The sequence below is a fragment of the Pistacia vera genome, unplaced genomic scaffold (assembly GCF_008641045.1).
Source record: "Pistacia vera cultivar Batoury unplaced genomic scaffold, PisVer_v2 Contig467, whole genome shotgun sequence".
NCBI lineage: Eukaryota > Viridiplantae > Streptophyta > Magnoliopsida > Sapindales > Anacardiaceae > Pistacia > Pistacia vera.
Window position 1 is genome coordinate 558,576 of NW_022196298.1, and position 72,089 is coordinate 630,664.

The 72,089-nt window shown below is 36.1% G+C and overlaps 1 protein-coding gene, 1 non-coding gene and 1 pseudogene across 3 annotated transcripts; 1 reads left to right on the top strand and 2 right to left on the bottom strand.

Annotated features, from left to right (window-relative positions):
• Window positions 1-1,923: 1,923 nt before the first annotated feature.
• On the bottom strand, window positions 1,924-2,030 carry LOC116145817. Its single transcript, XR_004130434.1, has one exon. It is a non-coding gene; the product is annotated as a small nucleolar RNA R71 (small nucleolar RNA).
• A 29,899-nt stretch (window positions 2,031-31,929) lies between these two features.
• LOC116145760 (GDSL esterase/lipase At5g33370-like) lies at window positions 31,930-35,100 on the top strand. Of its 2 annotated transcripts, XM_031431204.1 has the most exons (6): window positions 31,930-32,239; window positions 32,331-32,458; window positions 32,706-32,948; window positions 33,040-33,292; window positions 34,022-34,109; window positions 34,818-35,100. In XM_031431204.1, exons 1-6 carry the CDS (start codon window positions 31,987-31,989, stop codon window positions 34,963-34,965), a joined length of 1,113 nt encoding a protein of 370 aa, XP_031287064.1. In that variant the 5' UTR covers window positions 31,930-31,986; the 3' UTR covers window positions 34,966-35,100. The 2 variants fall into 2 exon arrangements, with proteins under 2 accessions (XP_031287064.1, XP_031287063.1); XM_031431203.1 differs by lacking the exon at window positions 34,818-35,100 and having other exon boundaries at window positions 34,022-34,392.
• Window positions 35,101-40,169: 5,069 nt separating this feature from the next.
• LOC116145759 lies at window positions 40,170-47,261 on the bottom strand (annotated as a pseudogene).
• Between the last annotated feature and the right edge of the window lie 24,828 nt (window positions 47,262-72,089).

The following is a 72,089-nucleotide window of genomic DNA, read 5'->3' on the forward strand; positions in this document are numbered from 1 at the left end:
CAGTTTTGAGCGTAAATTGTGTAACTTGAATTTGAAAACTTGGAACGACCTGAATTTAGAAGCTTTGGAAAGCTAAGAAGAAGAGCTACAACTTTCATGTTTTGGGTTTTTCCTAATTCGGACTGGACAAGGGTGAAAACTTGGCTTGAAGTCGTGAAAAGTACGCTGGGAACTGAAGAAAAAGGTCTTTGGACATGCTTCAGTATTTCTGCCATAACTTGAGCTGTAGGCCTCAGATTGTGCTGTTTCTTGAACGAGTAGAAATATAATTGAAAGGGATATAATTCATATGTTTAATACATTTCCAGATTCAGACTCTATCATGCTCAAATATGGCCGGAAATTCCTCGCTGCGGCAAGGAAAAAGCTTCGCCGTAGCAAAACCTGCATCAGATGTAAAAATAAAACGACGCGTTTTGGCTTGCTAGGGCTTCATCCTTAAGTGAAAGAGGTATGAATTAGAGCAAAAAGGAAGAGAAAAGGGTCTTGGTTCGTCATTTGGAAGGCAGCTTTTGGAAGGAGAAGAGTATTGAAGATTTGGGTTTCAAATTAGAGAAGATTTCTCTATCTTTTGCTTGTTTTTCAATGATGAATCTTGATTCAGTTTGTTTTAGTTATTTTATTTCGTTTTTGAGTATGAACTGAGTTGTTTAGCTAGGGCTTGATGTAACCTTGATACAATGATTCAATTTTATATAAATTGATTTACTTTGAGTTTTAATTTCATGATTGAGTGTTTATCTCTTTGCTTAATGACTTTTGGATGCTTGATCACCATTCAAATGTGTGTTGTTCACAATGAGACTGAGAAGTGATTTGTGATTGTGCCTCTTGGGATAAATACCGTAGACTAAGCAAACGCTAGAGATAGGTTTAACGATCTATGAAATCTAGATAGAATTTCATAAAGCTTAAAAGACTTTGAACTATTAATCTTCATTTTGTTGGGTGCGGAAGCTTAATAGGGATAGGTAGGGAAATGTAGCTTGAGAAGGTATGTTTTATAACTTAGGAAATTTGATATTCAATCAAGGAATTAGAACTTGGGTAATAGATTCTATGAATTGGGTTAGCGTATTTAGGTGAAATCAACACCCTAGCATTTTTTAGCATTGTTTAATCAGTTAAGTTATTTCATTATCATTCATTTATATTTTGTTGATTTGTATTTAGTTTGTTAATTTTCCATCAATCTAATTTATTGTTGCTTCAATTAGGACTTAAACTAGAGAAATCGGTACTTAGTAACACTATCCTCGTGGGAACGATACTCATTCATCACTTTATTACTTTGTACGACTAGTGCACTTGCTACATTTGCATGTTTATGAAATCACGCAACAAGTTTTTAGCGCCGTTGCCGGGGAGAGTTGATTATTAATATTGATAGTATCTAGTGTAGTGCTAAATTGAAACTTTTATTTCATTTTTGTAGTTAATCGTAAATATTGTGTAGTCTTAAGCTTGAGTTCTTTTCTTTGTAGTTTTTATTTTTATTTTGTAGTTAAGCTTAATTAATTATTTCTTGTAGTGCATGTGGAGATCATGGCAGAAGTACATAGAACATTGATGGATTATGCTATACCACCGGTGCAAAAATGCAATTATGGTATTATAAGGCCACCTGTTGCAGTGAACTTTGAGATTAAGCCTACAATAATTCAGATTATCCAACAGTCAGTCCAATTTGGTGGAAATTCATATGAAGATCCTATTTTGCATATCGCTAGCTTTCTAGAGATATGTGACACATTCAAGGTTAATGGAATGACTGATGATGCAATTAGGCTAAGATTGTTCCCATTTTCACTAAGAGATAAAGCGAAAGGTTGGCTCATGTCACACCCAGTTGGGACACTCACCACATGGGACGAATTAGCTCAAAAGTTTCTTGCAAAATACTTCCCACCAGAGAAGACGGCAAAAATGAGAAATGACATTATCTCTTTCATGCAAGGCAATGATGAATCACTTTATGAAGCTTGGGAGAGGTACACAGAGTTGTTAAGGAAATGTCCACATCATGGTCTACCGTTTTGGATACAAGTCCAAACATTTTACAATGGGTTGCTACCAAATATTCAATCTATGATAGATGTGACAGTAGGCGGAGCCTTAAATAACAAGACCCCAGAAGATGCTTATGAATTGCTTGAGGTGATAGCCAATAATAACTACCAAAGACCTAATGAGAGAGCAATGCCAAATAGAACAATGGGTCTACATGAAGTCGATGAGTTCGCCACATTATTTGCACAAATTGCATCACTTCAAAGCCAATTGGAGGTATGAATGTAAATTCTATTCACTCACCTTTTATAACTTGTGAATTTTGTGCAGGAAACCATGGGAGTGTGGAATGCCAAGATGGAAACCAATTAGTCTTCTCAACAACCAAGCAAGTGAATTACATGGTTAGTTCACAAAGGCTGCAAAATGACCCCTTCTCCAACACCTACAATCCTGGTTGGGGGAATCACCCAAATTTGTCCTAGAGCAATCAAAGCAATCAATTAAATCAAAGGACAGTGCCAAACCATCAACCAGTGGTGAATCTTCAACCGGTAGAGCAAAGAGTGTCAAAATTGCAAGATATGTTCGAAAAGTTCATACAAGAAACCACAAGTTTTATGAATAAGACACGCTCAAACTTCAGAAATCAAGGAGTGTCCATTCGAAATTTGGAGGTTCAAGTGGTGTGGTGGCGTGCCGAATGCACCAAATTAATTAACCTTACTAACCTAACTACAAAATTGTATATAGGGTGAGCAAGGGTCGATCCCACAGGGAATGATTCGATTAAATCCTATATTCTATGCCAATAGCCATAATGAAAACAACACAATAAAACCCTAAACAGTGAACAGGACAACACAACAGTAATGAAAGGGGTTTGTAATCAAGGAAAACTAAAGTAAAACAAAGAAGTCTCTAATGGAAGAAAAAATTAGATTAAAAACAATCAGTTCTCGGTTCAAGATCCACCTAAACATGCATTGGACACGAACTAACTGTAACACTATTCTATCTCGTTATTATGGAACTACTGACCCTAGGAAACAACAAGCTCTGTTACCCGAATTCTCCCTTAATCGTCACTACTGAAATAAGCTCTTCAAGTAGATCCTAACCCTCGAAAAACCTAGAATAAGCTCTCTAAGTTTAATTCAATGGCAGCCTTAAGAATTAGGAAAATAGATCAATCTAAGCAACAATCACACAAGCTCGAATTATTTAACTTAGGTTATGTTATTCAAGATGACTAAATAAAAACTTGTCCATAATCATCTATCATCATGTGTTATCCATTGAATAGAAAAAGGACAATTACGGATCACAATTCCTAATTCTAACAGATAAAATTCCGATAAAATAATTCAGCAGGCCATTACTAAATCACCCAAACAGAAAATTATAAACAATTAAAACAGAATAACATAAGCAATTCCAATAAAAACGAGACTGAGAATAATGTTACTGAAGTTAGGTTACACCAATGACATGAATTGAGGCTTCAAAATCCCCTTGAACTGAAGAAGAAAGATCAACCTCACATCTTGACATAGAAAGTAAAAGAAAACCGAAAAAACTAAAAACTACTGCTATTCTCTTCTCCCCCCTTTTTAACCTAACAACTCATCAATAAATAACATGTGTTTTCCTTAATTCTACCCCTTGGGGCATAGAAGTGAAAAACAACTAATTACAAAATGACCCATGTATATATAAATGCAAATGGTTGCATTTTAGGTTAAGGATTCATTTTAGTTCACTCAAAGAAAATCAATCTCTCTCTCTTAGGGTTCGGCCACTCTCTCACTCTCTCAAGGTGGTGTTAAAGTGTGGAGGATTCATTCCTTTGAATCTTGGCTTCATCAACCTTAAGCAAAGGAGAAGGTATAATGTTTTTCAAGTTTTGTTTGAAAAAATTTTGAATCCCATTAATCCAACCCTTTCATGCTTTCAATCTACATTTTCTGCCACCTCTTCATGTTGTTCTTACATATTGCTTGATGCGTTGTAACTACAACATGCAAAATAGCAAGTGCACTAGTCGCACAAAGTAATAAAGTGATGAGTGACCATCGTTCTCACGAGGATTGGTTGCTAAGCACTAAGTTTTCTACTGCTTTCAAGTTGGAGCAATCGAATTTGTTTGGATTAATGGGAGAAAATTAAACTTAAAAGTAAAACAAAAATTGCTAAATATTCAAAGCTAAATTATGAAAGCAAGATTAAAAACAAGGTAATATCAATTTAAACAAACGGGTAGGGTTTTGACTTCATTCGTACTCTATGGACTAAACCTACAGATTATGCTATTTCCATATTTACATGCATTGATTGTAAATCGAATTCTCTGAAATGTAAAACATACCTTCTCAGGCTATGTTTTCCTACTTTTCCCTATTAAACTTTCGCACCCAACAATTTGAAGATTAATAGTTCTAAGCTCATTAAGCACATGGAATCCTAGATTGATTTCATTGATTCTTAAATCTATCTTTAGCATTCAATACTACAATGGTGATTACCCAAGAAGCTTAACATGACGCATTTCTCAATCTCATCATGTTCATCAATTAAAAGCAATAAATTCAGAATAACCACACACTCCAGCAATAGCATATGAAAATAATAAAAATCAATTGCTCAATCCATGAGAATTCGAACTACATCAAAACCCTAACCCTAAATGGGTTAGTTCATAGCTAAATCAATACAATAAACAAGAAAAACAATAAACACAAAGTTCAACATATTAAAATGAGAGAAAAGACAAGAGATCTCCCCTAGTTGAAGAATCCACCAGATTCAATCCCAAATATTCTCACTTTTCAACTCAAATTTGTCGAATCTAAACTAAGGAAGATGAAAAAGCTGCTCTAGACTAAGAAAAACACGACCCTTCTCAAAATGGCATAGTTTTGCTTTTATACCTCGCTCAAAAACCTAAGACTTTGCCTAAAAATGAAACTGTGCATTTTAACGAAACTGAAAATTGCAGACTTCACAGCGGCGAAGAAGAAATCTCGCCGCGGCAACGAAGTAAAAGTAATTATTGTGCGTGACTCATTTCGCCGTGGCAAATCTTCATGAAGAATTCTGAAATTACAGAATTTCCCTCCACTTGCTTCTTTGCTTGAATCTTCAATCTTCAATGCTCTCCCATGGAAACAAGCTTCATAGTGCTTTACTCTACTTCAGAACTCTCCCAACTTCTGAGATCCGCTTACTTCTGAGTCCAGAAACTCCAATTCGCTCATTATTTGGTCAAAATGTCCATTTTGGCCTGAAACACAAAATGTAAAGAATTAAGTAGCAATTCAGGCATAAATGAACTAAGAAGTATCTTAAATCCAGCCTAAAAGCCTAATAAAAATAGTACAATTCTCGGATTATCATTGCTCGCGAGAATGTATAGAACTCCGTGCAATGTCAGGTCCCCTATAGATCATACCCACCAATATGTCATCCATTGGCTGGACTTGTTGGGTTTGATTATTCTGTTTGCTCAGTTTGTCGCGAGCTTGGTTTTTATTAACAAACTCTTTCAAATGACCTCTTCTAATCAGGTCTTCATGGCATCTTTCAAAGCCCGACATTCATTAGTGTTGTGCCTAATGTCTCGATGGTACCTACAGTACTTTTGGCAATCTCTTCTGCCCAGTGCCCCCTCATTCTCTCTAGTGCAAGTAATTTCTTAGCCTCGCGTGAGACTTCATACATGTGTGCTATATCTTATGTTAAGGGGAGGTACACTGCATACTGCGAAAAAGGTTGTCTTTTCCCACAAAATTTTGTTCTCTGTCTTTTTTGGAACTTGTTTCGGTCCCTATCATTTTGATCTTGGCCCCTTCTTTTGTTTGTTGGATGATCTTGTCGCCTCTTAGGGGCTCTTCTTGGTGAGCTTCCAGCTAAGGCCGCCAGCGAGCTTTCAACTCGCTGATGTTTGGCAGTCATTTGGTAGAACTTGGCCAAGGTCACATGATCTTCACTATAAAGTTCTTTTCACAGTTCTGTCTGTGGTCTTATTCCTGCTATAAGCAGAGTGGGAATTGACTCCTTAGGTGCATTTGCGACCTTCACTTGTTCGTTCTAGAACCTTATTAAGTATGAGGTCAAAGCTTTGTCTTTTTCTTGATGAATATTACTCATATAGCTTAGTGGCATGGAAAATTGTCTCCTCGCTTGGAATTGTTAAAAATACAATGAGGAAAATTGTTGCCAAGACTGTATTGAGTTCGCTTTCAGTCTTTTGTACCACCTCTTGGCATCTCCTACTAAAGTGACTGCGAAACAGTGACACTTCACCAAGTCAAAGACCTGATGTAGCTCTATCAGGTCTTTGAAGGAATCATGGCGGTCTCTGGGATCTGTTTTCCTATCAAACTTGTTCTCAGGCGCCATGAATCCCTGCCGAAGCGGGGCCTAACAGACTTCCTTTGTGAATGGAAAATTTACTATCTCTTCCTCCGAATTATTCTTGCAGGCTCTTAGATCGTCGAGCATTTTCTCCACCCGATCTAAGTCCTCATCATGAAAAGTATTCTGACTGCAAGCTGTATTTAGCCTTACCTCAAGTAGATGAGTTCGAAGGTTAGTTGCTTGCGAACCTGATCTGCTAGGCGTGCTAGTGCGTGAGGTGGAGTCGTGATGGCTAAGATGGTAAGTGCTATCATGCTCCTCGGTACGTTGTGTTAGGAAACGATCCATTTACACAGCGGAAAGCAAAAACAATAATAACAAGGATCGTTCCATACAACCAAGATCAGGGTACAAATTTACAGTTTATGTCAAAATAAGAATCTGCAGAAAATTAATCTAGAGTTTAAGAAATCAGACGCACGTTTGGAGGCTCCTCTAAGTTGTCTCTGAATGTATTTTGCTACCGACCCAAGTGTAGGATCGAACCAATGAAGTCCACATGAAGACAATTGCAAGGAACTAAAGAGGGATTCGCTAGATCCTTTTTAGCCTTAAGAACAAAGAAGAAAAACTTTGATTCTTTGCAAAAGCAAAACTCGGCGTGAGAGTGAGAAAAAGGGGCTGTGTGTTTTCTCTTTTTCAATCAATGAGTGAAATGAAAAACTCTCTTACCTTTTACAATTAACCTTTTTCTTTTATAGTAAAGTTTAATTGCCCTATTCCCATATGGAATAGGCTTGGGCTCCAACCCAAACACCCCTTGTTTCCAAATACTCCCAATTAACAATAATGATAATTTATTTAAATATATGCTAACACATATTTAAATGTAACTTCACTTATTTAATTTTTCTAACAAATTAAATAAAGGCTATGACCTCAGCAAATTTAATTGCACTATGAAATTACCAAAATACCTTTTCACCTAAAAAGACAAAAACGTTTTTCTAACTTCCTCGCTCTTAAATTATCTTCTATGTGTGTGACCTATAGGCTCCTCATCACACCGGCAGTGTATAGTATCACGATTAACACCAATTAATCGTCTCACTACACATAGACCAAGATTGGCCCCTAGCAAGGCATCATGGCCGCCCGATAGACTCGGATTCAGCAAAGTAGCTACCTGTCAACGATATGGTTATCGTACAATTCGATCCTTTCATCATCTGTTATCTCGACAAGACCGAGGCATAGAAATAGTGTCAACCTTCAGTTACTCTCGATATTATGCATTCAGTTACTGGACCAATGACCTGTATTATAAACTGGATAGAGCAACAACTTAATCCCACTGTGGCCACAGTTTTAGTGTCATTGTCATTTACTAAATTGCGTCGTGAGATAAATTCTCCCGTACCCGGGAGTGATGAATCCTCTGTCTATCCACCATAGTCTTGATACACTCCTTGATACAGCCAATCACTACCGTATTGACAACTCTGAATAGAACTGCATTAGGCTAGTGTCAAACTGCACCAATCAGTGCACAAGGAGCTCTGGTGATCTCAAGTCTAAGGATCACATGCACTACCATTCGTTAGAGGATTTGTTCCATAAACACTAAAGTTACCATCCCTATGGAATCCTCTGGTAGGTCAGTCCAGTGAACTTGCTGTAGTGTATTCGCCTACAGCAAGCACCCATGTGTTGCACTAGGTTGTCACCAAACAACCTTGACAAGTGAGATTAGTCACTGCCTTTCGACAAGGTCGTTCAACACTATGATAGCCTTACCGTATTATATGTACCCTTACTTCAGAATAATATTGGGGCTACGGACATTTCTATAATGGACATCATATGTGCTTATAGGGTTCTCACTATCAAGATTTGAAACACTTGATACCCTCGTCACGGTTCTACCATTCTAAGGACATATATCAATACATATTGCAATAATAACAATTTACGTGATATAGAATAAAATGCCTTTTATTGATTAATGAACATTATTACAAAGAGTCAATTCTACAATAATTTATTGGCTCTAGGGCATCTACTCAAACAATTTCCCACTTGCACTATAGCGAATCATTCATGTATTTAATACCAAATGATCTCAAGTGTCTTTCATGCTTCTGCAGCTACAGAGGCTTGGTCAGTGGATCTGCGAGATTGTTGTCGGTATGCACTTTACTGATCTGCATATCTTTCCTCTCAGCTATTTCTCTGATGAGATGGAATCGTCTGAGTATGTATCTGGATTTTTGATGAGACCGTGGTTCCCTGGCTTGAGCGATTGCTCCATTGTTATCACAATAAATGTCTATTGGATCAACAATCATGGGAACTACACCAAGTTTAGTAACGAACTTCTTAATCCAGACTGCCTCTTGGCGCATCTGACAATGTAATATACTCAACCTCCATTGTAGAGTCCACTATAGTGCTTTGCTTGGAGCTCTTCCAGCTCACCGTACCCCCATTAAAACAAAATACAAACCCTGATTGTGATCGATAATCATCTTTGTCCATTTGGAAACTAGCATCACTGTATCATCTTACAGTGAGTTCACCTTCCCCTCCATAAACCAAGAACATATCCGTAGTCATCTTCAGGAACTTAAGAATATTCTTGACAGCCATCCAGTGATGCTCACCCTGATCCGATTGATATCTACTGCAAGTGCTCAAGGCACATGAGACATCAATCCGAGTACATAGTATGGCATACATGATGGATCCAATTATTGATGCATGTGGGATCCTCTTCATCCTATCTCTCTCGTCTTGTGTTTTAGGACACAATTCCTTAGAGAGATAAACACCATGTGACATCGGAAGAAATCCCTTCTTGGATTCTTCTATACTGAATCTTTTCAGTACCTTGTCAATATATGCACTCTGACTCAGGCCAAGCAACCTACGCGATCTATCACGATAGATCTTTATACCAAGGATATAGGCTACTTCCCCTAAGTCCTTCATGGGAAAGCACTTGGATAATCAAGTCTTTACCGACTACAAGTTCGGTATATCATTCCTGATCAGAAGTATGTCATCGACATAAAACACTAGGAATACTACTGCGCTCCCACTCACTTTCTTGTAAACACATGGCTCATCTTCGTTCTTGATAAAACCGAATTCTTTTACGGCTTCATCAAAATGAACGTTCCAACTCCTTGAAGCTTGCTTGAGTCCATATATGGATCTCTGCAACTTGCATACCCTATCAGCTTGCCCATCAAGAACAAAACCATCAGGTTGTGTCATATACACATCCTCTTCAAGGTTTCCGTTCAGGAAAGCTGTTTTGACATCCATTTGCCAAATCTCATAGTCATGATATGTAGTAATCGCAAGCATAATCTAGATGGATTTAATCATGGCAACCGACGAAAAGGTTTCTTCATAGTCAATACCATGAATTTGTTTGAAACCTTTGGCAACCAGTCGTACCTTATAAGTATGCACCTTACCATCCATGTCAGTCTTCTTTTTGAAGACCCATTTACACCCTATGGGTTTTACCCTTTAGGTGGTTCCACCAGAGACCATACTTAGTTCTGGTACATGGAGTCCATCTCAGATTTCATGGCTTCAAGCCATTTAACGGAATCTGGATCCAATATAGCATCTTCGTAGATTCTGGGTTCATCGTCTTGATAGACTAGTACGTCACCATGTTGAGTCACGAGATAACCATATCTCTCGGGCTCATGGTGTACTCTCCCAGATATATGTAGCTCCTGTGCTACCTGAGGTGGTTCACTTTGATCCACAAGTTGTGGAGTAACCTTCTCTTGATGTTCAACCACCTTCAGTGGCACATCATCCCGTCCTTCGTCTAGTATATCTTGTGGTTTTAGAACTTCATCAAGTTCTACTTTTCTCCCACTAGTACTTCTTAGAAAATATTCATTTTCCAGGAAGACACCAGATCAAGCAACAAAAATTTTGCACTCTTCTAGGTGGTAGAAGTAGTATCCTTTGGTCTCCTTTGGATACCCCACAAATACACATTTACAGGATTTTAGGCCTAGCTTGTTCGAAGTCAATTTCTTAATATCAGCTTCGCAACCCCAAATCCTTAGATAAGACAAGTTGGGTTTTCGCCCACTCCATAGTTCATATGGAGTCTTATCTACAGACTTTGACAGCACACGGTTAAAAAAATGAGTCGCAGTCTCTAAGGCATAACCCCAGAACGATGCAGGTAAATCACTAAAACTCATCATGGACCTAACCATGTCAAGTAAGGTCTTGTTCCTCCTTTCTGACACTCCATTGTATTGGGGTGTATAAGGAGGGGTGAGTTGTGATACTATCCCACATTCCTTCAGGTACTCTGAAAACCCTGAGCTTAAGTATTCACCTCCTCGATCCGACCGAAGAGCTTTAATACTTTTGCCCAACATATTCTATACTTTATTCCTGAATTCCTTGAATTTATCAAAGGCTTCAGATTTATGTCTCATAAGGTAGACATAACCATATCTACTGAAATCATCAGTAAATGTGATGAAGTATGAATATCCACCTCTGGCCTCAACTATTAGTGGACCACATACATCATTATAGATGATGCCTAACAGCTCAGTAGCCCTTTCACCTTGTCTTGTGAAAAGAGACTTGGTCATCTTGCCTAACAGGCACGACTCACATACCTCAAATGACTGTAAGTCAAAAGGGTCCAAAACTTCATCCCTTTGAAGCTTTGCAATGCGAGTCTTATTAACAGGACAATCTATAGTGCCAGAGATATGTCTGGTTTTGATCGCTATGTTTATCTTTCTTGGTTTCAACATTAAGAATATCTTTATTGTTTAAGTCAAGAACATATAATCCATTATATAACCTTGCAATTCCAAATAGAATACCATTCAAACTAAAGGACAACAATCCATTAGATATCTCAAAATGATACCCCATATTATCCAAAGCGGATACTGAAATAATATTTCCAAAAATAGAAGTTACATGATAACAGTTATGTAGTTCCAACAACAAGCCCATAGGCAAACATAAACAGTAAGTCCCTACAGCTAATGCAGCTATATGTGCTCCATTTCCAACTCGTAGGTCCACTTCTCCCTTGGCGAGCACTCTACTTTGTCTTAGTCTCTGCACATCAGTACAGATGTGAGTACCACATCCTGTGTCAATGACCCAAGATGTTGAGGGAGAGAAATTAATCTCAATCATAAACATACCTAAAGTCGTAGCATCTGACTTCTTCTTGCTTGCGAGGAAAGCCTTGCAGTGTTTCCTCCAGTGGTCAAGCTTGCCACAAAAGAAGTAGACTACCTTGCCCTTCCCTATGCCACTCTCAGGCCCAAAAGCAACCTATCCCTTGGGCTTGGGCTTGGTTTTGGCCTTAGCCTTACCCTTGCCGTTACCCTTTGCTTTACTGGCAGCAACCAGTAAAATAGGCTTGGACTTTTTCAAGTCCTGCTCTGCAGTCCTCAGCATGTTCAAAAGTTCTGACAGGGTTTTCTCCATCATGTTCATATTGAAATTCATTATGAACGGAGAATAAGAGTCAGGCAAGGATTGCATAATCAAATCCATTTGTAATTCTGCATCCAACTCAAATCCCAAAGTCTCAAGTCTCTCTATGTGCTCGATCATCTTGAGCACATGAGGACCAACTTAGGCTCCCTCAGTCAAACGACTCCCAAACAGTGCTTTTGATACCTTGTACCTCTCATGTCGAGCATTTCCTTCGAAAAGCTCGTTGAGGTGTAGAATAATGGAAGCTGCGTCCATATTCTCATGCTGCTTTTGCAGCACAGGTGTCATTGATGCTAAGATCAAACATTGAACACCATCAACATTATCAAGGAACTTTTGATAAGTATCCTTTACTTCCTAAGTGGCATTAGGATCAGGATCAGGCTCAGCCATGTATGGCTTTTCAAGGATATACAATTTATTTTTTGACTTGAGTATAATCCAAAGATTACGATACCAGTCTGAGAAATTGGATCCATCCAATCTATTTTTTTTCTTGATTATCGGTCATAGGTTCATAATGCTCATTTTGGTGAATCTACAATTGCAGAAAAATAAAGTCATTATAAAGTTCATTATGATTTAATATGGTCTTTTATTAAACGATGCTCCCACTATTTTACTCAAGTCAATAGCCCTCATTATTAACTTGGGAAAGCCCGTTGACTTTCCTAGTGGACTGAGATCCCATCCGGCCCATTTCAAACCTTTGCTTTGGCGAACAAGCCAAAATGAGTTGATTAGGTAGGCCAACAAACTTAATCCACATCAGTTGATAGCTACTACTATCAGCCTCAAATGTGAAAAAGCCAACAAGCCAATCACACAATCCAATGGACACTACATGCCATCGTCCTCAAGTGTGATTCTCAGTATTAGTAGAGTGGACACTACATGTCACCACGTACACACAATATGTGTACTGCTCTACTATTCCTATGACGTGTTTATCAACCTTCGCTTTGGCGAACAAGCAAAGCCGTCATTTTAAGTCGACCCATCACCATTAAGGAAAACTCCAATGCATTTCAACCTCCCACTGGTAGAAATGTACCCTTCGCTTTGGCGAACAAGGTTTCGATGAACAATGGTTTGATTTAAACCATGGTGATGGAAGGCTTATGTGACTTAATATACTTTAATTGAGGGTTTGTTATTTAATGTCTCGCCAGATTATTATCTTTGTTAGAATGACATTGTTTGGCATGTTATTGAACATTCAACCTTAGCATGCATTCTAAACAAAATATTAAAACATGCCGGTACATGGCCGAACTAAAACCGATTTTCTCAAGCCTAGAGGAATCGGTGGGTCACCTAGGGGTCCTGTAATAAATATCTTAAGTCTTCAAGTATGGTTGCCTCGTCCTTTGCTCCATCTTTAAGTACATTACAAATACATCATACTAAATTTACAATAACAATAATTATACAAAATTCTTTACATTAATAAATTTAGAAACCTAGATTTACATTCGAGGGGAATGAGATGAGAAGAGAATGTACATTGAGAAGAGGAGAAAGGCAGGACTCGCAGGCCCTATTTAATAAATTTGCAACCATACATACCCAAAAAAATTTTAAAACATTCACCATAGGTCTAAGGCTCTTGTACCGGGCACCATGCAATATACAAACAAGTACATAGCATTCATTTCAAAAACAATCAATTTTTGAAATTGGTGGGTTAACTATATTACCCCCTGACATTTGTAGATCTGCGAGTTGGTCCAAAAGTTTTGAAAACTTTATAATCTGGCCCCTGTCCACTTGGAAGTGTGCTCACTGCAGCGATGAGTTAGATTGTCGCAGCGTGCACTGGTTAACTTGATGTTCATGCCCTACGTGTGATCGCCGCATCGATGAATTTGATCGTTGTGGTGAGCGCTGATTTGGTACAATGCTGGTCCTGAGGACGACCGCCGCGGCGATGGTTTATATCGCCGCGGCGAGCGCTAATTTCATAATCAGTGTGAGCACCAAACACGCACGCCGTGGCGATGGGTTATATCGCTACGGTGAGCGTGCACTGATCTGTAGCTTCGGATCAGTTCAAACAGTAACCAAAAACACACCAAACGGATTTTGTAATCAATCATACACACTAATTTAAACAAAAATCCATCACCCAATATACCAAACTTGCAAATCATCAACAAATTAAAATTAATCGATTAATTGATTTCTTAAAGCATGCTTTTAAGGCAGATTTTACGCAGATTCTTTAAGGCAACATATTATCAATCAAATACATGTAATCAACCATCCATATAAAAATGTAAAATCTGGTACCCTAGGCTCTAATACCACTGTTAGGAAACGATACATTTATATAGCGGAAAACAAAAACAATAATAACAAGGCTCATTCCATAGAACCAAGATCATGGTACAAATTTACAGTTTATATCAAAATAAGAATTTGCAGAAAATTAATCTAGAGTTTAAGAAATCATATGCACGTTTGGAGGATCCTCCAAGTTGTCTCTGAATGTATTTTGCTATCGACCCAAGTGTAGGACCGAACCAATGAAGTCCACACGAAGACAATCGCAAGGAACTACAGAGGGATTTGCTAGATCTTCTTTAGCCTTAAGAACAAAGAAGAAAAATCAAAGAAAAACTTAGATTCTTTGCAAAAGCAAAACCTGGCGTGAGAGTGAGAAAAAGGGGCTGTGTGTTTTCTCTTTTTCAATCAATGAGTAAAATGAAAAACTCTCTTACCTTTTACAATTAACCTTTTTCTTTTATAGTAAAGTTTAATTGCCCTATTCCTATATGAAATAGGCTTGGGCTCCAACCCAAATACCCCTTGTTTCCAAACATTCCCAATTAGATATTTATTTTAATTCATCATTATCTCAATTAATATATATTTAATATATATATTAATATTTAACAATAATGATAATTTATTTAAATATATGCTAACACATATTTAAACGTAATTTCACTTATTTAATTTTTCTAACAAATTAAATAAAGGCTACGACCTCAGCAAATTTAATTGCACTATGAAATTACCAAAATACCCTTTCACCCAAAAAGACAAAAAGGCCCTTATAACTTCCTCGCTCTTAAATTATCTTCTATGTGTGTGACCTATAGGCTCCTCATCATACCGATAGTGTATAGTATCGCGATTAACACTAATTAATCGTCTCACTACACACAGACCAAGACTAGCCCCTAACAAGGCATCATGGCCACCTGATAGATTTGGATTCAGCAAAGTAGCTACTTGTCAATGATATGGTTACCGTACAATTTGATCATTTCATCACCTGTTATCTCGACGAGACCGAGGCATAGAAATAGCGTCAACCTTTGGTTACTCTCGATATTGTGTATTCAATTACTGGACCAATGACTTGTATTATAAACTGGATAGAGCAACAACTTAATCCCACTGTGGCCACAGTTTTATTGTCATTGCCATTTACTGAATTACGCCATGAGATAACTTCTCCCGTACCTGGGAGTGATGAATCCCGTATTTATTCACCATAGTCTTGATACACTCCTTGATACAGCCAATCACTATCGTATTGATAGCTCTGAATAGAACTGCATTAGACTAGTGTCAAACTACACCAATCGGTGCACAAGGCGCTCTGGTGATCTCAAGTCTAAGGATCACATGCACCACCATTCATTAGAGGATTTGTTCCATAGACACTGGGGTTACCATCCATATGGAATCCTCTGGTGGGTCAGTCCAGTGAACTTGCTGCGGTGTATTCGCCTACAGCAAGCACCCATGTGTTGCACCAGGTTGTCACCAAACAACCTTGACAAGTGAGATCAGTCACTGCCTTTCGACAGGGTCATTTAACACTATGATAGCCTTACCGTATTGTATGTGCCCTTACTTTAGAATAATACTAGGGCTACAGATGTTTCTATAATAGCCACCGTATGTGCTCATAGGGTTCTCACTATCAAGATTTGAAACACTTGATACCCTCATCACGGTTCTACCATTCTAAGGACATATATCAATACATATTGCAATAATAATGATTTACGCGATATAGAATAAAATGTCTTTTATTGATTAATGAACATTATTACAAAGAGTCAATTCTCCAATAATTTATTGGCTCTACGGCATCTACTCTAACACGTTGCTCTCGATGTTGGTTAAAACCGAAATGTTGGTTCTTGCCAGATTGGCGTGCATGGCTAATCTCGCGGGCTTGTGAGGTTTGAGCTCACCTTTGGCATGGGTTAAAACTGGCATGCTGGCGTTGGGCCTGTCATTGATTAGGATGAGCATTCCTTTGGCGACCATTGCCTTTGTTTTCCCCCATGGGTTGCTTGCCTGATCGACTACCAAGGGTTAACTTGCATACGAGACTCACGCGCGTGAGTGGAAGGCGCCCTACGATGTTGGGGGCGACAATCACTCCTCAGTGCTAACGAACCTAATTGGTCGCCAACAGAGTTATTCCAACCTGTGTGAGTAACCTCTGTGAAGCATGGCTGATCAAGGTCTCGGTTGGCCGGCTGCTCGTTTCTTAATTCAACCACATTTTGTTGCACCGTTGTGCAACCATTTTCCTTATCATCTCTATCAGTTGGCCATTCTAGGGATTTGCAGTCCCTACTCCCTATTGATTTGCGACCTGTTGCCCTAGCAGCATTGGTGGTTGACCTGAAGGGTCAATCTAATGCATCTCTTATGAGCGGTCTCCACATTATCATGGTTCTTGGTGGTTGTTTTTGATCTGGTTCAAACCATTGGAAATTTTAGGTGATAGGTTCACCGAAATTATTTGTTTCTTGCCGGAAATATGGAAAGTAGGTGGAGGCTCTCCTTCTAGCACCAAAATGCTGATGAAATTTACACCAACTAGAGTGATCCGATTGACCTTGGTGGAATCGGAACCAAAACCAATGTGTGTGTAATTAAAGATAACCAGCAATTGTATATGAAAAAGTGCGTAAACGTAAAAAACACAATCAATTTTTAAAATGGTTTAGAAAGTTAGAACTTAAGCCTATGTCCACTGTTTTTCTTATTTGCTTTAGAGAGCTTACAAGAAATATATAATGCCTTGAACAATTTGCTAATCCCTCTCTCATCGTTGGAGGAGATTTATATACACGTTTGTAAACAAGGAAAGAGAGAAATTATCAGGATTGCAATCACATTCGAATTGCAATTTCGATATTTTTATGATTATGCGCTAAGATCGCGCCATCATTACTGATGATCTGATCTCTTCCAAAATATTTGAGATATGAGCTTATCTGTGATTTGTCAAACAATTGTCAAAGTTGGTCATGACTAGCTTATGTTGGGTCAAGCTATATCTCGACGAGCTTATGTTGGGTCAGACAAGTTTTGAGTCGAACTGATTATGGGTCAAACTACATCCTTGTAGGACTCTGACTTTTTTGAGCTTAATGGAAATATCACACACAACAATGTCAAACATGTTTTTCCTTTTTCATGTTTTCAAATATTGTTTTTGCTAGTGTAATTGTCATCTTATGATCTTGTTTTGAGTTCTACACTATCTTTTCCTTTCTGCTAATGTGGGCACACTCTCTAAAGATCACCTTCACAAGTGTGAGCACTTTAGAGTCTGTGTGCTCACAAGTGTGAGCACCATCTGGCAGATATTTTTCCTCAATCACACATCACACACCCGTTTTGCTTTTTGGACAATATTATTCTTTGTTGATATTCTATTTTTGTGCCTTTTCACTTGTCCACTTTCTATTAGTTGTGTGAGAAAAAGAATTTTGCTTTGTTTTTGGTCCCAAAGATTCTTTTCTAAAAAGCAAAGCACAAAAGTTTTACTTTAACTTTTTTGTCCCCAACCCTAGTCACCTTGTTCTCTATATATTCATACTTTTTGGGTGTCTTCTTTAAGAAACCTAATTGCCTCTGATTCATCACTAAATATTCTCTGAGGTTTTTGTATTTGTTCAAGGTTTCTTCTATGCTTTGGTAGGCTTAAAATTACCCACTCTTCACTTGTTCTTGTGTGATGACTTTAGAACTTGGTTCCATGTTGATGCTTGGATGTGTGCAGGCTGCTGTCCCGAAGTTAATCCTTCGCTGTTGAAACTTGAGAGAAGCTCAAGTGCGACTTGGTGGTCTTGTGTGTGAAGCTTGCTATGGTGGCTTGAAGTTCAGCCAAAGAAGATAGAGTTGTCGTGTAGAAAACATGGTGTGTTTTTGCAACTTTGGTTATCTTGCTTTGTATTTGAACTCATAAGTTTACATAGTGGATTTGCTTATTCTGGACTTGGTCCCATGGATGTAAGCATGTTGCCAAACCATGTAAAAATAAGTGTGTTCTTTTCTTGCTTTGATGGATGTTTCAGTTATGCCTTGAACAACTCTTATGCACAATATGAAAAAGCAACCCATTCCGCATAAGTTTTAATCACTTGAAAAAATTAAAACTCTCAATTTTTAAACAAACATGTCTAACGCATTTTTATTTTTTTATATTTTTCCAAATTTTCTCAATAACATAAAAAATAAAGACACAAAATTTATAAAAGAACACGCCCTTTATTTTCTTGCACGAGTTATGTATCAGGGCCAATCTTATTTCCAGCAGAAAATGAGTGTAAGATTCAACTTAATTTTCCCTATAGAACTTACATTGATGTGCTTTAAGATTCTCAAAAGCAATTCCATTGAATCTTTTCAATCTCATAATTGATATTTATTCAAAATGTAATCCATAATTCATAAAAAGGTTCAGTGGTATAATAAGTAATATAAGTAGGAGCTAACCATTAAACTTATTCATTTTGTGACTTATGAGTGTATGTACGTTACATGGTTTTAGAAAGTAGACTCACCGTTACTCTCATTGTCATTATTTTTAAGCTGTTAAGAAAACTTTTAATGTTTAAAAATAAATAGGGGTCTTGTGTTCGAGTTGCGGGAGAGGTAATTATCGTGTTTACCTAAATTTAAAAAAAAAAAAAAAAGTAAATATTTCCAAATGTTTACAATCCAGATCGATGTTAATTTATGTTTTTGTCTACATACAAGATGAGCGCTTGGGCATCTATGCCAGGCGCAAACTCTGTAATTCTGTATTCATTTTTAAGCGGTCCATTTTAAGCCTACAATTAAAATGGGAAGAGAAAGCTGTGTATTAATACATCAGTAGCAAGCTATTGAATTTTGGTATTTTTTTTCATATACTTTTAAAGAAGATGAAGCTGTTTTTTTATATGCACAAATAAATAGCTCCATCAATAAATTTTCGAGTTTATTAAGTTTTATGTTAAATTAATTGTCAGCTATAAATTTATTCCTTTTGTCTTGAAACAAGCTCCCGATATTTAACTTAATATTGTCTTTGAGACTTACCTGATTGACTCTCTATTGATTCGGAGTCGACTTAAGTTGACTCTTTCTATAATATTTATTCTTTTCACCTACTTTTTTCTTAGTTTTGAAGTTATTGTTAATTTATATAAATTTACTGTTTTTTACTTTCTCAAAAAATTAATTATTTTTAAATATTTGAGGTCTTTAAAAAGAGTAATGTTACATATACAAATTGATGTGACACTACTTATTCACTAACACAGTCATTCATCTATATATTTACTAAGCATTTAATGAGTTGAATATTTACATGATTTGGAAGGGACAAATCTTGTGAGAAGTAAGCCACTAACAATCAAATAGACCTGCATAGAAAGAGAGAACGAACGTGAAGGCTCGAGGGACACCGGTGTGGTGTCTATCGTAGTCGCTCTGACACTCAAATCAACACGGTTGAAGGTATTTTAGTGAGGGTTGAGAGCGAGAAGAGTTTACTGTAATAATGCGGCTAGGGCTAGACTAACACAAAGTGGCCGGAGCATAGCTTTGCAGTGGCTGAAGATGGTAAAGTTAGTCATAACTAAGCTTTACGGCGGGAAAAATGACGATTCTTGGGAGCAAGAATTTAGGAGCTAAAACTATAGGTGATTTCTGATTGCCTAATGAGAGGCTTGACCTTTGTTTATATAGGAGCTCAAGGGAGCTTGAGTCCTAATAAAACTTTGAGTCTTACTTGGTATGGGAGTTCGAATTAGGAATGAATTCTTGTTCCTGGCCTTTATTGGTTCAAGAGTACTAATTCATGTAAGATACTGGATCTTGGATGAAATAGAAAGGTGATAGTATTTTGATTCCTATTTTAGGACAAAAGTAGGCTAATGGACTAGAGCCCAATTTAGCTTACTCTTGTAAGAAGGCCTATATCATGGTGCAATCCAAAACGTAAGTTGACCCAGTTCGTAGGGTGGCCTTGATCGTAGAGAGACCCAACTTGTAAATTAGCCGAGCTCGTGGAGAGGGCTAACTCATGATGTGGTCTAGCTCGTAAAATGTATCGACCCATAGAATGTTCCTTCTTACCAATTGGACCATCCCATCGGATGGTCAATCCACAAGATGGATTTAAGCATAAGCCCAACTGGAATTGGGCTAAGGCACTAGGCCATATTCAATGTGTTTTTTTATTGGGCCTCTTTAGGCCCAATACGATTTTACATGTACAAACTAATGTGACACTACTCATCCACTAACACATCATTCATCTATATTTATTAAACATTTATGAGTTAACTATTTACATGCATTCATTCATTCATTCATTCATTTTATAGCACGTCAGTTTGTATGCATGAGTTTGTATATCTAGTATTATTTCTTAATTAAAAATTGATATTCATACTCTTCTCTTTCTAATTCAACATTATTTTGATGCAAAATCCTATGACCTTATGCACTAATAGTAGAAATCTTTGTGCATATAAAATGATCACAACAAATCTAAGTGATACCATTGCAAAGCACTAATTGTGACCAGCAAAATACTTTTTTTTTTTTTTTTTTTTGATGATCAGGTCTTCGGATCAGCTTACGCGCACCTCAATTAATCTCTGAGACCTTGAAACTAGGGACCAGATAGGAGCTCTAGTGACTACCTCTATTAACAACCAAAGCGAGACTCGAACTCAGAACCTCTTGAGTAATACACCCAAAAGTATTGCAAGTTAAATATTGTTAGTTTCTTAAGTAGTTAGTTAAATATTGTTAGTTTGTTAATAATCAATTATTAGTGTTAACTGTAGTTAGTAGATTAGTTAGTTAACTCAAGATAGTTAACTTTATTGTATTTGTATATAAGAAAGTACAGTACAATCAACAAACATTGATTCAGTTTCTCCCAAATATCACTCTCTGTTTCATACAAAAGTTAACATGGTATCAGAGCATCAAGAATCTGTTTTTCGATCAAAGAATTAGATCAATCAAGTTCTTTTCTGCTTCCGATCAAACTCAAAAGAGTCAAGAACCTTCAATTAGAGCTTTTTTGCCCCAAATTTTCCTGTCTTCAATCGAAGCTTGATTTTGCTCAGAGATCTTCGATTAGTCTTTATTTTCGTTCTGATTCAGTTCAAATAACTCTCATTCATCTTTGTTTTTCAGCTTGTTTTAGTTCCAATCTTGTTATCTTAAGCTCAATACCTATGGCGAGTTCAACTGAAGATTTAATAGCACCTTCAATTGACGGTAATTCACCTCTTTATGTTCATCCATCTGACACTCCAGGATCTGTTTTGGTATCTGAACAACTTATAGGAACTGAAAACTATGGGATTTGGAATCGTGCCATGACAGTTTCTCTTTGTACAAAAAATAAGTTAGGGTTTGTGGATGGAACGTGCACCAAATTGACAGTTCATTTGCGCCTTGTTCCACAATGGGAGAGGTGTAACTTATTGGTTCTTGCCTGGATTTTCAGCTCTGTATCAAAAGAGATTTTTAATGGCATAGTTTACTCTACAAGTGCGGTACAAGTTTGGCAAGATTTAAAGGAGCAATACAACAAAGTAAATGGAACCAAAGTGTTTGCTCTTCATTGAGAAATCATTAATCTAACACAAGGTACAAGCTCAGTAGCCATTTATTACAATAAGCTTAAATCGCTTTGGGATGAACTTGATTCCTTGGTTAGTCTTCCTGCCCCTGATAGTACTTCATCAAAAGCCTACTTGAATCAACAGAAACCATAACAGTTTTTAATTGGGTTGAATGATTCTTATTCTATGGTCCGTAGTCAAATTCTCTTTATGAATCCCTTGCCAAATGTTAATAAAGCTTACTTTGTGGTTCACCAAGATGAAAGTCAAATAGTCTTAGCTGCAATGAATCAGAATTCTGATGTAACTATTGCTCTATATGTTCACAATAATGGAAAAGTGCATAATCAAGGCCAAAAGTATAAAGGGAAGAAACCATATATTGAGCGTGATTTTTGCCACATACCTGGACACAAGAAAGAATCTTGTTATAAACTCATTGGCTACCTACAGATTATCAGTTCACAAAGAACAAATCCTCCTTTAAAACAAAAGCTTCTGCCAATCAAGTCCATGCTCAAAACTCAACTCTTGATTCTGTTGAAGCTGGAAATTCTACTGCTGTGGTAGGTCCAGTCTTGACAAGCAAGCAGTATAATCAACTTCTTCAATTGTTGGGAAAGGAAAATGTCTCTCCACCAGCTGTTAATCTTGTAGGTATACCTGTTGCCCTATTTTCTTGTTTTGATAATAGCAAGTGGATAATAGATACTGGAGCAACTGATCACATGACCTTTAATTATTCCCTTTCAAAATCACCTGTTACTGTAGAACAATCCTCTAGATTTCTTGTAGGTTTACCAAATGTAGCCAAAACTCATGTGAAACATATTGGGACTGTTGATCTGGACAGTAATCTTTGTTTATCTAATGTCCTACACATTCCTGAATTTCATCACAATTTACTTTCTATTTCAAAACTTACCAAATCTAACAACTATTTCATTACCTTCTATCCTGATTTTTGCTTAATTCAGGATCTTTGCAATGGCAAATTGAAAGGGATTGGTAAGCATGGTCAAGGACTCTATTACTTTGATCCAAATTTGCATATTTCTCCTTTTGTATCAGTTTTTGAAAAGTCTAATAAAACTGAATGTAAGCCTTTACTTTCTTCACAAGCTATACATTGCAATTTACAATTCAATAAAATGCCAGTTTTTTTCTAATTCGTGTGTGTCATCTTCTATGTCCAAAACTATCACATTATGGCACCAAAGATTAGGCCATGTTTCCTATTCTACTTTATCTACTATGGATTTCAATTTGCCCAAAATAAACACATCACATCTTCCTCCTACACACTATTTTGTGTGTCTCTTAGCCAAACAAACCAGGCTTCCTTTTCCCAATAGTGCATCACAATCACAACATAATTTTGATCTTTTATACCTAGATGTTTGGGGATCATATAGAATTCCTACCAATGGTAATGTTAGATATTTTTTTACCATAGTAGATGATCATTCTAGGGTGACTTGGTTGTTTCTTATGCAATTCAAGTCAGATACCTTTTCTACGCTCAAACAATTCCTCCAAATGGTTCACACACAATATCATATGCATCCTAAATGTATTCGCACTGATAATGGGTCAGAGTTTTTTAATACTTCTTTCCATGATTTGTTAAGTAGTAAAGGCATAATTCATCAAAGTTCTTGTGCCTATTCTCCTCAACAAAATGGCATAGTTGAAAGGAAGCATAGGCACATTTTAGAAGTAGCTAGAGCCTTACATATTCAGTCTCATGTTCCTACTAAATTTGGGGATATTTTGTCTAGGCAGTAGTTTATATAATCAATAGGCTACCTACTTTCGTTCTTAAAGGATTATCACCTTTTGAAAAAAATTTTACTAAACCTCCTGCATTGGATCATTTAAGGGTTTTTGGGTCTTTGGCATATGCTACCATTTTACCTTCTAAAGACAAACTGTCTCCTAGAGCCATACCATCAGTATTCTTGGGTTATTCCTTAACTCAAAAAGGGTATATCCTTTATAATTTGTCTACTCATTCCATAACAGTTACTAGAGATGCTGTATTCTATGAACACATTTTCCCTTTTGCTTTTTCTCACCCCTCACAAGTTACCTTTCCACTTAATTTTGCTTTTACTGAAACAGAACCAGATCAGTCTCATTCTCCTCCTAATCATGATTCTCCTTCTGTCTAGATCACATAACCGATTGTTTCCCCTGCCAACACATTCTCAAATGACTTTTCTTCCCTAAATACACCAAGTCCTGCTAATAATCTCATTCCTTCTCCTGCCCTCCGGAGATCCAGCAGAAGTGTCCATCCTCCTATTTGGACTCAAGACTTTGTTTGTCCTACTATCCCTCATTCTTTCTCAGCCAATCACATACACTATCCTATCTCTAATTTTGTTTCTTATAACACTATTTCACCCACATATAAAGCTTTTTTATCCAATCTGTCCTTGGTTGAACCCTTCAGTTTTCATCACGCATCAAAAGACCATAATTGGGTGGATGCTATGAATAAAGAAATTCATGCCTTAGAACTAAACCATACTTGGTCTTTAGTACCCTTACCTCTTGGAAAAGTTCCCATTGGATGTAAATGGGTTTACAAGCTCAAGTACAAAGTTGATGGAACCTTGGACAGATATAAAGCCCGTTTGGTTGCTAAGGGGTACACACAGCAGGCTGGTACTGACTATTCTGAAACTTTTTCCCCTGTTGTCAAAATGGTTACTGTTTGGACTGTTTTAGGCTTGGCTTTTGTGCTTCATTGGCTTTTATTCCAACTTGATGTTGACAATGCCTTCTTGCAAGGGGATTTGCAAGAAGAAATATACATGACACTTCCTCAGGGTTTTCCACAGAAAAAGGGGCAAAATAATCTTGTTTGCAGGCTGCATAAATCTTTATATGGTTTGAAACAGGCCTCCAGTACCTGGAATTATAAACTAACTTCAGCTTTGTTGCACGGTGGTTTTCGGTAGTCCAAGTCAAACTATTCTTTGTTCATTAAAACATTGAATTCTCAAATTGTCATTATTTTGGTTTATGTGGATGACATTGTGATAACTGGGAATGATCAGAATTTGATTCATCAAACTAAGGAGCTATTGCATTCCAATTTTAAGTTGAAAGATTTGGGCATGTTGAGGTATTTTTGGGGGTTTGAGGTAGCTAGATCAAGTAAGGGCGTTAGCTTATGTCAGAGAAAGTATGCCTTAGAGCTTATTTCTGAGTCTGGATTATCAGCTTCTAAGCCATCTAGTGTTCCTATGGACTCCCATTTGAAACTTACATCAACAGCCTATGATGATCAATTTCCAAATGACAGTGATTTTTTACTTCCTGATCCATTAGTCTATCAGAGATTGATTGGCAAGCTCCTATATTTGTGTATGACCAGACCTGATTTGAGTTACTCTGTGAATTTATTAAGTCAGTTCATGCATCAGCCTAAACACTCACACATGGCAGCAGCCCTTAAAGTTGTCAGATATGTAAAATCTACTCCAGGTTTGGGTCTCTTCTTTCCTACAGCAAATTCTTTGAGTTTGTCTGCATATAGTGACTCTAATTGGGCCTCATGTTTGATGACTAAAAAATCAATTACCAAATATTGTATTTTTCTTGGTTCCTCACTTATTTCCTGGAAATCTAAGAGGCAAGCTACTATCTCAAAATCTTCTTCAGAAGCTGAGTACAGGGCCATGGCCTCAACTGTTTGTGAAGTAATGTGGATAGTCCAGCTTCTTCAAGAACTTGGTTTCTGTAACACCCCACTTGAGGTACGTAGTTAAGATTTGATGAATGGTTCGAATGTTTATCGATTTATCCTTAGTTGAGTCTGTATGTTGTTATTATTGTTTGGTTTATCCTTGGATGAAAAGGTGTATTGGTTTGGTTGAGTGTTTTTCTTGAAGGTTGGTATGATTTAGCAAAATTTTAGGGTTATAGTCTTCGCCGGGGCAAAGAAGTCTTGTCGCCGCGGCGAAGAGGGAGTGCTTCAACCCGGGTGGCCTCTGTGAGTTTTCGCCGAGGCGAAGAAAATAGCTTTCGCCGCGCGAAGACTCAGCTGAATGTTTCCCTTGAGTTTTTGAGATTTCTTTCTTTTGAGACTCAATGACCATCTACCCCTTTTTAGCAGGAAAGTGGGAGTGAATTGTAAGGAAAATTCATGGAGAATATTTTATTGGGGTTGTGTTTGCAAAGAATGAAAGGTCTAAATGGAATTTCAAAGAGTGAGTAGGTATTTTGGAAAGAGGAGAAAAATATGTGATATTAAGGTTACTTTAGAAACCCCTTCATTTTGTTTTCTCCACCACCGCCTCTTTCATCCCCTATTTCTCTCAATTTTTCATCCAAGATTCCAAGGTTTCTTGAAGAGCTTTTGACTAGAATTTGTTACAAATTGATCCTAAGTACTAAAAGGTAAGATTCCTTACTCTAGAAGCAAATTTTCATTTGTTAAAGATGGATCCTTATTAAGTTTTGTATTGAAGGTTAAGAGAAAGTGTTAAGCCATCAAGAGTGGAGAGTTTAAGTGGGTTCTACTTGTGTCCAAGGTAAGTAAATTCATCTAAGTTGTGATTTCTTGATTGAATGATGTGTAGAGATTTTTAGATCATGATTAATGCTGAATTGTTTATGTTGAAATGAGTTGATGAATTCATGAATGGGTTCAATGTTGTTATATGAAGGATTTTCCACCATGGAGGGTGGATGTGTTTGTAAATTTTGGTAGAAGTATGGGTAGAATTAGAAGATTGAGAGGAATTTTTGAAGTGTGTTTCTCTTTGCAGGATGTGTGATGATTTAAAGGAGTTGAACTCCATTTTGGATGGTTAAGAAAGAATATGATTAAAGTTAATAGAGTTTATGTTGCACACATAGTTTGATGAAATGCCTAAAAGAAGCATAAAGAATTAGAGAACCTTACCTTATGCACGTAGCATATTTGCATGTCTGAGTGCATATAAGGATATTTAGGCATGAGTCATCCATATGCATATGTTTATTGATGTATTACATAAGAAAGAAATATGAGAAATGAGAGAAAACCCTCTATGAAAGAGATAAAGAAAAGAACAAATTCTCTTAGAGTAAGAGAAAGGAAGAACTCAACTAGAAGATAAAATAATTCTTAAGTGCTATAAAAAGAAAAGAAACTAGGTTGTGCGATGGGGAACTCGTGATATAGAGTTACCCTCATGTAAACCGTTATGAGAAAACGGTCTCCGCCATGAGAGAGCGAATGCGTGTAAATCGCTATGGTAAGGAGCGATCTCCGCCATGAGAGAGCGGAATGCATGTGATCCGTTTGAGAAAGACGGACTCCGCCATGAGAGAGCGAATACACGTAAACCGCTATGAGAAGAGGGAGCGGTTTCCGCCATGAAAAGGCGGATGAGATTGAGAAAAAGAAAAGAATAGAAAGAAAAGAAAAAAAGAAATGAGAATTTGAATTAGAATTTGAATAGAAATACAAAGAATTGATGATAATCACGGGGATGATAGCGTAAGAGACTGTTTTACTTACTGCATCTTTGTGCTCACTCCGTTGTCTTTGTTGTACAGGAAATAGGTGAGGACTGGTTCGTAATGGCGTCGCCAGAGCGGGGAGATTTGGCTGCACTGTCCCTTGTTTCGTTTTGTTTCGAAAGTCCTTGTACATATGATGTTTTGTTTTGTAACGAATGTGATTACTAAGTAAAGGAAATTTTTGGGCCCAACTTGTATTGATAAATATGCTATCTTCTTATTAATCGATATTACGAATCTGGTAGAAAGAAAGTAGTTGTTACAGTTTCTCCAATTTGTCTCCTGTTCCTCTGCATTGTGATAATCAGGCTGCTCACTACATTGCTTCGAATCCCATGTTTCATGAGCGGACCAAACATATAGATATAGACTATCATATTGTATGGGAACAACTTCAAAAGGGCCTAATTAGCACTGCCTACATCTCTTCCTCTGAGCAGCCAGCTGACATTTTAACTAAGGCTCTTGGGAACCAACTTCATCATCATCTTTTAAGCAAGTTGGGTGTGCTTGATCTCTACCACCCTCCAACTTGAGGGGGGGTATTGGAAGTTAAATATTGTTAGTTTGTTAAGTAGTCAGTTAAATATTGTTAGTTTGTTAATAATCAGTTATTAGTGTTAACTGTAGTTAGTAGATTAGTTAGTTAACTCAAGATAGTTAACTTTATTGTATTTGTATATAAGAAAGTACAATACAATAAATAAACATTGATTCAGTTTCTCCCAAATATCACTCTCCGTTTCATACGAAAGTTAACAAAAAGTCCCTATCGAACTACTAGACCACCCAAAGGTAGTTCCCAGCAAAATACTAAAACAATTGAAAATTTCAAATATGCAAGCCAGCGCGTGGGGCATAATGTGTGATTGGAGGCCTGGAGCTTAATTTCGATAGAAACATTCACGCAATATGCGAATGTGCATGCATAGAAAAGAGCTTCAATTAATTAAGTTAATAGATTACAACTATATAACACCATATAATTGAATGCAGCAAAGACATGATGAACAAGTGATATTAACTCTTCTTTATCTACCAAATTAAGTTAGCCTCCATATTTGTTGAATCATAAGTTTCCATTATTTCAATCTACCAACCTCCTTCAACTTATTAACAATTATAGAAAAAGTGAACGTCAATATCTCAAATTAGTTCGCTAAAATAAACTCTAACCCGCTCAAACTAATACAAATCAGTATTCTGATTATTTGTTAAGATGTTCGAATCCATAAATTTGTTAGAGAGTGAACTTGATTAGTTTGATTTTGATGAATTGGATTGTTTAACCTAATGAACTTGAATTAGATTAATTTTGATAAACATGAAATTAGATTAGATGGGATTGTGATTTTTTTTTTTTTTTTTTTTTTGGTAACCAATGTGTTTGGATCAGTTTACGCGCACTTTAACTAAAATCTGGGGTCCGTTGAATACCCTATAAACTCAAAAGATCAAATAGATTACAATGTGATAAGGTGACTTTAAAGTTTAAACCCAAAAGGCAATAAAAGGAGTAAATTTTTTTGACCATTAGGCGCTTCGGCCAACCCCTTGGGATTGGGGTTGGGATTGTGAATTCGCAAACATTGAATCTGATTTGAGTTGTTAAAAATTAATCGATTTTATACCGACACACCCTTAACTATAATTGAGTCTCATTTAAAGCGCTTGGTGTGCCGTCATTTGTTTAAATATATTTACCAACTTTTTTTTGTTTCATTCAATAGCAAGCTGGGATTGCTCATCCACAATGAACTATTATAATTCATAGTAAACTACCTTAGAAAACCATTTTTTAAAATAAAATTGAATTTTTATTTTGGAACTCTTGTTTTAAGCAAATATTCAATGCTTAGTATGAACCACATTGTTGATCAAAATAATACCAAAATAACTATCTCTGGGTAGCCGAGTGATTTGATAGAAACTTTTAGATATATTATTCAAGAAATCCTGAGTTTGAATCCTTCCTCAATTGCTAATAGAGGTAACCACTGGAGCTCTTACCCAGTCAATAGTTTCAGGGTCTCGAGAGATTAATTAAGATGCACGTAAGCTGGTCCAGACACCTTCGATCATTTAAAAAAAAAAAAAAAAAAAGAATACCAAAATCAAAAGTATTTTTCATAAAAGAATTAATGATAATATCATTGGGGTCATTTGGGGCTTATTAATTTTTTTTTTTTTTTTTAGTATCATTGTAAATTATTTACTGTTAAATTGTCAAATCAAGCAATTAGAAAGAACATGTCTCTGATGTAGTTGCTTTTTAGGGGAATAAAGAGCCTGCAAAGCAGGTTGAAAATTAAAAGAATTAGTTTGGCAATTGAATCTTGGTGAAAGTGTTAGTTGAACTATTTTTCAGCTAAATTAGGTTGAGTTGAGAGTGAGTAGTTGGTATGTTTAAAACCCTTGCTTATTCAGTGGTCCAAAGTTCCCTTCGAAAAGAAACAAAAAAAAAAAAAAAAAAAGGTACTTTTTGGGCCCTAATTTAGGCTTCTGTGAATATTCAACTCCAAAGTCACATATCGTCGGTCCAAAATATCTGTGATACTTCGAACATCGAATTAATGACATATACCAAATATTTATTTATAAAATTAAGTTTGGTTGGCCAACTTCACCAAAGATGTCCGCACTCATAAATGAATGGAGAATGCGCCTGGATCTAATCAGGAACTTCAACGACTCATTTGATGAAGCAAAATTAAATCAAAGGCTTCTTTGATGTAGTTAAAAAAAGTCTATTATGTTTATCAATATAATAGAGAGAGAATAATTAAGGAATGAACATTTAAGGTGCGACACTTGACAAAATTTAGTAATTTATTAGAGTTAACATTTTCCCACCCAAGGTTTGCCTTAATTACCTTTTCCACCCAAAAAGTTTCAAAATACCACTTTTGCACCCAAAGTTAATATTCTGTTATTAAACAAAGCCGATTATGGTTGATTCTGACGGCGAAAATTCTCTCTATCACCACTATTTAAAACCTCCTATCTCCTTTCTACAAAATCATTCTCACTTCGACACCTAATTTTTCGTCGATTGTTAACCATCACAAAGCTAGAGTTTCATGTTCTTAGTTGATTTTCGGCTGATTCCGATAGCGAATATTCAATCGATCACCACCATTTGATCCACCGACCTTCACTCTACAAAACCCCTCTTACCTTGGCTCCTGGTAACTCGTCGAACGTCAGCTAAGAAAGTAAAGTGTATTTTGAATATTAATAGGAATATAAACTTTTGGTCAGAAAGTTGTATTTTGAAACTTTTGAGTGGGACAGTGTCATTAAAGCAAACCTTGGGTGGGAAAAAGTTGTTTACTCTTTATTAGATGCATTATTTGGCGTATTATACTTAATATAACTCAGGATGATCAACGTGACAAATTAAATGGGAAACCTGAAGTTAGAATTTGAGTATTAACCCTACTACCATTTTAAACTTGCAATAAATTTATGGGAGCAGCATAAAGGAATAATTGGAAAAATATTTATGTTCATTATTTTGTAAGAGTAAACGACTCTTTCCCACCCAAGGTTTGCCTTAATGACACTATCCCACCCAAAAAATTTCAAAATACCACTTTCCCACCCAAAGTTTATACTCTGTTAATACCCAAAATACACTTTACTTTCTCAGCCAGCGTTCGGTGAGTTACCAGAAGCCAAGGTAAGAGAGGTTTTATAGAGTAGAGTCAGTGTATCGAATGGTGGTGACCGAATTGAATATTCGTCACCAGAATCAATTGGAAACCAACTAAGAATATGAAACTCTAGCTTTGCGATGGCCAGCAATCAGTGAAAAATCAGATGTCGGAGTGAGAGGGGTTTTGTAAAGAGGAGACTAAAGGTTCAAATTGTGGTGATAGAGAGAATTTTTGCTATCAAAATCGGCCGAAATTGGCTTTGAGTAATAATGGAATATTAACTTTGGGTGGGAAAGTAGTATTTTGAAACTTTTTGTGTGGGAAAGGGTCATTAAGGAAAACCTTGGGTGGGAAGAAGTCTTTACTCTATTTTGTAATACAACTAGTTAATGAGAAAGTAAACGTATCATGCCCAGGTTGGTGTCAAATATGGATGACTTTCTTGAATAGTTGGTATTTGTTATAATAAAAAGCACTGGTCCAAACTACCTGCGGAAGTTGGTCATACACATTTTAAAGATCTTAAATAGTTTTACTCACAGAAGTCATCACCTATTCTTTAACATTAATTGGTGAAATGTATCATGAAGCATATAAACTTGAATACCTGTTCTTCTGGCAACAGCATTTTGGGTAATAATAATAATTGTCAGGGATTTTTCTTGGTAATTGATTGGTGAATATAATGTAGTATTGAAGCTTCAATCAATTATCTTGTTGAAGTGAACAAATTAAATGCACTAGAAATTAAGACTCGGGAAAACTTAATAATCTACAAAGAAAACTGCAAATTGCTTAGATAATTAATTGATTCTTCATTAACCAGAAAATAAAAGTAGATATTTGCTCGCTAATGTAGCTGATGAGCCTCATGTCCTTGTCATCTGATAAAGCCTAGTGTTTTTTCCTCCTAAGGATGGAATGAACTAAAGATTATATAAGGCCGTGTATACCTTAACATATTCACATCTCAAAGATATTCAAGTGATATATATTTTAATTTATTCCATTCCATGGCGAGCTCATTGGTGTTTAGTGCATGGATAGTTTTAGGTCTATTCATGGCAATAGGAACTTTAACTTTTGTTCCTCAAGCCCAGGCAGCCCGTGCTTTCTTTGTTTTTGGTGATTCGCTTGTCGATAATGGCAACAATAATTATCTGGCAACCGATGCTCGGGCTGACTCTCCACCTTATGGCATTGACTATCCAACTCATCGTCCCACCGGGCGTTTCTCTAATGGCCTAAACATTCCTGATTTTATCAGTATGGTTTATTTGATTTGCATTTAACATCAACATTAGTTTTCTTGATACTCCTTCAACTAATTTGACTAACACAAAATGTGTATATTCAGGTAAGCAACTTAGGTCAGAATCCACATTGCCATACTTGAGTCCGGAGCTCACTGGACAAAGACTACTTGTTGGTGCCAACTTTGCTTCGGCTGGAATCGGAGTCCTCAATGACACCGGAATTCAATTTGTAAGTTCGAAATTTTGACTTGGCAATTTTATCCAAACACCATTTAATTTCAATTAATGGTTCTTGGCTTGGCCACTGTATAATTAAGAGTCTCAGATTTAATGAACAATATATTATGTATTTTGTTATGAATTACATGGTCATCCTCAAAATCAATGTTCTTGTTATTTCATACATGATAATTTACCATAATGTTGGACTTATTGGAACGATTAATAACCAATGAAACGCGAAATTCAATTGGCAGGTAAACATAATCAGAATGTACAGGCAATTAGAGTACTTCCAAGAATACCAAAACCGAGTTGCAGCTCTTATTGGACCTGAACGGACTAAGCAACTAGTTAATGGTGCACTCGTCCTCATCACTGTTGGTGGCAACGATTTTGTCAACAACTATTACTTGGTTCCTTATTCCGCAAGATCTCGCGAGTATTCTCTACCAAATTTTGTCAAGTTTGTAATTTCCGAGTACAAAAAGCTTCTAGCGGTATACATGAAGATTTATTTTTATTTTATTTTTTATTATAAACTATCAATGATATGAAAAGTGATTTAAAATGCTTTGTGTTTAATTACAGAGGCTGTATGAACTTGGAGCACGTAGGGTTTTGGTGACAGGGTCGGGGCCATTGGGTTGTGTTCCGGCGGAGCTAGCCATGCGAAGCAGAAATGGGGAGTGCTCAGCTGAATTGCAACGAGCTGCCTCCTTGTATAATCCCCAACTTAATCAAATTCTACGAGAACTCAACAGTCAATTTGGTTCAGATATCTTCGTTGGTGTTAACACACAAGCTATGCACAATGACTTCATTAGTAATCCTCAAGCATATGGTAAGTACATTTACCTATGAGTCAATATTCTTGTTCAAATTTCAATAATTAATATTGTGTTTTAATTTATTAGTGAAGAATTCAGAGAAAAAACTAAACCAATATTGTAGTTCTAATTAATGGCAAAGGCTACCGATTGCAGGATACATTGTAGGCTAAAATAATAAACCATGAGTTTAATTTTGGGACCCAATGAATTATCTCCTTCTAGTTTCAAAATTCAGGTCTTTAAGACTCAGATTTGACTGATTCGATGCTTTATCTGGACCATATCAAGTTGGCAGATGAAAGTTTTAATTTTAGATTGACATTTGAGGAAATGTAGGTGTAGGGTTTTGAAACCAAATTCAGTTAATGAAGGCAAACTTTTTTTTTTTTTTTTTAATGATCATCGGGATGTTCGGGTTAACTTACATGCATCTTAACTAATCTTTTAGAGTCTTGGAATTACTAGTTGGATAAGAGTCACAATGACTACTTCTGTTTGTTAGTGTTTAGGGGGACTTAAACTAAAGACATGAAATCTCATTTTGTTCTTTTATCATCAAGTCACCCAATGTTGGTTAATGAAGGCAAACTGAATATTTCAGATTCATGTTATTTGATGTTTTCTGAAAATAATTGAAATGCATATACATTATGAGACCTTTAAGAACACAGGAAAGTTCATATCAGAAGAGGATTCTAATTTTTTGTTTTCAAAATTTACACATATATATTATGGCGCAGGATTTACCACATCGAAGGAAGCATGTTGTGGACAAGGACGATACAATGGTCTAGGACTTTGCACTCCGGCATCAAACTTGTGCCCCAACCGAGAACTATATGCATTTTGGGATCCATTCCATCCATCAGAAAAGGCAAACGGGATTATAGTTGAACAGTTCATGACCAGTGGCTCCACTGAATACATGTATCCCATGAATCTCAGCACCATAATGGAATTGGATTCCAGGACCTAATAATATTGTCTCAGGAACAAATACATTGACCTTGATAATAACAAGGACATTCAATGTGTTTGTTCAATTGTTCCGCAATGTATTGAAATTAGGAGTGTTGTCTTCAAGTATTGAAATTAGGAGTGCTGTCTTCAAGTATTGAAATTAGGAGTGTTGTCTTCAAAAATAATTCTCAGATTTTTCAAGTGATCATGTTATTTATAAAGAATCTGCAATTAAATCTCTTATTCTGTTCTCTATTCAAGTTGCTGGCTAATGACAACTTATGAATCGTTGATTAGCTAATAATTCACTTGAGAAAAAATTTATGTTCAATAAATGGCTCAAGGAGTCTTTGTCATCTCTATCTTAGGGTTCTTTGACATAAATGCTGGATTAATTATTGATTAGACTGAAGCTGTCGTTTGCTGGGAAGTAGCCATCTATGTAAGGTGGTTTAAGTTTGCATGTTAACAGACAGAAAGCATTTAGTGGATGCTACAATTATTGGATTGTAGGCGGGTGAATTTATAAATTCCATCACTTAGTTCAACTAGAGAAAATGAAATAACTTTTTCTTNCCGAGAACTATATGCATTTTGGGATCCATTCCATCCATCAGAAAAGGCAAACGGGATTATAGTTGAACAGTTCATGACCCGTGGCTCCACTGAATACATGTATCCCATGAATCTCAGCACCATAATGGAATTGGATTCCAGGACCTAATAATATTGTCTCAGGAACAAATACATTGACCTTGATAATAACAAGGACATTCAATGTGTTTGTTCAATTGTTCCGCAATGTATTGAAATTAGGAGTGTTGTCTTCAAGTATTGAAATTAGGAGTGCTGTCTTCAAGTATTGAAATTAGGAGTGTTGTCTTCAAAAATAATTCTCAGATTTTTCAAGTGATCATGTTATTTATAAAGAATCTGCAATTAAATCTCTTATTCTGTTCTCTATTCAAGTTGCTGGCTAATGACAAATTATGAATCGTTGATTAGCTAATAATTCACTTGAGAAAAAATTTATGTTCAATAAATGGCTCAAGGAGTCTTTGTCATCTCTATCTTAGGGGTCTTTGACATAAATGCTGGATTAATTATTGATTAGACTGAAGCTGTCGTTTGCTGGGAAGTAGCCATCTATGTAAGGTGGTTTAAGTTTGCATGTTAACAGACAGAAAGCATTTAGTGGATGCTACAATTATTGGATTGTAGGCGGGTGAATTTATAAATTCCATCACTTAGTTCAACTAGAGAAAATGAAATAACTTTTTCTTTTTATGATTGTGATGTCCGGACTAGTTTACGTCCACCTCAACTAATCTTTTGGAATATTAGAACTATCGACCAGATATAAACTCTAGTGGTTATTCCTATTAGTAATCAAAGAGGGATTCGAACTCAAAATCTCTCGAATAATACATTTAAGAGTCCTTATCGAACCACTCGATTATCCAGAAGTAGTTAAAATGAACTACCTTGAGAGTGATAAGTAGTGAGATTTTTAATTTATGTGTGTTTAAAGAGTATACAATATTATAAATGTTGAAAATAATAAAAATTATTTCAAATTTAAAGAAAAAAACTATGATGAAGAGATTGACTCAAATTTATATATTATAAGATTAATGTATGCGGACCTTAAAGTGATGAGCCCTCATAGTAATTCATTCATGAAGAGGGCGGCAACAGGCAAGGGCCTACAAAGGCTTTAGTTTTCGAAGATTTTAACCTTAATTTTAATTTGTGAACATTTTTACAAACTTGAACATAATGAATAGTCCATTGGTGTTACGTAAAAGTTCATTGATTTTTTAATAATGTTTTGCTTACAATTGAATTTTATAATTGAATCATACAATAAGATAAAAATTATATAAAATTTATGTAAAATAACAACTTTATCTTTTATTTTTTTATTGAATTGTATAACTTAATTATAAGCATAACGTTTTTATTGGATTGTATAACTTAATTATAAGCATAACGTTAGTTTTATCTTTTCGATTTTATATTAGCATTAATGGTAGATGGCTGGCCAACCTTTCATTGGCTATAAATCATGGACGACAAGATTAGCTGTAACATTAAAGAATGATAATTAATATTAATTAGAAATCGTCCCGTCATTCTCAAGCAGGAATGATATAATTATAATCCAATCGGAAACAACTTAGAGAGCCATATACTGTAGGAGATATTGAATTGGACTAGGCAAATATTAAATTGAATGAGAATAGATTAAATCAGATTGGATTGGACAGATCGAATTGAAATAGGTTGGACTGTTGGAGTAAATTATTTAATAATAAATTAAATTGGATTATATATTAATAATAGTATCTCATATATGATAAAGCAATATACTGGATTTCAAAAGTCATCATTTAATATAAATTTGGATTAAATTGTAATCTAAATTGTAATTATAATAAAATCTTTTAGAAAGATTTTAATCAATTATAATTTTTTTTTTTTTTGTAAAAAAAATAATTATAATAAATTGTACTTACCTCATATAGATATATTTTTTTATATAAAATGCTTACTTTCTCACATAGTACTAAAAAGATTATACATCACTGTTACAAATTAATAATTGTACATTATTTTTAATTTTTTATTGGTGGAGGAGGAAGGCTCGTTCGCTCACTAAGGAAAAGCAAACGTAGGGGTAGTGGATTTTAGGATTCAATAACATTATTTTACAAAGTTGAGATCCCCTTTAAAAGAGGTTAATAACATGATTAATTATAAAATGATGTGATAATACAATGTTTTAAAACCCGGCCCAGTCTGACCGGTGGAACCAAGACCTAGGGCCTTCACCGAGCTGGGTTACCAATTTCCCTATTCACCAAAAATCCTATAAATTATGATGATGATCGCCAAACAATTGAAAGTCAGGATGTTAGGGGTTTTGAAGAGGAATGGTTGGTGGCGACGAAAGTGATTTCCGATGAGTGAAGCGACCGGAAATTGAAAAAAACCTATAGGGGCAACAACCAGCTGTTGCATGCGATTGGCGAGGCAGACGGGGGTGGGGTGAGATCGGTTTTGATCAAGAGCTGAGGGGAGTATTTTTGTAGTGATGGGGAAGGTTGTCGACGCCAACAGTGGTGAGATCTTGTCGAAATCGAACCGATTTCGCCAGATCTTGGGTAGATTTTATGGGGAATGAATCAAAGGATGATTGGGATTGCATTTAGTATGTCATCGCCACCAATTAGTCGATCGCTGATTTGTATTTGGGGGGGTTTGCTAAATTTTAAACTTGTATAGACTTAACGTAATTTTTAGGGGTGTATTTGCTGAATTTTAAACTTTTAGACACCATGTTGATTGGCCGGTCAAATCCATCAACCTGGGACCCAGCAACTTTGTTGAGTTTCACCTCGGGTTGGTTATTAAAATATTGATAATATATGTAATTTTTTTTTTGAAAATAATATGTTATTAATGCATCATCAAACACATAATTTAATACTATGTAACATAATATTATTACAGAATTAATTTAGTGTCTTACTACATATTTTATCCTTCCTACAAGTACAATACCCTCACTTATGGTGAAAATCAAATAAAATGATGGAAATGATGAATCAATCTTGATCTTTTAATTTCTTAAGGGGGCATTTAGTTCAAGGAATATTGGATTACTGAATCTTATATTACTTAGAAGATTACTGAAAATCTTTAGGAAAATGTGTTTGTTTAGTTAGTGGGTATGTTATATTAATATGTTTGGTAGGGAGAATAAATTGATGGGTATGTTATTTAAATTACTAAATTGTCCAATTTTTAAATATTAATATAATATTATTTTTATTATTAATTTTTGAATAATTTTTTTAACCCCCAATATTTTAGATTTAGCTAAAACACCCTCGCTTAATTTAAAACTTTAATTTATGACAAAATCACCCCCATCCCCTGTCATCGCCTACCGTCACCACAAACCACCATCCGAAGTCTCCGAAAGTCGCCGTGAGTAGCTCACCATGACCACGAGGCTCCGATATGCCTTTTCTGGCCATATTGATGGCCAAAAACGGCCATATCAGGCCAGATCAATGGATCTGGCCGTTAACAGCTAGATCCCTGGCCATTATCGTAAATTTATTTTAAAATAGGGGCATTATTGTCCAAAATTTTTATTAATAAAGGATAGAATTATTACAAAAATAAGATTACCTTAGTAATCTTACAATACCTAAGAAAATAGAGGTAATCAGATTACCTCCAATATTATCAACAGTAACAACTATTGGTAATACAAGATTACCGGAATCTTATATTACTTGACAACCAAATACGGTAATCAAGTAATATAAAATGACATAACCCAATTAATATTTCATTACCTCCAACCAAACGCCCCTTAACTACTTTCTTGACCAAATAATACTACATATACAAACTTCTTGTATGCAGGGGATATTAACAATTTTGTCCTTGAGGTTTGGTATAAGTAATTTTAGTCTTGTAAATTTTTTTAGTAATGTTTTGGTCCTTATTAGTCTTAATTTGGTCCCCGAGATTTGCTAATGTTAAGGACTAAAATGTTATTGATATTTGATAAGAACTAAAACATTACTAAAAGAGTATACAACACTAAAGGTTGCTTAAACCAAATCTTCAGGATGTAATTGTATTTTCCCTCTTTTCAATATTTGTATTATTTTTTAGTCTTAATGCAAATAACCAAAATTTGGCTATTATAACAAAATTCAAAATATAACCATCAAACACCATTTTCCCAAATTGCTCTATATATAAGAAATTTTTCTCCATGTTCTCCCATTTAAAAAAAAAGGGTTTGGACTTGATTTGATTTTCAATTTTCCCTCCCTTCTTGCATTAATCACGGTATAGATTGATTACTTGAGTATTTGATTGTTTTGGCGATTTTTGTGATGAGAACAAAGTTAACTATGACACTTTGAAAGATGTTACTGGATTTTTGAGTTATGTAAGATTTTTGGGTTTTAGTTAAGATTTTTATATTCTAAATTTCTAGGTTTTCGGGTTAATGTGATTATTGTTGTGAAAGTTGTTTATGATATATGAGTGGGTGGTGTTTTGATGGAATAGAAGATATTGGTTTTGTTTGTGTTAGATTTGAAAATTGCAGCCAATTGACATTGTGGTATATTTTTCCAATTGGGGTGGTAAATATGCCACTGGGAATTTCTGTAAAAATTTCAATGGCGTAAATGTTTACACACTGGTTTAAAGTGCAAATTTGCTCTCAGTTAGAATAATTTTCTACGCTATTAGTGCTAAACAATTGCCATTAGCGTGTTTTTTTTTTTTTTTTTTTTTTTTTTGTGTGTGGGGGGGGGGGGGGGGGGGGGGGGGGGGGGGTGTGGTTGGTTTGTGGTTAAAGAGGTAATATTATAAAGAATAAAAGAATGAGACCACAAGGTAGGTTTCTTGGAGAGTCAGTGCCCTGGACATGCCCAGGATCAAGCAAAAAACGATAGCAAAAAGAGGCAAGGATTTACAATCCCTATTAACAAACCGCTAGTCTCGATGAAGCGTAAACATAAGCAGACCAGCATACAAAACAGGACAAGTCTTGCAGAATAGTAAAAAACAATCTGCACAATCTATATACAAAGACCAGCCACCAAACCCCAATACAAAAAAGAATCAGCAGACGGAGAAACGCAGACCAACAGTAGAAATTGTAGGCTCCGCAAACAACATGACTTGCAAAAGTCGAACCAACTCAAGCACGTGTCCACCCAAGGGGAGAAGCGAATAGGAATGACAGTGTAGAAGACCTAAGCTGTACAAAGCAGCCGTCCAACAAAAATCCAGCCGCACATCTCCCCTCCTAAGCTTGCCTGGCTCCATAATGCTTTTAGAGATAAGTGAATTGGAGTGCCAATGAGTAACAATCCTACAAAACAACCAAAACGCTTAAGAGCCAAACCATAGAAATAATCAGAAAATCAGATTCTTTGATTAGTTCCCTCCCTTATGCAGCTCATGGGTAAGTCCCATTCCTCCACAACCTGACAGAGATGAGCATTGTTCTTGAAAGAGAGACTAAGCAGTCGTAGTCTAATAGTGTTGAAGATTAGCTTCTCCACACACCCTCGACTTCTTGCCTAGACTTCGAAAATTCTAAGATTCTGCTCTTGCCAGATAAAGTAAACCACTGCCCCAAGAAGCAACCTTCGTATGACCATTCGAATACCTTTTCCTTTGAATATATCAGCACACCATGGAATAATGTTAGTCCCACCTTGATGTTGGGCCGCTCAATCTTCCTTTACCTTGGACAGATCGCCAAAGGGCTTATGGGAGTCCATTGGGCCTTTACAAAGGGCACATTCCAACAACTCTGAATCTAACTATGGTTGCGTTCGGTCCTGGGTGTCTAAATTCCAACCATAAAACAAATGAGTGACGTGGGATCCATGTGCCATTCCAGACAAGGTGTTTCAAATGAACCCGAGTACTCACAGGAGATAAGTCACAGCATGTTTGCCAAGTCGAGAACATAATTTTCTTTCCATCTTTAGTTCTCCAAAAAAACCTCATCGTTTGCATCAGTCAAGGGAATTTGGAGGGCTTGGCTAAACACCTGGGGAAATCTCTCCTAGAAAGTCTCCGACCATGCCTACTGCCTTGCCAAGATAACCTCACTAACCCTTGCTTTGTGGTCCAGTCGAGCTTCATAAAAGGTCCTATGGGGTACAAATTCCATCAAGAAAGTCCATTGGGTGCCAACACATCATGCCAGAGTGAAACAGATTGGCCACGGGACTTCCACTGAACAGCTATTACTGTTAAAGGAACGTCTATTGCTTCCAAGGAACCCATCACTGTGCGCAACCTGAGTTACCTGCATTTTTCCAGAAGGGTTCTAACAAAAATAATAATTCAACTTAGAAAGAGAGAGAGAGATGGAGTAGACATACTTTCCGTTCACTTTCATCTTGACCCTTGAATCCTGTGGCAATCAGAGTTATGCTAACCTGAAAAGCAAAAGAAGACGCGTCTTTAAGCAATCAGAAAGAAGCACACATAGGAACATTCTGTTTATTGCTAAAATGAGAATTTTTACCACCATATGCCAAATACAGAAATGAGATCATGGTAGGAAAAGAGATCAGAAACAAATAAAACCCGAATTATTAGATCACCCTTTACTAAATAAGGAAATAAGTTGATGTGTCTGATGATTGAAGCTAAGCATGACAACATGAAGCAGGAAAAAGAAATTATAAAACATCAACGCAAAAGCAATTATATAGAGTGCTAGTCTCATGTAGGCCAACAATGTCAATACTAAAGTGTGCTTTCACAGGCCAAATATGGGTTCTTCTGAAATTTTTATTATGTTCCAGATTAGTCAAGAAGACCAGAGCTTTAGGTTTTTATACATATCAATGCAGTCTGTGTTTATTCTTTGATGCTGTCAACTGGCATTAAATAGGTAATTTAAAACAACTTGAAGGGTGACAATCAAGACATTTTTATGGGTATAGCAATTTCATTCATAAGTGTAAGATTCTTTTCTTCTTTTTTTATAAATTTGGTCAGGAGTCAAAATTGTGCTTGTAGCTTTCTCCAACTTACTTGATTATTAAGTGATGGATCAATCACTGCTCCAAATATTAAATTTGCATTTGGATCTAAAAGGTCGTAGATAACTTCTGCTGCAATATTCACCTGCAGAAAATTTGACATGCAAATAAAAAATCAAGCATTGCTGTCATATTCAATTCAATCAAGTTGTGAAGCATATATTAACTGATAAACAAGAAAACAGATAAGGATAATCAAGAGTTGATATAACAACTCCATTCCCTCTCCCCTCGTGAAAAGAAAAAACAAGTCCCAAAGGCGTTGATGCATAACAAGCCATCGAGTAATCTAGAAAAGGATAGAGGAAGGCCCACCTCAATAAAGTCAAATCAACTCCCCCAGTTAAATTCCACACAATCCAGTAGCTCTTTCGATACCAATATCTAACAAAGGCGATTGGATAGCATTCAATGCAGCATCTCTGCCCTATTTCGCCTGTATATTAACAAAAGTTATATTTATACAAGTTCAGTAAAAACTTGAATTCTTGATCAAGGTATATTTTCATTCATAAGTCAGATTCAATGTGACAGTCGCTACAATCTTAAGCAACGGTAAGAACACATCTAGGCAAATGGTGAACAACGTCATGGCACCTATTTTGCTCTTCAACTATTTAAAACATTGTGAAGAAACTTGAGGTTAACCAAAAAAATGTTAAGATAGTCCATGATTCAATTGTAAGTGAAACCAACATTAGTTTGGTCACTGTGTAATGTGGATGGTAAACGGTAACGCCACTTACTCCAGAACTTAGGTATTCTAGAATTAATTAGTAAGAATTATATGTCCTGTTCGAGCAAAGCAAAACAATTTATAGAGTGCAGTAAGTGTAGGCTTCAGGACAAGACTATATAAAAATCCTTGTACAAATATTCATTGATGGGGAACTTGCCCTCTGTCCCAAGAAAACAATATTCTAGCAGGTCAGATTTTCTAATTCAATCATGTTATTGATGTCGTCTCACAGAGAAAAAGTAAACAAAAGTATCTCAATGCAAAAAAGTTTGTGCATTGCCAGGGCAGACCTACTAAAAGATCAAGAGCCCCTCCAAGGTTGGCCCTCAGCGGTGAAACTAGGAGGTCTAATTTTATTTACTACTGTCATGTTTTAAGCCATAGGATTTTGGAAGTAATTCTTATACATGACAGTGTTGACATCTATTTGTCGGCTTAATGTATGTGTATGGTTCATCACTTTACAGTTTAAACTTGTGAAGTTGTACCCATCATTGAGCAGGATTACAGATATACTCCTATAAAAATATTGTTAAATTTTAACAAAAATAGAAAGCTAAGAATATGTGTAAATATGGATTGATTTTATAACGGAGTTCCTGAGATTAAGAGGCATTATCTTTACAGAGAACTGTAACTTCAAGTGTAGTCTAGATGAGTGACATGAGTCTAGTTTTTCTACTGTTTTTCTTTTACATTATAAGAATTTCTCTTCAATAAAAACTAGTCAGCCTTAAACAGTAGGAGATTGGATTTTCAAGCTCACCAGTAGCAGTTCCTATTCCCATAAGGGAAGAACCAGCTTCTTCATATAGCTCGCACGTCAGCAAAATCAACATTAACAAGACCTGGAACCTGAAACCACATAATCCACCAAATGAACAAAAGGATAATAACTAATAAATGCTAAACATGACTGACAGGAACCTAACTGAGAGAAGGATATATATTGCAGTTCTCCACAACCATTGACATTATAAGACCATTGCAGCACATCAATACATAATGTCTCACAGTTCCGGATATATAGTCCAGCTAAACCATCATTTAATGACCTGAAACTATACCTTTTCTTTTTTACTGAACAGATAAGTGGTTTTGATCAAACTATTTAAGTAAGCTTGTGTTTGGATGAGTAAATGCAAAATGTCCATTGGTACCCATTGACCCACATCCAGTATAGTTACTTATATCTGTGTTTGCCCCAGTACACTATAAGTAAATTAGTATCGACAAATAAATGAGGCTCAGTCAAATTCAATTTCCAATGGCATGATATGACCACATTTATCCTAACAAAAGTGAAATTTGCAAAGTGAAAAGAATTGAGTTTTCTTTTGGTTCCACAATGACCTCAAAAGATTAGAATCACTTGTAAGAAATCAGGACAGCATATTGAAGATTATGAGGCAAAGCATATGCAGGAATATAAGAGCCCTACGAACCAAACTAAATTTTAGCTTTACAATTATAATTTTCCAACAAATTTCTTTATGATTCCATACTGTAATTATATCAGAGATATCACAAACACCTTGTCGGAGTGTATCATCAGCCAAATTAAAAGCATCTGTTACCACAGTGGCCTGTGAAACTGCTGTTAACAAATTGTCATTAGGAATGACAATCAGCATGTCAACGTTATTTCTCAGAGCTGCAATTCCTCCTGAGCTTGAATATGCGTCTTCGCCCTCACAAGAAATGGAACTGTGGCGATACCAATCGTCAAGATACCCATGGACTTAGCAATGCCTGCAACAACAGGAGCTGCACCAGTACCAGTTCCTCCACCCATACCAGCCTACAGATTTAAAGTCATTGATAAGACAATGTACCAAAACCAACGTATTGCCTTCCCCTCAGTTACTGCAGTTTAATAAAAGTACTTCGTAGAGATAAAACAATACAAATGAAGCTTCAAAACAGAATAAATAGGTGATAAAAATAGCTCCACCCAACTTCCAAAAATTAGAGAAGGGAAAGAAACAACAAATAAGAACAGAAATAAAAAAATCAACCATATCATCAAGTTCCATGCTTCATGGGAACCTCAAGTTATAAATCTATCATATTGATACTGGTAAAAATATTTAAATTTACATGTCAATTGTACTTGGGGAACATTTCCTAAGCCTCATACATTATAGCTTATAAATCTAATTACACAGTCAATTGACCAATTGCAATACATTGGCAACAAATGTTTAAGCATCCTCATCTTTTTATTTTCTTATGGGATATAAAGTTGATGGAAAGATAATAGCAAAACTTGTGGAAGGAATAGAATTGTCATCCTCAAATAATTTTTATTTCTAATCACATATGCCCAGAAGAACCTTTCCCAGAACCACAGATTTACATTTGCCTTTCAGAAGAGCTGGCACCAAATTGCAAACCATCCTCACTATATCATCTTTCACTTTTTTAACTAACCAAAAAGAAGATTTGTTTAGTTATCTATGCAAGAAAGATTGTATTTCTGTAAGATACTTAGCGACATCCTAAAATTGAGAAGTAGTAATGCTATGGGTTAATGATAGGCACACACCATGAGGTCTGACTGAATCACAGGCAAATGATAAATTTGCCAAGATAGACACTTGTTTAAGGAGTGTTCCACTTATATTAAGAAAAAAATATTTTACAGGATGAAAATTAGCAAGAGAATGACATGTGCCAATGACATTTCTGTATTACCATTTTGATGAACTATTTCGACTAATTAAAGGTAACGATGGGGGCTAAGTACATTTTCCCCAAGCCTTTAATCTGTCTATTCTTACATATAAGAAACCTCAGGGGGTGCCCTTGTTATTAACCCTAATAACATTCATAGTATTGACAAAAGATCCCCAATTAAGTCTTATTAACCGTAACAATATCATGATATTGATCAAAAGATGACCTATGGAACTCCAATATCTACTAAAAATACCAATTAACTAGAAAATAATGGGGAAGGTCGAATAGACATAGGCCGCCAATGTACCCCAAAATGACTTCTGAATTTTTTTGAATGGCAGGGACACGAATAAACCAGGAAGATTTGTGCAAATAATTTAATACGTTTGAGTTGGACACCATCTTCAACCTAGCAGCTTAAACAAATGGATTACAAGCCAACCGCGACATTTGGCCCTTCACTTATTTTATATTTCCTGATGTAAGATTTACTCGCTCACAAATGTAACTAACAATAAGTTTCACACCCGCCCTTCCATCACTTTAACAGTTATTTCCATCAAAAGATCAAGTTGCTATTTGGGAAACTTAAATACAAAGAACCGTTTCAAAGAACTCAAATCAATAAATATTGTGACCATCCAGCGAAAAAAAAAAAAAAAACAAGAGGTGTGACATTCACAAATAGTGAGACTGACTGTCCCATCATCCACCAATACCTGAGTTTCCCAGATTTTTTTCTATTCCATTGAAAGAAGAGCAAAAGTATTACTATTCTTTTCATAAAGGAGATAAGATGATAACCTGAGAATTCTACTTGAATATTTTTGATCTAGTATGAAAATTGTTGGAGCCTCACACCAACTAGGCATGCTCAACCCTACTGGGTCATAAGAAGAGGTAATCGTCCCATTCAACAAGACCTTATTAGATGAAAAGTCAGACCCACCTCAAATTCTATCATGATGTCAGAGCCTATTAGATGAGGAGTCAGACCCACCTCAAATTCTATCAAAAATTACTACAATAGAACTTTCTAACAATAAACATAAGAATGTTGAACTTGAACTTACAGTCACAAAAACCATGTCTGCACCATTAATTGCCTCAATTGCAGCTTTGCTCTCATTGGCAGCATTATGCCTACATCTGGGTTCCCACCAGCACCAAGACCCCCAGTTAGCTCCTCCCCAATTTGCAAACGGTTTTCAGGGATTACAGGTGACATCTTCAGGGCCTGAACATCAGTGTTTACTATCCAAAATTCCACGCCCTTCATTGAACTCTTAATCATTCTATTAACAGCATTAGACCCACCACCCCCAACACCAATAACTTTGATCTTTGCTTCACTACTACAGTTACTCGGAATAAAGGATTCTTTTAAGCTCTCTGTGACACTTCCAACAGATCCCTCCTTCCTTGGACCAGGAGACTTGGCATTTTCATCAACTCTGAGCATTGAAACTTCAGGGTGTAGATCCAAAAAAGGGTCGTTGCTGCGGTTAGTGTTAAGTTTGTGAGAGTTGACAGAACACTTAAGATTCCTTTGGCAAGCACTCCGCAAACCAGCTTTGTTGTCAAAACTCTTAAAAGAATTAAGTCCATTAACTTGAGTCCATCTCAATGAGGGCAGCATTCCCACTGAAATTCGAGGATCAGATGGAGCAAAACAAAGAGATGAACAACTGGCCATCTTAAAAGGGAAAATCGAATCTCGAACTTTACAATAATTCAATAAGAGTGGAGTGATTTAGCAAGCAGGGTGCAATGCATATCATTCTTGCTGTACCTGGTCATGAGAAACCAAAAACAATCAAAGATTACACAAAGACATTCATCTTACATTGTCAAAAACAATTAAAGATAGTTCAGAAAGAGCAAAATCAACAAAAAATTATAAACAAAAAAAAAATGGAAGATATCAAATTTCGGATACAATGGCCAGTCTTAAATTTTCCAATATTGTTTAAAAATATTTTAGCAGAAACATTGAACAGTATAAAATGAAGAGCAATTTAAAGAAGAAAAGGAGAGATATTAATGAACACACGTAACAATAATTTGGAGTTATACGCATTGAATGAGGACAAAATAAGAAAAAGAACACAACGACATGTGAGAACAAGCGAAACCGTAAACCCTTATGCAGATCCACAAACCAATGAGCCAAAATCATTGAAAAAACTAAAAAAGAGAAAATTAAAGAAAATAGCATCTGGGTATGAAAGCAAAGTACCTTGAGAATCCGAGGAAACAAACAGCACAGCTGACGGAAACAGAATGAGTTATAGTAGTGAAAGTAAAGTTGAAAAAGTGAAGTTTGTTACAGTGTAGGAAGAAGTAAAACAAGGGAAATGTGCTAAAGATTTTGAAAGGTAGGAAACAAAAAGTAGGTGAAGAATGAAAGTTAAGTCTAAATCTCAACATTTTGAGAAAATCTTATTCTAAAGGAACTGCTGGGAGGAAATATAACTCTATGGGCCGTTTGGTTCGGGGTTAAGTGGCATTATTAGGGTAATGTCATCTTATATTACTTGATTACCACGTTTGGTTATCAAGTAATATAAAATACCAGTAATCTTCAAATACCAATAGTGGTTACTATTGGTAATATAAGAGGTAATCTGATTACCTCCATTTTCTTAGGTTTTCTGAGATTACCAAGGTTATATTTTTTTGTTATAATTTTATCCCTTATTAATAAAAATTTTGGACAATAATACCCCTACTTTAAAACAAATTTACATTAATATCCTATTTCAATTTTACCCTTGTTTAATTAAAATTTTGGACAATAATGCCCTTATATTTAAAATAATTTACAGACCACCACTGCCACCAAGCAGCCACCACCACAGCCACCCAGCCACCACCGCCGACAGCGGGTCAACCACCACAGACCACCGCCGGAAAATTGCCGGAGTCCCTAAAAACACTGGAAATTCTGTGGGAGGCTCCGGGAGACTTCGCTATGGCCGTTTTTGGCCATATTGATGGCCGAAAACGGCCATATCGGGCCAGATCATGGCCGAAAACGGCCATATCGGGCCAGATCTGGTCACGGTGACGTACTCACGGGCACATCTGGCGGTGGTTTGCGGTGGCAGCTGGAGGTGGGGGTGATTTCGTCATAAATTAAAGTTTTATATAAGCGGGGGTGTTTTAGCTAAATCTGAAATATTGGGGGTTAAAAGAATTATTCAAAAATTAATAATAAAAATAATTTTATATTAATATTAATATTTAAAAGGGGGACAATTTAGTAATTTAAATAGCATACCTACCAATTTATTCCCCATAACCAAACATATTAATATAACATACCCACCAACTAACCAAACATATTTTTCTAAAGATTCCCAGTAATCTTTCAAGGTAATCTATCTTTCCAGTAATTCAATATTCCCAGTAATCTAACATTCCTGAAAACGCCCCCTATGGACATCCCAAGTTTGCATTTAAAAAAATAACCCTGAAAACATTTTGTAATTTTTTTAGGTTAAAAAAATTGACATGACACACTTAGGATTCATTAAATATGTAAAACGGGTTAAACTGAAAAAATTTAAACATATGTGGGTAATACTATAATTAATGGAAGTTTGTTTAAATTGTAAAAATTGCAAACGACCCCCCTTCTCCAATCAAAATCAATTAAGCGGACTCAATCACTTAATCGACCCTAAGAAAACCCCGATGAAACAACCACCCTTCACCGCGTTTTTCTTGCCGTTTTCCGCCACCCATTGTCACAATCGTTTGCTGTTTGTATTGAAGACATTCCCTTTTACTTAGAAAGAAACAATGGTCGGCCTAAACAAAGATTTTGACAAAGAGCCAACCCCTATTCAAATCGTGGATGCGAGAGGTTCAAAAATTGGAGAATCGAAGGTTGCGGTGGAGCAAATTTTGATGACTGAAGTTGGTCTAGTAGGAGACGATACGACACCGGTAAAAGACAGCCCGCCAGGTGAACAAGGGAGGGTAGGAGCTGAAATTGAAAATGAAGAGGAGAATGTCGGCGCAACGTCAGGTGAGAAAGAGGAAGAAGATGAAGTAAAGGTAATCATCTATATATTTTATGAAATTATTGGTTGTTTTACGGGATATTTGGTTGGTGTGTTGTTAGGGTCATTGTTGCATTTTGTCAAACAGTTGGAGGGCATTGGAGAAATGGGTGTTTTGGTCTTCCAAAGAGCTGGGAAAGCCAATGGAGGTCTTAAGGAGGTTGTTTGTGGCAGTTTGGAGGGCTTTTGTTGGCAAAGAGAGCGGAATAGGGGGGGCTAGGGGGCTGCCCTACATATTGCAGGGTTGTCCACTCGCAGCTAGCCCTATAATATCCAGGCAAGCCCCGAGCCCCCCTATACAACTCTCTTCTGCGTAGTCCAGAGCATCAAACCTGCCACAGCAGCCTCCCTTGTCTTCACAGACCTCTGGAAGACAAAAACAGCCACTCCCCTAATGCACTCCAACATGTTGCTTGTTTTGGTCTTTTGTTGTGCTGATAGGTAGTGTATATCGATTGTGTAGTGTTATAAGAGCATAAATTATAAGAATTATGGGCTTTGTTAGTAAACGGTCTCATACACGCAGCGGAAACAAAAAACAAATAATTCAGGGATCGTTTACATGAGCCAAGATCAAGGGTATAATTTTACAATTTTATCATAATAAGAATCTGCAGAAATATTAAACATGAGTTAAGAGAAACAAACGCACGTTGGAGGCTCTTCCAAATTTGTCGATGAATGTTTTGCTACCGATCCAAGTGTAGGATCGAACCTGTGTAGTCCACACGAAGACAACCTCAAAAGAACCAAAGAGGGATTTGCTAGATCCTCTTTGGCTTCAAGATTAAGAAGAAAAACAAATCAATTGAAATTGATTTTGGGCAATCTTGTTTTTGCCGTGGGAGTGTATTGAGAGGGGCTCTGTGTGTGTTTTCTTTTGAAAGATAAATTGAATAATCACACATTTTTCTTTTTATAGTAAAAACAATTTGCCCTAATCCCATACGGAATAGGCTTAGGCTCCAACCCAAACGCCCCATGTTGCCAAACACTCCCAATTTAATATTTTTATTTTTTTCCATCATTATCTCAATTAAAATCAATTAATATATATTTAAATATATATTAACATTTAACAATAATGATAATATATTTAAATATGTGCGAACACACATTTAAACGTAATTTCACTTATTTAATTTTTCTAACAAATTAAATAAAGGCTACGACCTCAGCAAATTTAATTGCATTGTGAAATTACCAAAATACCCTTTCGCCTAAAAAGACGAAAACGCCCTTCTTTCTTCTTGGATCTTAAATTGTCTTCTATGTGTGTGACCCATAGGCTCCTCATCATATCGGCAGTGTATAGTATCGCGATTAACACCAATTAATCGTCTCACTAATACACAGACCAAGATTGGCCCCTAGCAAGGCATCATGGCCACCCGATAGATTCGGATTCAGCAAAGTAGCTACCTGTCAACGATATGGTTACCGTGCAATTCGATCCTTTCATCATACGTTATCTCGACGAGACGAAGGCATAGAAATAGTGTCAACCTTCGGTTACTCTCGATATTATTTATTCAGTTTCTGGACCAATGACCCGTATTATAAACTGGATAGAGCAACAACTCAATCCCACTGTGGCCACAGTTTTAGTGTCATTGCCATATACTGAATTGCGCCGTGAGATAACTTTCTCCCGTACCCGGGAGTGATAAATCCTCTGTCAATCCACCATAGTCTTGATACACTCCTTGATGCAGCCAATCACCACCGTATTGACAGCTCTGAAAAGAACTGCGTTAGGCTAGTGTCAAACTACACCAATCGGTGCACAAGGCGCTCCGGTGATCTCAAGTCTAAGGATCACATGCACCACCATTCGTTAGAGGATTTGTTCCATAGACACTGGGGTTACCATCCATATGGAATCCTCTGGTGGGTCAGTCCAGTGAACTTGCTGTGGTGTAATCGCCTACAACAAACACCCATGTGTTGCACCAGGTTGTCACCAAACAACCTTGACAAGTGAGATCAGTCACTGCCTTTCGACAGGGTCGTTCAACACTATGATAGCCTTACCGTATTATCTGTGCCCTTAGTTCAGAATAATACTGGGGCTACGGACGTTTCTAGAATAGCCACCATATGTGCTCATAGGGTTCTCACTATCAAGATTTGAAACACTTGATACCCTCGTCACGGTTCTACCATTCTAAGGACATATATCAATACATATTGCAATAATAATGATTTACGCGATATAGAATAAAATGCCTTTTATTGATTAATGAACATTATTACAAAGAGTCAATTCTACAATAATTGATTGGATCTAGGGCATCTACTCTAACAGACTTGAGGGTGTAAATGATTTTGTGCTATACTTCTTGGCAAGGGTTACCGTTAGGTCTAGTTGGCAAGTGTTTAAGAAAATTAAGGACATTCTAGGTGGGCATTAGAAAGGGACGAAGCGATTTAGAAACTCATGTTTTGGTCATTTTGTGGGGTTGGGAGATAATTGGAGTAAGGCCTTCTGGGGCAGGGTGCACATTATCTTTTGGTGCATGCTGTTAAATGCAAAAAGAAGAATGAAATGTGGTTTTTGGTTGATGGAAAGCCGATTTAGTTTGGGATGATGGAATTCTGCTTAATGATAGGCCTAAATTATGGCCATTTCCAAACTTAGAAGTTGAAGAAAGGGTAAAGAATAGGAAGGTTGCCGAAACATTTGTTAGAAAGGTGTTCACAGGGCAGCAGTCAATTACGGGTCGTGATTTAGAAGAAAGGTTAGAAGCAGAAGGAAATCAGCATAGCTCTTCAGAGAAGTTCTGAATGTGCTTGGTATTGTTCGTGCATTCAGTCTTGATGGCTTCTGACTCAACGAAAGTCAAAAACTAGGATTGGGTGCAATATGCAACTAATGAGGACATTTTTTATTCTTATCCGTAGGGAAGGTTATCATTTAAGTTAACCACTGATTCCCTATAAGGAAAAGACATGGCGATTAAATACCGCCAATATGCCAAGAAGCGGAAACCCAGCACATACAATTTGCTTGGCTTCCCTTAGGCAATGTAGGTAAATATTAATAGGTTTTAGTTAATTTTTTTGTATTATATGTGTTTTAATTCTGATATGGACTATTTTTTTTTACCATGTAGGCTTGGATATATGATGTCGTCCGTGTCCTGGCTAAGGCAGGGGGGGATGGAGAGTTCGGATGAGGTACCATAGTTTCCTAGGATGTTGCGGTGGCACACCGAGAAGAGCATCCATTGGGACTATGAGAAAATTGAAATGGAAGTTGAACTGGTTCGGGTAAGATTAAAGGATTTGTGTTTTTAATATATAATAGATCAAATGGTTTTTTAAATTTGATTGATTTTTTTTTTCTTTTTGCAAGGAGTGGTCCATCCGTTCATCACTCATACTATGGCTGAATCGGTGATGGATTTTGTTACATCGTTCAAACCATTGGACGATGTTTTTTATAAGAAGATAGACCGCCTAATGTAGGACTTAGATGGAGTCAAGTATTTGACTGCAGTGGAAGGGTCGTTTGTTGAGCATGTGATTGAGGCCGAAGGCCAAGTAGGCGGGATGGATGAGAAGGAAGACATGGAGGCTCCTGTTCATACGCCTCCTTTTAATTGGCGTACCAGTTTGCCACCAAGTACCAGTTTGCCTATGCATCCTGAATCTAAGTTGGCGACCTTATAAACGATTTACACAACAAGTTTGACTTGTTAAGTGACAAGTTTGACATATTGAGCAGCACTGTTTATGAGAAGGTAGATAAATTAGAAGAGAGGATGCAAATGGTGGAGGAAAAGGTTGATGTGTTGTTGGAAATGGAGGAAGTTCAACCTAAGAAAAGAGAGACCCGAAAAAGGAAGCATGTGACATCTCCTTTCATGCAATTAAGGTATGAAAAGAAGATGAGAGTTGCGAAAGAAAATGAGGAAGCTGGAGGAAGTAGGGAAGCTAAACCGGCTGATACGGAGGAACAAGGAAGAAGTGGGGAAGTGAAGCAAGCTAATATAGAGGAACAAGGAGGAAATGGGGAAGTGAAGCAAGCTGATACGGAGGAAGAAGGAGGAAGTGGGGTAGTGAAGCAATTAAAACTAGATTTGTTTAGGGCAGTAGATGAGGAAGGGAAAAAATCATTTTATGCCTATTACAATGATGAACAAAGCGATGTGGTTGTGAAGTGTAAGATTGGGGATTATCCTCAGAAGCGGTTTGATCAAATTTTGACAATGGGTCGCTAGGTTGATGACTCCCATATTTTGACCATTTTTGCTTATGTTTTCCATGAGGTATTGTGTGATCGCTTAAACAATCTGTTTTGTTTAACAGATTGCTTAAGCGATGTGTTTTGATTTGATGGCACTTATCATGTTGTTTTGTTTTGATGCAGCACATTGATGAGGTTTTGGCACTTATAAGGTTACGACAGAGCACTGAGGGTGACAATTTTTATTTGCATTGTGCCATAACCGATGTGCCATTTGGCCAAAGCCTATTAAGCGTACATGAGACAATGATGAAGGAGTCACAATGGGAGGCTGTAACAACTACTTTCTTTTTACCAAATTCGTAATATAGATTAATAAAAAGACAGCATATTTATCGAAACAGTTGGGCCCAAAAATTTTCTTTACTTAATAATTACATTCTTTACAAAACAAAACATCATGTGTACAAAGACTCTCAAAACGAAAGCAGTGGACAGTGCAGCCCAGTCTCCCCGCTCGCCGACGTCCATCCGACCAGGTCCTCACCTATTTCCTGTACAACAAAGAAAACAACGGAGTGAGCATAAAAATGCCCAGTAAGTAAAGAAATTTCTCTTACTCTATCATCCCCGTGCATTACTCATCAATTTTCTTCGTATTCTTATCATTTCTCTAGTTCAGATTCTTATTATTCTTTCTTTTCTTTTCTTTCTATTCATTCTCATTCCACTTTCTCATAGCGGAGACCGCTCTCTCTCATAGCGGTTTCCATGCATTCCGCTCTCTCATGGCGGAGACCGTTCTTTCTCATAACGGTTCACATGCATTCCGCTCTCTCATGGCGGATACCGTTCTTTCTCATAACGGTTCACATGCATTCCGCTCTCTCATGGCGGATACCGTTCTTTCTCATAACGGTTCACATGAGGGTAACTCTACACTCGCGAGTTCCCCATCACTCGAACTATTTTCTGTTCTTTTCTGTAGCACTTAATAATCATTTTATCCTCTAGTGCTAGTTCTTTCTTTCTCTTTACTCTAAGAGAATTGATTCTTTTCTTTATCTCTATTCCTAGAGTATTTCTTTCTCATTTCCCATATATATATATGTATATATTTCTCATGTGATTACTCAATTAAACATATGCATATGGATGGCACACGCCAAAAATCTTTCTTATATGCCTTCATGACATGCAAATATGCTATGTTGCATAAAGTAAGGTTCTCTACTTCTTCTCATGCTTCTTTTAGACATTTCATCAAACAACATGTGTGCATACATAAACTCTATTCTAACTTTAATTATACTTCTTTCTTAATCATCTAAAATAGGAGTTCAACTCCTTTAAAACATCATACAACCTGCAAGGCAAAACACACTTCAATGATCCTCTCAAATCCTTCTAAAACTATTCACACTTCTTCCCAACTTTAACCACACCATCCACCCTTCTCATGGTGAAAATTCTTTCTTATAACAACTTTAAGTTCATCAACTCATTGTAAACATAGAAATTCAAGCATCAAGCATACATCTAAAAATCTCTACACATCATTCAATCAAGTACATCACAACTTAGGTGAATTTACTTACCTTGGACACAAGTAGAAACCACTTAAACTCTCCACTCTTGATGGCGTGACACTTTCTCTTAACCTTCAATACATAACTTAATAAGGATCCCACTCTTTCAACAAATAGAAAATTTACTTCTAGAGTAAGGATTCTCACCTTTTAGTGCTTAGGATCAACTTGTAACAATTTCTAGTCAAAAGCTCTTCAAAGATCCTTGGAAACTTGAATGAAAAATTGAGAGAAATAAGGGATGAAAGAGGCGGTGATAAAGAAGAAATTGAAAGGGTTTCTAAAGCTAACCCTTAATATCACATATTTTCTCCCCTCTTTCCCAAAATACCCTTACTCTTACTTTGAAATTCCATTTAAAACCTTTCATTCTTTACAAACACAACCCCAAACAAACTATTCTCCATGCAAAATCCTTACATTTCACTCCCCACTTTTCCTACTAAAAAGGGGTAGAATGGTCATTGAGTCTCAAAAGGAAGAATTCTCAAAAACTAAAGGGAAATATTCAACTAAGTCTTCGCCGCGGCAAAGATATTATCTTCGCCCCGGCGAAATCTCATAGAAGTTATACAGGTTGCAGCACCTCATCATCGCCGCGGCGACGATTCTTCTTCGCCCCGGCGAAGACTGTAACCCTAAAATTTCACCAAGTCTTACAAATTTCGGGGAAAACACTCAACCAAATCGAGACACCTTTTCATCCAAGGATAAATCAAACAATATTAACAACATGCAGACTCAAATAAGGATAAATCGATAAACATTCAACCCATTCATCAAATCTTAACTACGTACCTCAAGTGGGGTGTTACAGAGGCAAGCGAAAAAGAATGGCCGCAAATGAGTATGACGGTGTCCTTGCTAGCTATCGGTTTGATAAGAGGATGATGCAGTATGTGAGGGAGGAAAGCCCCAAATATGGCAAGAGTTGGGCAAATGTGAAAAGAGTATACTGCATCGTCAACACCAAAGATATGCATTGGATAGCCGTCGTCTGGCAACTGGAGGAGGGCTTGTTGCAGATTTTTTATTGCAACCCCATTATTTATCGGGGGAGGCAGTTGAAGAAGGAGATAAAGTCGTTATGTACATTGTTCCCGCGACTGTTGCGAGAAAGCGGTATGTTTCAGCACTGGGCGATGAACAACTGACACGAAAGTGGCAACACAAGCGCATTCCCGTCCCAAGAAATGACACAAGGTAAATTCTGTATAAAACTTTCATAATACAATTGTTTTATAAGCTGATTATAATACTAATATCTTTCTCATATTGTAGTGCTGATTGCGGGGTATATGCACTAAAATTTCTTGAGTTTGACATGACCAATACCCCAATAGATGGCTTGAATGACAATACAATGAACAACTTTAGGAAGCGCTTGGTTGTTGAGTGCTTTCACTGTCATATGGATTTGTTAGTTACCACGGAAGTATGCTTGTGATCACTAATCTGTACCAGTTCTTTTATTTTGGTTGTTTTCATTATTAATATAGATTCTGCTGATGGCTATTAGGATTGTGAAGCACGCCATGGAAATTATCAACCTTTTGGCTGTTAGGCTCCTATAGAGACGCCATTGAATGCAGCCCCCAGAGTTTGGTGATTGCGGGGAAGATTAGAGTCAAGGAAGACGGAAAGGTAAAAGAATTCATCTCGGATACTACTGGCCAAGACTGAGCAAAGACTGCATCAATTATGTCAAAAGGTAATGTTAATGGGTGTGCCAGTTGCATTCAATTCAAGCCATTTTTGATATTGTCATCAATAGGTATCGAAGTTGGACTTAGAGTTTTGTAGTTTATGTGAATTGCATTTCTTATATAGAGAATTGAGTTGTCTTGAATTGGATAATTGGGTTGTGGTGCATCAAACTGATATTGTTGGAAGGGGTGTTGTAAAAGAAGTTGAAGTCGCTGCTGATGCTGATGCTGAATGCGTGTTGGATAACTTTGGAGGATGGGGAAGTGGCTAAAGACAATTATGAAGAGAGCGGATGGAACCTGCTGAGGTTGCTGTTAGTTTAGGTTGGTTTAGGACATTTAGTTAATGTGTATAATGTTGTATTTTCATGTAATTGACACATTTAAGTTTTCTAATAAATCAATTCAGTATTTCTTTCCCTTTTTTGACTTTGAGTTTATTTAGTGATGTTGTTAAATATAATGGATATATGTTGATGCAAATAGGTTGTCAAATTCAAGAGAAAAGATGGAATGAATATGTGTTGGTGCAAATAGGTTGCCAAATTGAGAAAATACAGAGTTAATATGTGTTGATGCAAAAAGGTTGTCAAATTGAAGAGAAAATGCAGAATTAATATGTGTTGGGCATGATCAATTAAGCAATGGCCTATATCGCTTAAGCGACCAAGGTTTTCATAAACTAGATCGCTTAAGCAAGACCTTTCATCGCTTAAGAGATCGTGCCCAAGGGATGATCTTTATTCTGCCTTTTACTTGATCGCTTAAGCGAACAACGGTATTGCTTAAGCGAAAAAGGCTAAATACATTGGATCGCTTAAGCTATCGTGCGCTTGAGGATGATTTTGTTACTACCTTAGACATGATCGCTTAAGCGATGACTGTATCACTTAAGCGACAAAGGCTAAATAGATTGGATTGCTTAAGTGAGACATGAAATCGCTTAAGCGATTGTACACGAAGGGATGATCTTGATTCTGCCTTTCACTTGATTGCTTAAGCGAAGCATGGTATAGCTTAAGTGACGAAGGCTAAATACAATGAATTGCTTAAGCGAGTCATGGTATCGCTTAAGCGATCGTGCGATTGAGGATGAATTTGTTACTACCTTGGACATGATCGCATAAGCGATGACTGGTATTGCTTAAGTGATGAAGGCTAAATAGACTGGATCGCTTAAGCAAGACATGACATCGCTTAAGCGATCGTACACGAGGAGATGATCTTGATTCTACCTTTCACTTGATCGCTTAAACGATGAAGGCTAAATACACTGAATCGCTTAAGTGATCCATGACATCACTTAAGCGATCATGCACAAGGGGATGATCTTCATTCTACCTTTCACTTGATCGCTTAAGCAAAGCATGGTATCGCTTAAGTGATGAAGGCTAAATACACTGAATCGCTTAAGTGATCGTATGCTTGAGGATGATTTTGTTACTGCCTTGGATATGATCGCTTAAGCAAAGTATGGTATCACTTAAGTGACGAAGGCTTATATATACTGGATCACTTAAGCGAGAAATGCATCACTTAAGTGATCTGTCTTTTTGTTTTTGGATTATTTGACAACCCCATATTAAGTAACGTTAATGTTAACTTGGGACGTTCACAACATCACAAGATTCGGGATAAATGAAGAAAAAATTTATTGGGATAATAGCAACCTCTGTTCATAGTCAAAACATTTATGAAAAATTCAGGCATTCTCTCTGTCTATAGAGTGCAAAACAGATGGTTGCAGAGTTCAATTTTATATAAATATTATATTTATTTATATATTATTTTCTTGCCAAGAACTAACACAAATAATAGAATAACAATAGAGCATTCATTTTTATGTACAGTGCTGACTGACAAAGACTGAAGTGTTATTTTCATATTCTATTGAAATGAAAAAGATAAATATTAAATAAAAAAGGACTAACAACAGTAATAGAATAACCATAGATCATTTAGTTTTATGTACGAAGCTGTAACTCTGCAAAACCATATGCAATAACAATCTATTGACTAGTCATTCAAACTTCGTTTACTCATTAAAATAACAACTCTTTTTAAAATCAGACCAAGAAGAATCTCAAAAGAGTGTAATATTTATCAATGCTCTAAAAATTTCACCGTCTTCTTCTTCATCCATATCTCAACTCTAAAGCCATTTTCTTGCTCGAACTCTTAACATTTTTATGTTTCGAAGAAAAAAGAAAAGATATGTTCACTAAGCTTGCATGGTTATCTAGTTCTCTTCTACCAAAATCTCTACCCTTGAATTTGAGAATGATTATTGTAGAGTATAAAGGAAATTAGGCATGATCGCTTAAGCGACACGAGATATCGCGTGAGCAATCATGGCTTATGTATATAGCATCGCTTAAGTGATATATAACATTGCTTAAGCGATCCTGTATTTGACAATGATTATTCTAAAAAATGAAATTCGCTTGATCGCTTAAGCGATTTAATGTCTGGTTTAAGCGATCCTGTATCGATAAGCCCTGATCGCTTAAGCGATGTAGGCTATTGCTTAAGAGATCTTTTATACATAAGTCGCGATCGCTTAAGCGATAAACCATGTCGCTTAAGCGATCAAGGCAAATTTCCTTTGTACTAGTAATAATTCACTCAAATACACGATCGCTTAAGCAAGATACTAAATCGCTTAAGTGACCCAGTATACATAAATCGTAATCGCTTAAGCGATCATGGCTAATTTTCTTTTGTACTCTACATTGATTCATTCTCAAATACAGGATTGCTTAAAAGATTTCATGCCTTGCTTAAGCGATCCAGTATACATAAGCTGTGATCGCTTAAGCGATATACCACGTCGCTTAAGCGATCAAGGCTAATTTCCTTTTGTACTTGGAATAATTCATTCTCAAATACACTGGATTGCTTAAGCGATATCCTACGTCACTTAAGCAACCATGGCTAATTTCCTTTATACTTAATAATCATTCTAAATCATGAATCGCTTAAGCGATGTGGGCTGTTGCTTAAGCGATCTGGTGTACATAAGCCCTGATCGCTTAAGCGATAAAGGCAAATTTCCTTTTGTAGTTGGAATAATTCATTCTCAACTACAAGATCGCTTAAGCGATTTCATATCTCGCTTAAGCGATCCAGTATGCATAAGTCGTGATCCCTTAAGCGATAACCTTAGTCGCTTAAGCAATCAAGGAAAATTTCCTTTTGTACTTGGAAAATTCATTCTCAAGTACAGGATCACTTAAGCGATGTCTTCTCTCGCTTAAGCAATCGCTTAAGCAATAACCCGAGTCGCTTAAGCGATCAAGGCAAATTTCCTTTTGTACTTTGAATAATTCATTCTCAACTACAGGATCACTTAAACGATTTCATATCTTCCTTAAGCGATCCCGTATGAATAAGTCGTGATCACTTAAGCTATAACCTGAGTCGCTTAAGCGATCAAGGCAATTTTCCTTTTGTACTTAGACTAATTCATTCTCAACTACATAATCATTTCAGCGATTTCATATCTCGCTTAAGCGATCAAGGCATATCTCGCTTAAGCAATCCCGTATGAATAAGCCATGTTCGCTTAAGAGATAACCCACGTCGCTTAAGCGATCAAGGCAAATTTCCTTTTGTACTTGAAAATTCATTCTCAAGTACAGGATCGCTTAAGCAATTTCTTGTCTCGCTTAAGCGATCCAGTATACATAAGCCTTGATTGTTTAAGCGATATCCCTCATCGCTTAAGCAATCATGGCTAATTTCCTTTATACTTAATAATCATTCTAAATTAAGGATCGCTTAAGCGATGTGGCTCTCACTTAAGCGATCCAATATACATAAGTCGTGATCGCTTAAGCGATAACATATGTCACTTAAGCGACCAAGGAAAATTTCCTTTTGTACTTAGAATAATTCATTCTCAAATACAGACTCGCTTAAGTGATGTCTTGTCTCGCTTAAGCGATCCAGTATACATAAGCTATGATCACTTAAGCGATATCCTGCGTCGATTAAGCAATAAAGACTAATTTCTTTTGTACTCTACAATAATCATTCTCAAATTCAAGGGTTCAGATTTGGGTAGAAGAGAACTAGATAACTATGCAAGCTTAGTGAACATATCTTCTTCTTCTTTCTTCGAAACATAAAGATGTTAAGAGTTTGAGCAAGAAAATAACTTTAGAGTTGAGATATGGACGAAAACGAAGACGGTGAAATTTATAGAGCATTGATAAATATTACACTCTTTTGAAACTCTTCTCAGTCTGATTTTAAAAATAGTTTTTATTTTAAGGAGTAAATGAAGTTTGAATGATGTAATAACTGCTTCATACTAGGTTACTCATAGAAATACATAAAGTAAAATGCATTTATATTAGCAAAAGTAAATGGGCCCGAAATTTTCTTTTAATACATATAATCATTCTTTATACAAAGTAAGGTATCATTTGTAAAAGTTATCAAAAACAGTGGACAGTGTAGCTATTGCTCCTCGCTTGCCAACGCCCATCCGACCGCGTCCTCACCTAGATCCTGCAAACACAAAGATAAACAACGGGGTGAGCACAAAATAATGCTCAGTAAGTAAATCCTCTACTCGTCTATCCCCGTAACTCTTTCTCTTAATTCTTTCCTTACACTCTTCTCCTCTCATTTATTTTCTTTTTCTGTTTCTCTTTCACATAGCTCTCTTTTCTATTAAATTTCTGTTGTATGTCACAGCCTCATCTTACCAGAGGCACGGCTGAGTGGAGATCACAAAGCACCCACCCACTCTTTGTGACTTCTACTCATTCTGTTCCTCTCTTCTTTCTCATATTTTCTCATTCTTTCTCACTTGAATGTCACGGCCTCATCTTACCGGAGGCACGGCCGGGTGGAGTTCACAAAGCACCAACCCACTCTTCGTGACTTCCGGGTGGAGTTCACAAAGCACCAACCCATTCTTAGATTTTTCCCATTCTCTTTACTTTTAGAGTAGCTCATTCACAAAGTTCTCTACTCTTTCTCAAACTACTTCTTAATGCACAATTAATGCATAAGGATGGTTCATGCTTAAAGTTTCTTACTTAATGCACTTATGAAATGCACAAATGCAATATTGCATCAAGATAGTCATTCTGCACAGGTCACACTCAAGAAGACATAACTTGAGTTATACACATCGGATTGATACGGTTTTGGTCTCGTTTTAAAGCTTAGAGACAGGGCTACAACTTTTATGTTTTGGTCTAAACCCAGTTCAATCCGTAAGATGCCCAAAAATCACTTAGAAAGTCACGGCTGTGACAGGGCAGTTTGGTAACATGTTTTCACTTAGGCATTTCATCAAACATTAGTTGTGCACAAACAAACCCTAATTCAATTATCATTCTATTTATTTCTCAAACCATCCAAAATGAGAGAAAAACTCTCTTGTAGCATCACATACCTACATGGCAAACACACTCCCAAAAAAATTTCTCCAATTCTTCCAATTTCAACCCATCATCAAATCATCACATATACTTCTCATATTCAAATATATCCAACAATAAGCATAATACATCATACATCTCATCTCAATTTCTCAATAATCACAACATATGCATATTTAAAATAAATCTCTACTCACTTGAATTCTTAAATTTTAGCTTGAGTTGGATTTTGAGTGGAATTTACTTACCTTGTGCTTGAGTAGTCTCTCCTAAACTCTCTACTCTTGTTGGATTCCAATCTTCTCTTAACCCTAAGCATAAACTTTATAAGAACTCAACCTTTACACAAATAAATCATAGATAAAGAGTATGAATCCTTACCTTTTGATACCTAGAATCAAAGCCCTATGAAAAACCACTTAAAAGCCCTCAAAATCCTTGGAGGATTGAATGAAAATTTGAGAGAAAATGGGGGAGGAGTGTGGCGGTGGAATGAAGAAAATAAGGGTTTCAAACCCTTAACACTTTAGTTTATAACCACACTTTCCCATTATGCCCTTATTCTTTCTTTAAAATTCCATCTATGTCCCTTAGTCAATGACCATAATGCCCTCATTTTTAATGCATTCTCTATGAAATTCTATCTCTTTTCACTCCCCACAATTTCAACTAATTTTGAGTGAAAGGACCATTTTACCCCTAATGAAAGTTTAAGGGATTTTCTTCACATCTTTCTCAAAATAACTTTAACAAAAATTCAACTAAGGGCCAACCAACCAATATTCACAATATATCAACCCAAATAAAACCAAAGCAATAAACATTCAAGCAATATATCATAACTTAGCTACGTACCTCAAGTGGGGCGTTACAAATGACTAGTCAAAAGATTGTTTGTGCAGATAGTTTTGCAGAGTTACAGCTCCTTACATAAAACTAAATGATCTATGGTTATTCTATTACTGTTGTTAGTCCTTTTTTATTTAATATTTATTATTATTAAAAAATTTTTTCATTTCAATAGAATGTGAAAATAACACTTTGGTCTTTGTCAGTTAGCACCGTACATAAAACTGAATGATCTATTGTTATTCTATTATTTTTGCTAGTTCTTGAAGAAAATAATATATAAATAAATATAATATTTATATAAAATTGAACTCTGCAACCATCTGCTCTACACTCTGTAGACCGAGAGAGTGCTTGACTAATGTAGTAACCTTGGGCTTGGTGTTGCTTTTTACAGCTCACTCGTGACTAATTCAGTAAATTGATTTATTTGACACGACAATTATTTTGATAATATTTAAAATGGATGAAAGTTAAAAATAATCAAGTTTATTTAATACGATATAAATGATGATTTATTCAAGCTTCTCAAAACACAAATGTAATGTCATCACACATTTTCAGGATATAGTTGTTATGTTGAAAAATTTATTGTGATGGCAGGAGCAGTATGTTTTAAAAAAATTATTTAAAACATACTTCATGACTATATCACCACCTCAGCAACTCAACCCACATCTTCTAATGATTTCATCAATCAACTCATCAAAACTAACTTCTGTACTCACCGCAATTGGTTTAACTTGTTTGCTCTTTCTCATCCACTTCCAGTAACTTTCTTCCTCCACCCACTCACCAAAATATTCAACACCCAAAACAACTTGTTCCATGTCTAATAATAGCCAAGTACTTATAATGCAAGAAACAAAAATTATTAACTGATATATTAAGGGTTGATAGATTTTAAAAAGCATCTGCAGAGTCGCTTAAGCAATATGGTGTATCGCTTAAGTGATCTACTATATTGCTTATTGGATCGCTTAAGCGATCTGGCATAAATAAGCCCTATCGCTTAAGCGATCTTATTCCATATACCTAATCACTTAAGTGATCTGTTGTCATATACCAGACTTAAAGAAGATCACTTAAGTGATCTATGCCATATACCTGATCGTTTAAGCAATCTTCGATCTGCTACATTATACGACATACCAGATCGCTTAAGCGATCCATCAGATCTAGAACACATTTTCAGCCATCTCCACCTACAATCGGTGCTACCACCCCCAACTACCCACAATGCAAGAAAATATTCAAAAAATTTCACTCCTTTCAACTTGCATTACATCAAACACAACCCAACAACCTAAACAACTAAATCAAAATCATAACCCAAACCCAATCCATCATTAAATCTTTGTAAATCAAAATATAAAATGGAAAGGGGAGATACATATACTGGACAAAATGTCAAGAGGGGGAGGAGGAGGTGGATCTATGGCGGAGAAGATGTTAATGGCGGAGGAAAAAGATTGTGTTAATGGTGGGAAGAAGAAGATGTACAAGAAGGAGGAAGATGAAGATGTAGAGGAAGAAGAAGATGCAGACGAAGAAGAAGATGTAGACGAAGCTTAAAATAAACAGCAACCAAGGGAGGGATGCATTAATGGCGAGAGGAAGAAGAAGAAGATGTTATGTTTGCAATAATTTCAAGTTTTTTGGGACATATTATAATTTTTAAAAGATTACACAATACTTCATTAATCCTAATTAAGCCCTGATTAGTGTCTAATTGTTATTAGTTTGTCTTAATAAAAAATAAGGCCATTTAGTAAAGACTAAAAAACTACATGACCTTTTAATTAAATTCAAGGCCAATATGGCCTTTTAATCATTTGCCCCTTGAACTAGACTTACTAACTTGCTGAAGCAGTCCAACGACCTATGGACACTCTATAGACACAGTGTTTTTACTAAATTGATGTAATCTATGGAAACTATATATATATAATCTCAAAAAACTAAGTAAAAAAATTGTAGAGTTTAACGAATAATTCATTCCAATTTGGATTAATAAACCATAAAGAAGATCATCAATTGTTTTGTTATTGTGCCCTTCAACTGTTTTAATTTTTTTCTTTTTTCTAAAACAGGATATTACCTAACTGATCCAAAGGGGCAGGATGAACCACTGACGGTATTTGTTCAATTTTTGATATCAAATTACATTTAGTAAATGGATGAGTATCGTGGGTTAAGAATTGAAAGGAATTAGTGATAATTATTTATCTTTAGAAATTCGTTTTTTTCTCAACAAAAACCTTATTAGTTGAGAAAGACTCAAAACTTTCTTGATTTTAAATCCCTCCAACTTCGAATTGAATTTTTAAATTACTTTATCTTATTTTCCCTCTCAAAATATCACAATATTATATGATTAAATATCCATATCAACCAGTAATGTATGATATTTTTTCTTTATAGGAAGATTAAGAATGACAATAATAATAATAAAAACAAATAATTGTAAAAAAAATGGCAGAAAAAAACTATTGAAATACACTACCTGGTAGAATATTGGCGTAAAAAAAAAATGATTTGCTGATCTTGATATATAACAAAACCTAGTTGGATTTTGGTTTTCAAAAATTGAACCTTCCTCAAAAAAACACACAAAATAAGCGAAAATCAAAGCAGAAATTCTCAGGTCTCTCCACAAGAGAACATTATAACAGATGCATATCAGTAATGCACAATTGTATGTACATTTTTTGTTTCATGCTTTTACACTGTTCTAAATTAGACTCATCCTATTAAAAAAAATCAAAACTCGTGTTTGTAAGCGCACATCAGACTGTTGCATTGTTGTTAAAAGATAGACAGTGAATCAATAACAGAAAGAATATTTATCTTATGACGATGGAAGCGCATAATGATTTGTGTATTCGTATCTATTTCGTCAATGACCAGGAAAATTGGAAGATGTTTCTCCATTGATTCCTCCCTGACCCCCTTTTTGTATTGTTGTTGGAGAATGGGACAAAATGAGCCAAAGATGGACAATGACAATGAAATGCATACCTAAGATCATTGCATTGCCAATAGAATCAAGAGCTCTCTTCCAAGTTTCATTAACCCCACCTAAGCTACTTTTGTAAAAGGAAGAAGAATAGAGGACAACATTTTATTAAGCCAAGAGTTGGTTCGCAATTATGGGAGAGATTCGACTAAAGGCAAAAGGTGTGCCTTAAAAGTTGATTTAATGAGAGCCTATGATTCGATGAATTGGGACTTCATTTCAGAGATCCTCTGAGTAGGATTTTTTCTCAAAACTTGTTCATTGGATTGAGATTTGTATCAAAACTCCTAAGTTCTCTATTGCTATTAATGGTGAGCTTGGGGGTTTTTTGGGAGTTCTAGAGATTTGAGAAAAGGGGACCCTATTTTCCCTTATCTTTTGTGATTGTGATGGAAGTGTTCTCGGTAAGATGGCTATGGACCCTAATTTCAAGTTCCATCCTAGGTGTAGTTTGGAGAATATCACTCACCTTTGCTTTGCCGACGACCTTATGATTTTTAGCCATGCGGATGTGACCTCTATCGGGATGATTGAGCATGCTTTAGGTAAGTTCAAGGAGTGGGCGGGTTTGGAGGCTAACCTTAATAAAAGTAATTTCTATTGTTCGAGTATCTCCGAAGAAGAAAAAAGAGACATTTTGAGGATTATGAAGTCTAGACCAGGGAAGCTTCTGGTTTGATATTTGGGAGTTCCTCTTATCACAAGTAAGTTAAAGCATGTCAATTGCAAACCACTTATCGACAAGATCCTTGCTAGGATTAACTCTTGGAGAAGTAAATGTGGCTAGAGTTGTTTTATTAAGTCCATTTTGTGGAGTATTCAAGTCTAGTGGTCTTCCATTTTTATTTTTCCTTCCAAGGTCCATAAGGACAATAAGGCTTCTTTAAGGGCTTTCCTTTGGTCTGGATTGGAAATGAAAATGACTAAAGCCTAGATTGGTTGGGCAAAGGTGTGTGTTGGTGGACTTGGCATCAAGTGAAAAAAAGAGTGGAATAAGGCAGCCATGATGCGTCATTTATGGAATGTTTCCCTTGTTATTTATTCTTCGGGTTGGGCTTTGTGGATCAAGACATATCTTATCAAGAATAGAAGCATTTGGGCAATCCCTATCCCTCATGATTGTTCTTGGGCTTGGAGAAACATTTTGAAGCTCAAGGAAATGGCAAAGTTGATGATTAGATTTGAGGTTGGCAATAGAGTGCATATTCATCTTTGGCATGATAATTTGCATCCTCTTGGCCCTCTTAGTCTTAAATATGGGGCTAGGATTATTTATAACTCAGGTCTCCCCCAAGATGCCAAGGTTAGTGAGATTTGTGAGGGAAGGGAGTGGAAATGGCATATATGACAAAATAGTCCTAAAGAGGGATGAATAGGATACTTATGCTTTAATGGAAGTGAAAAAGCTTGTGAATTTTAATCCCTCTATGAGTGGGGATAAAATTATGTAAAACCCTATATGACAAAATAATCCTAGAGGGTGATGAATAGGATCATTTAAAAATATTTGCAGAAATAAAACTATTGATGTGTGATTTCATAAACATGCAATATAACAAGTGCACTAGTCGCACAAAGTAATAACGTGATGAATGAGTATCGTTCCCACGAGGATAGTGTTACTAAATACCGATTTCTCTAGTTTAAGTCCTAATTGAAGAAACAATAAATTGGATTGATGGAAAATTAACAAACTAAATACAAATTAACAAAATATAAATGAATGATAATGAAATTAAAGCAAAACCCAACAACTTAACTAATTAAACAATGCTAAAAAAATGCTAGGGTGTTGATTTCACCTAGATACGCTAACCCAAATCATAGAATCTATTACCCAAGTTCTAATTCCTTGATTGAAAATCGAATTCCCTAAGTTGTAAAATATATCTTCTCAGACTACATTTCCCTACTTATCCCTATCAAGCTTCCGCACCCAACAAAATGAAGATTAATAGTTCAAAGTCTTTTAAGCTTTATGGAATTCTATCTAGATTTCATAGATCACTAAACCTATCTATAGCGTTTGCTTAATCTACGGTATTTATCCCAAGGGACACAATCACAAATCACTTCTCAGTCTCATTGTGAACAACACACATTTGAATGGTAATCAAGCATCCAAAAGTCATTAAACAAAGAGATAAACACTCAATCATGAAATTAAAACTCAAAGTGAATCAATTCATATAAATTTGAATCATTGTATCAAGATTACATCAAACCCTAGCTAAACAACTCAGTTCATACGCAAAAACGAAATAAAATAACAAAAACAAACGAAATAAAATAACAATAACAAACTGAATCAAGATTTATCATTGAAAAACAAGCAAAAGATGGAGAAATCTTCTCTAATTTGAAGCCCAAATCTTCAATAATCTTCTCCTTCCATGAGCTGCCTCCCAAATGATGAACCAAGCTCCTTTCTCTTTCTTTTCGATCTAATTTATACCTTTCTCACTTAAGGATGAAGCCCTAGCTAGCCAAAACTCGTCGTTTTATTTTTACATTTGATATAGGTTTCGCTGTGGCAAAGATTTTTCCTTGCCACAGTGAGGAACTTTCGAGCCAAATTTGAGCATGATAGAGTCTGAATCTAGAAACATGTTAAACATATGAATTGTATCCCTTTCAAATATGTTTTTGTTAGTTTAAGAATTAGCATAATCCGAGGTCTACAACTTAACTTATGGCAGAAATACTGAAGCACGTCCAAAGACGTTTTTCTTCAGTTCCCAACATACTTTTCACCCTTTTCGAGTCAGAATTAGGAAAAACCCAAAACAAAAAGTTGTAGCTCTTCTTCTTAGCTTTCCAAAGCTTCTAAATTCAGGTCATTCCGAGTTTCCAAGCTCAAGTTACACAATTTACGCTCAAAACTGTCATTTATGCTCAAATCATCGTTTAGGCCTGTAAAGACAAATTAATAGAATTAGGTAGCAATTATGGCCCAAATTGTATGAAAATATCCTAAATCCTATCAAAATTCAATGTAAAATCATAGTGTAAAATATGATTATCAACTATCACTAGCCCAAGCAAGTTATAGACACCCAACACCAACAAAGATATGCAATGAATATGTATGATGCTAAACAAATGATAAACAATGAAAGAGAATGATTCAAACAATATGAATTATCAATAATAAGCAATAAATGAGAGAGATGTGTATATGAATGTGAGCAATAAATATGAGTGTGATGATGATTCTTCAAGTAAGTACGAGATGAGTAATAAATGAATTAAGAGAGAAGAAATGCTCAGAGATTTATTGTGGTTCAGAGTTCTATCCACAAGCCTCCTACATCCACTTCTTCAAGGCAACCTCCTTGAAGTTCCACTAGAATCTGATTTCGCTTTTTACAATAGTTTTCACAGGATTTTGCCTTTATAATAGTTTGACAAGATTTCACCTCCAGATTTACAGGATTTCGCCCACAAAGTGTTTGATAAAAGGTGTGAAAAAGATCGCCTCTTAACTTAGGCTTGAACAAGCAATAAGAGCAATACTCTCAAAGCATAACAAATGAGTACAAGAGAGTGATAATTTGATTTGGATTTTGAGCTCAAGGGATTATGTGAGAATGTTTTGACATGACTTGAATCTCTGATATTCTATTTACTTTTCTAAGCATTGAAGTGCTATATTTAAGCTTGACTTCTCCCTTGGTTGCAAAGAGTAGTTATTGCATTTAAGCAAGATTGAAAAGCCTAAAAACATAAAGGAACAGTTGTTCCGTTATCGCGAACGGTCGATCCTGACAACAATGATCAATTCATACAACTTCAGGGTTTTTGGTATAGTCGTTCCACCACAAGGAACGATCTGACCATTGGCTCCTTAAAATCCATAAAAATTCCAATAGCATGAATGGCTACTTGGAACGATGACATTCAGCCAAGAACGATCTTTGAGTGTGAACAATCGTTCCACCATGAAGAACGATCGTTTCACTTTTGATACTTGAATCTTTAACTTGATCTTCAAGGCTTGTCCTCCAAGATTCGTCAAAGGCGCAAAGAGTTTGAGTTTTGAGAGCTTTGACTTTTGATTTGGATAAAACGAGTGTGCTACTTTGGTCATGCTGGTGTGAGCAACTTGGCTCCATTTTGGATAGAAGCATGCACAATCACACAAAACGTTGTCATGCTAAGAGAAATATGCATCTGGCCAACTTTAATACAAAGGAACGGTCATTCCTTTGTCCTACACAGTCGTTCCAAAAGGAAAAATTGCATTTTGTTTTTGGTTATGACTCTTTGTCATACCTAAGCATGTTTGTTAGAAATCAATCAACTCTTTGATTAGTTTTGGCACATCAAAACACAAGAGGGCTCAACAAATTATATGGGTACCTTTAATGGCTAGTGGTTTTTCAATCAAGTTGGCTTGGAATGAAGTGAGATTAAGGAAAGGTAAAGTGGAATGGCACCACCTTGTGTGGTTCAGGAAATCAATTGCTAGATATGGTGTGTTTCTTTGGATGGCTATCAAAGGAAAGCTCAGCACCAAAGACAAATTGATGAGGTTTGGTATTACTCAAAATGCATGTTGTTGTTTTTGTAAATCGGCCCAAGAATCTTTGGATGATCTTTTCTTCTCATGTGCTTTTGCAAAGTCCATTTGGTATCGTGTTCTTGCAATCTCTTCTCTTGGTTATAGGGAAGGGACTATGTTAATTTCTTGTCCATGAATTGGAAGAGAAACAAACTCAAGTATGCCATAGGTAAATTATGCTTGGGTTCTACGGTTTATTTTATCTGGAGGAAGAGGAACATAGATTTTTTAAAGTGGATTTTATGGATGCTTGGACAATTCACAACCACATTTGGAACATGGTGAGAGATAGCGCTATGGACCGTAACAAAATAAAGTCTTCCATGGCCAATAGAAGATTTGCGGAGATTTGGGGATTACCTATGACTATCTTCAAAACCAACGATGCGTGTGGAGCGCAACCAAAAATTAAATCATTATACTCATAACTTGTATTCGCAGTAAGTATAGGTCAATCCACAGAGACTAGGTAATCAAATTATCTAACTTAATATCACAATAAATTAATGAAAAACAAGGGGGAATTTTACTTCGAAAATTAATTGACACAAGAGTAATTACTAATAAAAGGAATTAAATAAAGAAAATTTAATCAAAGACGATCTCGATTCAAGGAAATTTACCCACAGTTGCAAATCGATCACTGACTTCTAATATGTATATTATTCTTTAATTGAATATTTAACCAAAGATTATCAAGAAGTCAGACAATCTTTACCTTCTCTAAGTTAGTTAATCTAAGCCCAACACACAAATTAATTCTTATCAATAAACCAATTGGTATTAAGCAATCCTTATGAATTTATTGATATCATTACAAATTAGTAAGGAGTTAAAGATGAATAACAATCGAACAAGCGTTCGATTATTTAATTCATTCCACATTTCTTTTGAGCAATCAACAAAAGCTTGAATCACAATCGTTTTGCTTAATTACTACTCTAACTGAATGTTATTACAATTATGGATTACAAATTTAGTTTAGCAATCAATCACACAATCAATCAATTAACAAGCCTCTTTAATCAATTAAATCATGCAACCATTAGTAAATAAGACAAAGAAACACATATATTCAAATAAAAGAATAACTAAGATTAAGAACAAAGTCTCACAATTATGCTAACCGAATTGTAGCTTCCTTAAGTTGAACTAAAGAATTTAGCCAGACATGATGAGTTGAAAAGCACAAATAAAAAGAAAAATGATGTTACGTTTTGTCTCCAAAAATTCTCTCTACCCTACCAGCCTAAAAGTTATCTTTTTATCTCCTAAGAAATGTACAAGAGCTGCCCCTTAATAACCAACTCCTAAAATTAAGGCAATTAACTAAACCCTTTTAGGAAAACAAATCTTTCTCTCTCTTCAAGTCTAGCCTTAATTCGTGCAAGTGATCTTCCAGCTAAGACACACGAATTTTCAGCCC

Coding starts and splice junctions, on each gene's coding strand:
- LOC116145760 (XM_031431204.1), top strand. CDS start 31,987: ATGGCGAGCTCATTGGTGTTTAGTGCATGGATAGTTTTAGGTCTATTC. Junction 32,240..32,330: donor AAACATTCCTGATTTTATCA/GTATGGTTTATT, acceptor GTGTATATTCAG/GTAAGCAACTTAGGTCAGAA. Junction 32,459..32,705: donor ATGACACCGGAATTCAATTT/GTAAGTTCGAAA, acceptor TTCAATTGGCAG/GTAAACATAATCAGAATGTA.